Source organism: Haemaphysalis longicornis, unplaced genomic scaffold (assembly GCF_048455015.1).
Source record: "Haemaphysalis longicornis isolate Haplotype H1 unplaced genomic scaffold, Haemaphysalis longicornis Haplotype H1 scaffold_7, whole genome shotgun sequence".
NCBI classification, from domain to species: Eukaryota; Metazoa; Arthropoda; class Arachnida; order Ixodida; family Ixodidae; genus Haemaphysalis; species Haemaphysalis longicornis.
In genome coordinates this window covers 106,653,674-106,724,644 of record NW_027526422.1, presented here as the reverse complement: position 1 = coordinate 106,724,644, position 70,971 = coordinate 106,653,674, and the positions used below count along the sequence as shown (strand labels likewise).

Sequence of the window (70,971 nt, the reverse complement as noted above, 5' to 3'; positions counted from 1 at the left end):
GTTGAAGAAGAGGATCAATCAAGTTGTCCATCTCAGTGCGCACGACGCCGGCATCCGGTCTGACACCCTCTAGGGCCACCTGGAGAAAGGGCCGAAGCACCGAGTCGGCATCGCTGAGCTGGTGGTGCGGTACAAGCGGCTCCTGGCTTTGCAGCAGGCCGTCCATTTTGTACCATAATGCGGCCACGTCCTCGGCTAGCGGGCGAAGCCACGTCCAATTCTGGCGCATTGTCAGCATGGCGGTGAGAACGTCGTCAGCGCTCACCGAGCCGTTCCGGTAGCTGTGAGACAGCCGTAACGTGTTGTCAGCCCGTACGTTCACTTCGACAAGAGGTGCGAGCTCCATGAGGCGTTGTAACTTGCCCGCGGCCACCCACACGTCTGGGAGAGCATCGTCCATTCTGTAAGGCCAACCACCTAATCCGGTCAAGTTAAGGAGATCTTGTAACGGAACATTGCCGAGCCTCTTGAGATTGGCCAGATCGACGCAGTCCTGCCAGAGCCGTGCAGAAGCCCTCACGACATGCGCTTCCCTGCCAGCCTTGCCGATGCCTTGAAGGAAAGACATCATACGTTCCTCCGTCGGCTGCGTCAGTAGCTTGGCCGCTTTGCTGTTTCTTACACGATGCTGTGGGCACACGTGGCCGTAGAAGTCTTGGCACGGTCGCACGCTAGCATCGAGAGAGCGAATGAGTGCTACCATCTGCTCGCTGCACCAGGGGTTCCTGCATTCCTTTCTCGGGGATACCGAGGTGCCTTTCTTGAACGTTGGGCTCAACACCCGTGGCCCCGAGTGGCTGCCGACGATATCACCCCCGCTGTCCGTGATGTCGTACAAAAGAGAAGACGCAACGTAACGACCTAAGTAACTGGTGATACCCGCCGCGATTGCGACAAACGCTACCACCCCGAGGACTGCGTAGAGGATAATGCTGGCGGGCTGGTGAAACTTGTGCCCAAATTCTTCGTGTAAGCGCTGCTCTCCCGTCGAAATGATCGAGTTTGTCGATCTAGACGCCCTTAGATTTGCACTATTCCTCTCACTCGTAAGTTCAATCTGTAGCCCTGAACTTGCACTCCCCTTGGAGCTAATGGTGCGCCTTTGTTCGGAGTAGCTCACAGGATAAAAAACGTCAGCGCTGGGCGACCTACAATGCTCCTTGCTCTGAATTGACCTAGCCGGCCGTGCTTGATTGTCAGCCGATTGTCCTGTGGCGTGTGGTTTTGTCGGCTCGGAAGCAGCTCCTTGGGTGGACACAGCTTCCAGTGGTGGCAGGTTGATTCTTAGGTTCAACTCGGCCGCTGTGGTCGCACTATTAAGGGGTCCAGAAGGGAATTCAAGAGAGTTGCCCCGAAACACGACTGGTCCATTTGGGAATAAGGCATTGGTACTGGCTGTGTTCGGAATGAAAGCACCCCGAAACATTTCGGGAGGCTTAGTTGCCGGCCCTGGTGAAGACAACGGCATTGCTGTATGCGACCCGCCGTTTAGAGAGGCGACAAAGTCCGTCCTTTCAGGCGTGCAAAAACGTTTTTTGTAAAAGCACGGCTGTTGGTAAAACACCCAAAGTGGTTGCATCCGGCGCGAGACGTAGAAGCTCTCCGTTTGATCAAAGCCTGCGGTAGGCACGTGGCGCGGCATCACCGATGGCGCCGGGAACCTTGACATGGGCAATTGCTTTTGTCTGAACAGTGGCAGTGCCCTGGCAGGTGGCCCTTGTAGCATGGTCCTACCCATCCTGTAGCGGGTTTGCGCGTTCAACGGGGGCCCCGTGTTCCTGGAAATCCACTGGATAGACTCCGATCTCGGCGCTCTCTTAGGTCCGAGGAAGGGTGGAGGGCCGAGTTGCACGACTCTCTTACTAGGCACCTGTCGCCTCTCTGGAACATGATGCTCGAAGGACCAGTTCTGCGGAACGTGGAATTCGACGGAGACTGAAGTGCTCTGCCGGTTTTTCCCGTAATTAAATGAAGGTGAGGCGAAAACTACGCTGTCCCGGAAGCCTTGCATTGGTGGGTCACTCCCATCCTGTTCCACGTGCAGGGCCGACCGATGCGGGCTGTTCGGGCGTGAAATGAGAGCTCCCGCGACATACTGGCCGTCAACTTCGCAGTCCGGTTGGTCATACATCCCTGTCCACCGTCTCCTTTTGGTCCGCTTGATAGCATTGCGGTCGTTGATTGGGAACGATGATTTTCGATATGCCATCCCTTCATAGACCGGGCCCTGCTCAACCAGGAGCATCTTCCTTTCTGGAGTGATACTACTTAGCATCCCGCCTTGGTCGTGTTCAAATCTTTCGTTTTCATGAAGCTTCGGTGGTCTCATAAGAAATTCGTTATCTTCGGACATAGATGATTCAGTGGAGAAATTTTGGTAGTTAGTTATTTCCGAAGGAGCTTTCAGGTGGGCTACGGCGTCCATCTGGGCCCGAATTGGCTGGGGCTTGAGGTTCCGCGGCTCTCTTCCCAGCTCTCTCTGCACAGAATAACCAAGGTTTTCTTCGCCTCTCTCTGCAGCTTGTAGTTTGAGGTTTTCACCTTCGGGTTTCTCTTCATACGCTGTCCTGTCCCTCCATTTCGGTCTTTCCATTTCTTTATCGACAACCCTTCCGGTGGCCTCGGCATCTGAAGCCTTTGTCCTGCCAGACGCTTTCCCGGGGAACACCGCTTTTCTTCCTCTGTACGTTCCTCCACGTGGCTCTTGTTCAGCAATTTTCTTCTGCTTTTCAGTTGCTTCGGGAGGTAACTGCTTTTTAATTTGAATCACTTCTTTCCGGCTGGAGCGCGCGTCACTTTTTAGGGAAGTCGGTCGTTTGCTGACTCTATCGGTCGTGTTGACTCTGTCGGTCGTTTGATCCTCTGACTCTACCGAAGCTTCATCGCTGAATTGCGCATCGTCTGCTTTGGCTTCATCTACATTTAAGTAAGTGGTATCCTCTTCCTTTGCCCTTTCGCGGCCCCAAAAAGGCACTGTCCCCGATTTTTTTTTACCCGTACTTTTCTCTGGCATTGTCGGGGTCAGTTCTGCCTTTTCTTTTTTGTTTTTACGGGCAGTTGACATTTTCGGCGGTGCAGCGTCATCACTATCAATAGAATCCGTGGAGCTGGGCTCACGGGGAAAAGGTTTTGCTGAATTTACACGCCGATTTCTGTCTTCTCCTGAAGCTTTCAGCTTCCCAGAAGTGGCTTTCACCTGTTCTTTGGCGGACGCAGGCCTGCCCGGGGACAGTGGTGACTCATCTACTAGGTCATTTAGGGTTGCGGCCTTGTTGCTCTCAACGGAGACTTCGTAATCCGTTTCCGGATGCAGTACTGTTACGGGCTCCAACCCCCGACCACTCCCTTTTGTGGCCTCTTTCCGCGGGCTGCGAAGTGCTTTCTTAGCTTCTTTACCCACGGGAGCTTTTGTCTGTGACTGTAGTGGCTCATAAACAACTTCCTTAACATTGTTACGTTCAGTGGCCTGTTTACCTGGATGATGTTTATTTCCTTTAATTGGTACGACATCGTCGTCGCCCAGCGGAGATTTTGAGCTAATATTTCCGAAGGGCCCTCTTTTCGCGTCTGCTTGTTGAGCATCGCCATGGTCTGTTGCCGCTTTGCTTTCCCAGGCACGCCCTTTCTTGGATCCTTTAGCCGCTAAGGTTTCCCTAATGGGATCGGCTGCCTTGAGGGATGGCCAGATTGTGCTGCGAGTGACCGCTTTTACAGGAGAGAGACGTCTGCCGGTAGGCGGCACCCAGACGTCGTTATTATCCCGTGCAGGTGTAGTCCGCTCATCCAAAAGTATGTTTACGGACCTGTCTTCGCTTTCGTTGTGCGAGACCACCGTTACGCTCACCGTCTTGTTTTTACAATTTGATGCCGGTAGCTGTGATAGCGATCGGTGCAGGCGACGTGCCTCCGTCTTCACTTCTTCCGTGACCGACTCAAGTTTGGAGCATGTGGTCCATACACGGTCTATAACGTTACTCGTGTCGGCAGCATCATCAGGTGAGGAAGTCACGCGTCGCGCGCACCGAGCAGTGCTTGGAGAAATAGTAGTGGCCCGGAAAGACGATGACAGCTGGGCGCCTCTTCGGCGACCAAGCAGCGGAGTAGACAAAGCAATTCCCAGAGGCCGTCTGCGCCGCGACGGGAATGTTGAACGCGGTGGACTCGGACTTGACGCTTGTCGGGACGGTCTAGGAAGGAGGGGGCGTGATTCGAATTCCTCGATTAAGTTATCGACGACGCCATGAACCAAACACATGTTGGGGGGTCTTGTTTTTTTCTTGTCCGTATCGGCGCCTCTTCGCCGACCAATCAGCGGACTAGACAAAGCCATTCCCAGAGGCCGTCTGCGCCGCGAGCGGACGGATGGTCGCGGTGGGTGCGGGCTTGACGCTTGTCGAGAGGGCCCAGGGACAAGGGGGCGTGGGTCAAATTCCTCGATCAAGTTATCGACCACGCCATGAACCAGACGCACGTTGGGTGGTCCGGTTTGTTCTTTTTCTCTTTTCGCTGCTTTAGATAGGTGTCTTTGAAATCTAGGACGCCCAGCATTGTCGCCCCTGCGGCTCGAGCGCTTAGTGTCATACCTGTCAAAGTTGATAACTTGACACTTGGTGAATGAAACTTGGCGTACCGGGAAGGCCGTTGTGGCGCCAAGTTTCAACACCTCGCCCTGCCCTACCAAGTGGCCGCCAACACCGCCTTTGAAGACTTCATTTCGGTGGGCTTGTGCGGCCATCTTTTCTCGGTCCCCTCGTTCATTTGACAATAGTCCTTTCGGCGACAGACAGGTGTTTTCGACGGAACGCGTAGAATAGCTGTTTACGATGATCCCCTCCGAATCGTGGAAAACTTTCGATCCAGACCTTGTGTCCTTTTCCGCAACACGGAAAGAAGCTCTCATTCTGTGTCCTGAACTGCCAGAGTAAATGCCTGGCTCTTGGCGAGTGACTATACTTGGACGAGGGAAGATAACCGATAGGTTACCTTGGTTTGGTGACCGCCGTGTACAAGAACTAGGGGACTCGCTGATTAGTGCGCTGGGAACGTCGGCCGAACCATCGTCGCTCCGTGGTCGTCGGCTAGAAAGCGTTGAACGGCCGAGGGCACGGTTGCAGTCATCGCTGAAGTCGCCATTGGATTCCCAAGAAAGGAGCGCGGCGTCAAGCGGGCTCGGCGCCTCTTCCATGACCGCCTCTGGAGAAGGTGGCTGGGAAGCAGCTGCGAAGCCGTCCATAGCAGAGTGGTTCAAAGGCAGCAGGCGAAAGGGACGTGCGATCCGAACCAAATGAAGCCAGTGCAACGCCTGAGTCGAATGATAGGAATGGTGCTCGCGGAGCGTGCGTGGTGGTGGTGGTGGTGGCCCGAAAAATATCGCATACCCACTTAGGGGGATTGGCCAAGAAGAGTTATGTTTTCATTACAATCAATCATGCAAGGAAAAATAATGGATCAGAAGAAAGAATTTGGCCAAGGTTAATGAGAGAGAGAGAAAACACAAAAAAACAACAGAGAGAAGAGTAGGAAAACTATAGTAAAAGTCAGCCTAATCGGAATGTTTTTAACACTGCAGACGAGCTGTCTCCGAAATGAAGGAGTGTGTGGCGTTGCACACGTCCCTATGGAATCGGCCCAGCCCAGTCCCCCCAAACGACAAAAGCACCGGTACCGTCAAAGGCAGTCCAAGACGTAGCAGGGGAATCTCCAGCTGCCTTCTCCGATGGTTAGAAAATCGGCGGCAAAAAAGAAAGAAGTGCTCTTCGGATTCAATTTCTTTGCAAAAGTGGCACAAAGGGGAGGTTATCAAATTTTCCCTGTATAAATACCTATTAAGTGGCGGCACACCACAACGACAAGAAGTTAGCAATACTTCGCACAATCGAGTTTGGCATAAATTTCTCTCCCAACGGTACCTGAGGTGTTCAAGTTCAGGAGAAGCGTTCAGAACATCATCGGAGGCATCTTGATGGAACAGGTATTGGCGATAACGTGCCAACAACACGCAAGAGAACGGGGGAAGAACCTCGACGATCGGTAAAGCCAAAGCTGTTTTAGCTAATATGTCAGCGGTTTCATTGAGGGTTAACCCAAAGTGACCGGGCAGCCAAACGAGCCGCATCTCCCGCACGTGAGTGGGGACGCAGGAATAAAAAATTTTGAGAATAGTATGCAAAGTTTCTGAGGAGAGAGCCATGAATACGGACAAGAAGTCGGTGAGTAACATCACGGAAGAATTCGCCGGATCACGTTTCAGGATTGCAAGGAGTAGAGCAAGAAATTCTGCATAAAAAATGGGGATAAAAACTTGTAATCGCCATGAAAAAGACCAGTTCAATGTCGGAGAGAAAATGCCCCACCAAACCTTTTCGTCTTTTTTTTTAAGCGTCAGTTGCAATGACCACGTGGGATGGGTATTCGTACTGGTGAGCCAGGAGAATGTTATTGAGTATGTTAGGCGGGAGAAGCTTAGCGTTTTGGGGAAAAATGTTATCAAACGAAAGCCTTACTACTGCGGATGGTAACTGCAAGGCGGGAACTGAAAGGAGGGTGGTGTTTAATGGAGTAAGCAACGAATTGGCAAAAACGACCTGTGGCGGCCGGAGATGAGACCAATATGTACCGAAAAAGGACATTGCATGCTGGAGGAAAACAGCCTGTGGTCTGGCCAGCGGGGACTCAAAGAACTTTGCGAATGCATTAACTGTTAGGTATTTGAACCTGGAGTTCAGGGTTAGGACTCCACTTCTAAGTACAACACCCTAATCGGGACGTAAGCGGGCAGGCCTAAGCAGCAGCGCAATGCTTGACGTTCAAGCATCACCAAAGGCAAGAGCTTATAGGTCGCACAGCCAGAGAACAAAACGCACCCAAATTCTAAAACTGGGCGAACATACATGCGGTAAATCATCAAGAGTGTATCTGCTCTCAGACCTGATCGCTTGTGGCTAAGACCCCTCAAAAGAGCGACAGCGCGGGAGCCTTTCACTGCAATGTGCTCAATGTGTGGACGCCAATTCAACTTACTGTCATATATAACTCCAAGGTATTTTAGTGAATCAACCTGCCGAATGGATTGTTGACGATAGGATAACGAAATTGATATTGGGTCTGTAAGGGGGAACACGAGAATGGCACACTTATTAATATTTAACGAAGAGCATTCAGGTACGACTGAAGAGAATGAAACAGAGAATGAATATCCTGCGAAGAAGAGAAAAAGGCAATGTCATCTGCATAAACGTAGGTTTGTACATCAGGCTGACTAGGTATGGAGCTCAAGAACACATTAAATAGCACTGGGGAGAAGACAGACCCCTGGGGGACTCCACGCGTCTACTTTAAACGAGCGTCTTCGCGTGCCAGTATGATGTTGATGATGATGATAAGCGATCGAGACATATCAAAACAGATTATCGCCCATCCGTTTTACTGTTTTTAGAGCGAAGCGGTTTAGCGCTAGGTTTTACCCAAAATCGCATACGTCTGTCAAGTCGCGTCGAAAAAGAATAGCACTCTCGCTGCATAGCTAGTTTAGAAAGTTATAGCTTATACATCTAATGTATGTATCTTATAAGACATCACTTTGAAATTTGCCGCTGAGACTAATCTATCCTTGGCCAATTTTTATTCACTTGCGGTAATAGTAAACAGTAAAATCGTAAACGCCACAGAATTCCCGTCTTTTGTCATTCGATGGCTGTCTACGGAGGGCGTTAGTTACAGAAAACGGCTGTAAAATTTGTTTTATCGAAACTATTCCGAAGTAAATTATACGAGAATAAGGGATAATTTAACGCAAAATGCGTGCATGTGTCTTTACTGGATGACTATCCCAAGTCACCATATATAACTCAATATATTTATTCACCAACACAGCTTCGCTGGTATTCTATCTTCGCAGTAGTGGAAGGGCTCTAATATGTCTTTGTTCGAACATATTACCTTATTTACCAATTAAATGCAGAGCATTTCAGTAACTCACGATGTCACCCGCGTTGACGTCCGTAGTCCGCACCGCACCCCTCCCTACTATATATAAAAAACAATACTATCCGGCACCCGGTTTCGATCCCTCGACCCTGCGGGCGGAACGCAATGTACATGGTGCTCTACCCACTGCGCCACAAAGCCGACACAGAATGGGACGCTACGAACGCGCCTTATATCGTTGACTCATTCAAATTACTGCTGACGAGCGCTCTCTCGTCAGCAGTTGCCACAAGTGCAACAACATTAACGTAACGCAAACTACTTAACGTCGTGCGCTCCCGGAAATGCTCTGCATTTGATCGTGCCCCTCGCGAGGGGGATGTTTCACTGCGTCTTCTCTCGGTCGCGGGACCCGTGGCGCCATCTGGCGGAGGCGCGGCACAACTCGTAGCACTTTCAAAAAGCGCCTCGAAAGCGCGGCAAATATGAAATAGGGATGACGCGCTTTCGAGGCAATCCGCCGACGCGGCTGCTTTGTGTACAGACTTGGCGGCGAGCGTCCCGGGATTCTGGGGCCGACCAAACCCCATTTTACTTTTTCGACAGTCTGACTCAGGTGACGGCCGGCCGACCTTTGTTGCGATACGGAGGTATATTGGGCTTCAGTTTCAGGGATGCGCGTCGAACCTGCGGGGTCGCCTTCCACGGCGGTTCCTCGGTGCTTAGCTCCCCGGTGCCGTGGTCGCTCACCTCTGCTCGGGGTCGCTTGCCTACTGGGTGGACTGGCTGCGTCCTCCCCGAGTTCCATGCAGTCACTCTTGTCTCCCTCGAGGTTGACCGCTTCTTCTTCGCCTGCGGACTAAACCTCGGGTGCATCTTCCGGCTCTTTAGGTAAATCGTCGATAGCCCCGGGATCCTTGGATGCCAGCTCCGGTGGCGTGTCTGCCGAGACCTTCTCGGTGGGCGTGGCCCCCCTCGGTGGTAGGGAGCCTACATGCCGCCGTCGACGACGAGGTGACGAACCACCGAGTAGGGAGCCTACATGCCGCCGTAGGGAGCCTACAGACGGCGGCATGTAGGCTCCCTACTCGGTGGTTCGTCACCTCCTCCTTTTTGTTCTGTTGTTTTTATTCATAAAGGTATTCGTACATCTAAAAGGTGTTTTCCTTTCAACTGCGATCATGACTCCGTCGCAGAATGCTCTACTGATTTTCTGATCAATGCCTCACAATAGTTGTCTTCGGCTATTTTACAGGTTACTGTGAAAGGGACACTGAAGTGATTTGTGAGCATTCCGCGTGTCTGCTTTGTACCAACGTTTCAGAGATGACCCAGGCGTATGTTGAGGCCGCTGAGTACCACCCTAAGCGCGCCATGGCCATCGCGGCAATAGCTGCTAAAGGCAACTCTCTGGCATCCGCCCTTATTTACACTAATCACGCCGAGGAAGAAGAAGAGGCCGCTATAGGGACCGGTCACTGCTCAGAGGGCGCGACGATTAAGTACACCCAGCGCCGCCCCGCGGACACTTCAGCAAACTTTGGGTAGGTGAGAGCCAGACGGCCGCCGCGCATTCATATGTTCGAAACCTCTTGGTTATTGGTTTTTGCGATCCTGCAATTGTTTTTGGACGATGTCTCGTGCTCGAAAACTGTTCCGGTGAATAGTTTCCCTCGGTCTCAAGTGCTTCTGTGGGGTTTCTGGACAATTACGGCGCGGGACTTCTAGTTTCGGCCTCGCGTGGGCGAGAAAAGTGACAGAAATTGTACGTTGGCGGGCACGCGTACGCCGCGAAAAAAATTGACGGGACAGACATCGTTGCGAAGTGCCATTCGCAGCAAGGGAAGCGTACCTACAGCGCTTCTTTCCAGGTCAGTACCAATTTTTTCGTGTATCACGGCCTAATAAAGTGACTCCAGCGTATACAATGGCGCTCCACGACAGGGGCGTTTGTGTTGTTGTTTTTTCTGTTCGCGTAAACACACTACAGTTACTTTTTCTGTGGCCCTATTTCAGCTCGGTGGGTGTCGTCCCTGATTAACAACGCATAAACGTTATTAGCTGCTGACAAAGTAACCAAAACCCATTTCCACCCAGAGTGAAATCTGATGATACAGCGGAACAAGCTGCGGGTTCGTTACGAAGATGACGTTTAGTTTCGGCTTCTTTCTTGTGAGTAATGTTAGAGTCGTCTCAGCGGCTAACTGTGATACAATTTGTTCAGGCCGTTCAGAATTCTCCATAAAAATATTTCCTCCTCCTCCCCCTCCTCTGGTTAAAAAATAAAAACCTCAACTTTCAGAGTACGCAAAACGCATTAAAGGAGTCAAATAACGCGTTTGAATGCCACCTTGCTTTTGATATCTTGCCACGCTCTCGCTTGGGATGCGTGGCCGAACTCTGTACACTTCAGGGAACAAAGTAGGGCAGTAAGCGGGATGACATTGCTTTTGGCACCACCCGCAAAGTCCTGTGAGCATATTTTTGACCCGCCTATTGGCTTCCATTCGGTGCTGAAAGAAAAAAAGGTTACTGCGGATAAAACAATAGACAAAACAAATAAACACAATACCTTGTGTTATGTAAACACTGCGCCATGCGATTCACAAATATTTGTGAATCGCATGGCGCAGTTTTTGCATAACACAAGGTATTAAGGTTTCCGCCACTATTGTTTTATCAGCAGTAACATTTTTTGTCTGCGCAGTGTATGAAACACTGAAAGCAAACGTTGTAGTTTTGCGGCTCTTCCCGTCTGCGCTGCACAAAGGGTAATCGCACTCACAATTCTACTCATTCCACTGACAAAAAATGTCATGGCTTTCTTACTTATTTGACTATTTTACTGCAGAAATTCGTTTTTTTGCGACGCTCCTTCTCCCACGGTAAACCTGTACAAAACGATGCCAGGCTGCCCTTCGCGATCGCGCAGCAGTAGCGGCACTGCCACAAATTCTTTCTTGCAGCATTTGATCCTTTCGGACCCTGCAACTTGCCATTATAACTGTTTCTGAAAAAACTTACGCCACACAGCGTCGAACCACGTGTTTTGGCGTGCGCTGAACGGCCGGTCGCGACATCCACCGACCCAAAGTTGGTAAGCGGCGGCGAGAGACGGCGCTGTAGCCGCGGGAAAACTTCAGTGCCCACCACTGGAGAGGCCGGCGCAGCGATCGTTTTGACGTCACTTGTAGGATAGTCTTTGTAGACATTTGTAGACAAAGACTTTGTAGACAAAGACGATAGTCTTTGTAGACATTTGCCAAGGAAATGCCCCCCCCCCCCCCCTTTGCTTTCCCGCTCACCTTTCATGCTGTTTCTGTGCCGTCGCGCTCATCCGAAGGTAACCACACCAAAGGTTTGCGGAAGACGATTTGAATTTACCGCGTTCCACTGCTACAGGCCGGGTTCGATGCCAGCGCTGCAGTACGGCGGAGACGCGCGTGAATGGAGGCGGCCGACTACAAGGTTTATAGAACCGCGTGGCCGTGCTCCACGTGCGTTCCAAGCAGAACGTGGAACCTAGCTAGTAGAACCTTTCGTTGCTGTTGCCGCGTGATTTTTCATATGCCGCCAGGAGGCGACGGTTTTCTTCAGTAGATGTAGAACATCATTTTTTATCGAAAAACCAAGCATCCATGAATTTTTTAATAAAGGAACACTGTAAATATCCCTTGTGTACTGATTTCCTGTCTTATATTTGCGTAATGTCTTGTTCTTGTTCAACAAAGTTGACAAGTATGAACATATAAATCAGGCTTAGACGTTTACATTTCGCTGCGAGTATATAAGACTATTGCGCAATATCAATTTTACTTTGGCCGGGTGGCTGAATCGAGTTACAGACAGACGGACAGACAGACAGACAGACATACAGACAGACCAAAATTTCTGGGTTTAAGTAGCCCAAGAAAGTCTATCGTCTTTAAAAACGTTAATGAACACAGTTTATTGCCGAAACAAAAGAAAAAAGAACGCGGGATGCAGCACTGCGCGATAATCGCTCATGCGACCTTGAACCACTGAGCAAGTACGACGAAGGACGCTAGAATAACATAAAGCCGCCTTTGCGCTTAGCGTTCCTCACCCCCTCAGTCCCCACACCGTTGCGGTCGACCCTGCGTCACCTGACGGCCTCCAACGGAGCCCTGCCTCAGATATCGTAGGTGATTAAGTGAACGAGGAAGGAGTCGTTCACAAGGTATCCCTTCCTCGGGTCTTCAAGGTCTTCGAGGGGCATCATGGCCGTGAATCCGATGCCCTTGTTGGGGCCGTTCCTGGGCCTCTGGAAACAGTGCTCTTGTTTGCGACCGAGCTCATCGGGCACGACCTCCGCCGCCCAGTGATGCTGGTTGCTCTTCTGGTCGACGACGACGAACGTGCTGCGTTTGCTGTACGGCCACTGCAGCGTCCGGTCGTAGGGGCCCTTGGTGATGTGCATGTAGACGCTGAGGCTCACCTGGCCCTTGCTATTCTTCTCGGCTAGATGAGCGCTGAGGTACATCTTGTAGCCGTGGGTGCCCACGTAGAAGTTGTCGCTGTAGAACGGCTTGGCCTTGCCGCTGATCATCTGGTCCTTGAACTTGGAGAAGTTATTCACCTGCCAGGCGAACTTGCTCGAATGGGACCGCTCCTTGCTGATGTCGCTTTCGCACGTGAGGTAGTTGTGTATCTTGTCGACCTTCATCATTATGCGCTTGTTGACCGCTGCAATCTCCTCCCGCATCTTCTTCAGCTCGCTCTTGACGGTGTCCTGGATCGCGCTCACCGCGTTTCGTATGTCTTCGAGGTCGGCAAAGTGGTCCTTGATCGCCTTGATCTCGCGGCACACGTCCTCGATCTTCCTCAAGAGCTCGCTGATACTGCGGCCCTCGGCCCCCGGGGACTGGGAGGTGGGGGTTCCCGCCAAGGCCGCACCGTTGGGGGCTCCTGCTACGGCGGGGCCGTCTCCAGCTTCGGGGACTGCAAAGGAGGTACTCGGCTCGTGTTTCGGCGGCGGCTGGCGATTCTGTCGCGGGATGGGTCGGCCCGACATTGCTGCGTTCGTCACTACGTTGCGGTGGGGAGCTTGTTCTTCGAAGAGGCCACGGTCCACTCTGCGCGTGCCACGTCTCGCTACTCGTGGTGCACCACAAGTGGTCGGAATCGGAACTACTTGCTTGCGAAAATCCCCAGCCGATATTGGTCGGGAGAACGGCAGTGGTTGCTATTGCTGCTGCAAGTTCTTGAGCCAAACGAAATGCAGTAAGTCGAAAGTAACGGTCAGGGCATTTAAGGCATAAAAAAATGGACACAAGTCGGCCTGCCGTTAGCTGGGTGCATTAACATCTAACTTACTCATGACGCATATGAGAAGGAGGAGGAGGACGACGGCGACAACGATGACGACGATGATGATAATGACGTCCTCGCTGTGCCTGGCGCATATCCACAAGAGGTTATTTACTAGGGCTAAAACGTCGATCGTGCTCCGTTTATGTTCCCGAAGAAAAATAGCAGCATGAAATGAAAATGCACTGTGATGGAAATCAGGATTCCCGGAATTATGGACAAATTAACCATTCTAGCCACCTTTCGCAGAAAGCACCTGGTTTCGATCCCTGGCCGCGGCGGCCGCTTTGCTGATTGAGGCGAAAAGCAAGAACGTCTGTGTGTTCGAGATTTTGCCGCACGTAAAGATTCCCTGGTTATCAAAATTGATCCAGAGCCCTTCACTACGGCGCGCTCATCATCTGTGCAGCGTCGGGGCGTTAAGCCTCATAATCAATCAATCACCTTTCACAAGTGGATGAGCTTGTATAACATTACACGTACCGCGTCGGGTTTGTGGCTAAGGCTTTGTGCAGCTGATCACGAAGGTGCAAGTTAAATTCCGGACGCGGCGGCCGCTTTCAGATAGAGTTAACAAGCGAAGGTTTCGGCGCGCGTTTAGACATACCCCGGTTGTCACAATAATCCGTAGCCAAGGTGCAGCATCTCCGCATTAAACCCCGTAATTGTTTTAATGAAATCACAAATGTTCATTTCTACGCAACCCAGGTTTATCGTCCCTATATACAAAACAAGTGACCTCGCATTGCTTGAATTCCTTGTAGTATAAAAAAGGATAACTGCCATGGTGAGTTAAATCAGTGCCGTAGTGTTACGGCTGAGAGCTCTGCGAGTGTCACTGGGATGAAATTTTCGAGCCGGTGATGAAGAAGACAAATGTCGTTTCACCACTAACTCCGGCTTTAAATTTCCGCCTTTGTTCTTTTGTTTATCTTTTCTATTTCTGGCAGTAGCAAGCATTCGCGAAAGACCGATCCCTGAATACGAATCTGTATACAGTGGTCCCAATATTCCGGGTGGCTGGAATCAGAGTGTCCGTGTGGCGCCCAACCGTTAGGGAGGCTGACCTCTTCAGCTTTCATTAAAGATATTCTCTCTCTCTCTCTCTACGTCTATCTCCGTGTGGCTGTGTGAGAGAGTGGAATTGGCGGGGGGGGGGGGGGGGCTATATTTTTGGAAGTAGCGCAAGCCTATTACAAGCCTTATGAACACACAATGTCTGCGTGAAATCTAGCTAGATCTCCGTTACGCCTCATTACGATGTTCAGTTGACACTCTACAGGAATGCTAAACGTCACCGCCATTTTGATCGTTATAAGTTCACCACAACCCAGCCTCGTCCACACACAATCCCAATAGCCGAGGCATGCGGCGTTTGCCAGCTCCGTCACAAAGATACAGCGCGCCGTCGTTGTATCTCTGTGCAGGCTCGCGGAATCCCGGACCTGGGAGGCTGACCACACGGTAAACGTTTAAAACGTAACTACAACTACTACTACGAAGTACCATTACTACTAAAGTTCACTTTACATGTCGTTTTTACGAACACCCATAGCTAACGCGTCCTAATTTATGTCCACTATGTAGGCATCTGGGTAAAAGCATCTGTGTTGTTTCACGGTGAGTGCTGTGTATCCACGGGGCCGTTACGAGAACTCGGAGCGGTGTTTGTGCACGTCCGTACCCCGCACAATAAAAGTGGAGCGCGCAATTGGACTTATCTAAACAAAAGGGCAAGCCATGGCTACAGTGATTAATGTGATACAGACAATTCATTTCTGCGCTACTGGCCAGCGTGTTTGAACTACACCACCTAAATGGCATTCACAAATGTTGTGCGAAAATTTCAGGCACGTGCATTGATTTGACATTTCCGGTGTAAACGGTGACAAATACCTCCAAGTCGCTCATAACGTTACTAATGTATTAGCCAACGATCTATAAGCATGCATATATGCTGCTTACGCACTATATTCCGTAATTTTTAGGATTTGAAGAGAGGACCTTTTCGTACTAATGTTAGTGTGCCAGCTTGGACCATTCCACAACGATGCTAACATGCGCCATTAATCCTGGATCTATTTGTTTAAGCTTGGAGGCTTAAACGGACCCTTCAACACCTCCTATAAGCGCCTTAAGTCTTTCCATCGCTTCTGGAAGCACTGCGAAAGTTATAGTTGTCGCCAGCATGGAGTGGCACTGCGTGGTTGGCTCGTCGCAACAGATTTGCCTTAACTGATTTCTTTGCTTTTGTGGTTTTGTGCAGTGGTTTTGTGGCTTTCATTCTAAGTGGCTATCGATATCAAATGCGTTTATCAGTGCTGCTAAGAAAAGAGCCGACCAATAGCCGCTACATCGCTGTAATAACGTAATTCCAGCCGTCGAAGAACGCCAAGACTCGGGAATATAAGAGACAAAATCTGTTGAGCAAGTTCAACGTTGTCTTCTGGGCATATATAAACAGTAATTTTTGGATAAGGTACCTTACGACCCCCTACTCTAATTGCTAAATGTGTTTGTTGAGTAGGTTCCGAAAGCATTTAGGATTCAGAAAAATGTTGGAAAAGGTGTTGCGTGGTTCCTTTAAGAAACGAATGGTCTTGCTTTACTTGAGCTAAGCAACCATACCAGCGTAGAGTAGTTTTTACGTTATGAACACTAAGTCGGAGTGGACTCGACCGTCGAACTTTGTTTGACGCCTTGGTTAGTTGATAAGGTATACAACCTTATGTAGCGCAACTTTTTATAAAACATTAATGCATTCACGCCGAAAGACATTGCTTGCGTTAATTCCCGCCAAGAAAGGTAACATTTCTACTTAAGCAAGCGCTTGTGTTGCGGCCCCCGCCCGTTCAGGGGGCTCCTTGTCTAGGCATGTCTAAGTTCCCCTCACCGTCCTGGCCCTCACCACCAGCCGGCCAGCGAAAATTTTCTGTTCACAAAGTATCGTTATTCCTTTGAAGAAAAAGCTTCACATTGGGAATCGGCGAACTTTTGTCCGTTCCCTACCAATGCCCAAGGCATGTAGTGCTTCGTAATAGAGGAACTTACAGCCAGGTGTCTATATTAAACCCCGGATTTTTTTTTCTTTGGTGTCCTTCCTTCTTTTTTCGCGCTTGCGCAAGTCGCTGATGCTACGCCTACAGTTGCACTGATAACAAGGTGTTGTTCTTGTCTCCCTACCCAGCCTTTCCTCTCTTAAGCCTGGACTTGAGCACTTAGTCTGATTCATTGTGTCGTATAAACGACCCCATGAGTTACGCCCATAACTGTTTTACCCGCCGATAAATGGATTGTACACGAAAACTGCGGGCGTACTGGGTGACAAATGTCCCGACACCTCTCTCCAGCTGTCTCGAAAGGGGCACTTCTTTTATCTCAGGCTACGAACACGGTCGACATGCACGGCGTATTTCGTCGAGGCAAGCGTGGAAACACTAAATTACACCGATTTCTACAAGGTTGCCGTGTTTTTATAGACGTCTTATTACGTGTAGGGCCACCAACTGGGCGCTTCCCTGGTTATCCTCCTTACTGGCCTTTCTGCTATACGCCATGTTGGTCTGTACCCCCGGTTCACCCAGTATGTATGAGAGGCTTTGAACGAGCCCAACATCACTCCTCCATTCTGTTTGGAAGAATATCCAATGTGCTGCGAGGTGCAAGTAGTCTAAATTCTGAGCGGCGCCTATTCTCCGCCTTAAAATCTTTCCTGGAGCTTCCTAGCCCCGACAACATTCCGTGACCCTCACCGTTCTGCTATCTTTTGCTTCTTCTTTCTCCATTACATCCGACACCAAAATATGCCAACGTAGTTATCACATAGTGTCGAATCGCTTAAATAATACCCTTCACCACCACCACCCCCGCGGGAGTCCCGCCAAGCTTCTTCTCTCTGTAGTTTAATATGTTGTTTGAGAGAAGCCAAGGCAGTCTGGCCAAGGCGGGGCTTCTATCTGCCGTATTGTTACAGAAGCTTGCCTCCCCCCCCCCCCCGCCCGTCCATTTTTTAGACGTGGTGAGAATAAATCAGGGTGAGCTCGCAGAATATGCTCTGGGCCTGACCAAGCCCCATAGACGATAACAATGCGTTAAATGAAATAACACGACAATCTGATACCGTACATGGGGGACGAGGGACGGGAATGGAACCGTGGAACAATATAAAGAGCGACCAAGGGTCCTCTCATCGCTAGAAATTACGCAACCGATGATTTGGGGGACCACGCTACTTAGTACAGATGCGCAACTCCAGGAGAAAGTGATCCGATTGGCCGGGGGGGGGGGGGGGGGGTGCCGCTGTCTCCCACGGGCTCCTGGCCGCCACCTGAGGAGGAGGACGAGTTACACCCTCCCTTCGAAGTGGTTAGAAAATAGACTTATTCTCTCTCTCTCTCTCTCTCTCTCTCTCTCTCTCTCATGAAAAAGGAAACTGGTGGTCTAATCGACAGAACTACACCGGTTTCGAGAAGCTTTCGGTGAAGTGACTTAGTATGCTCGACGAGATGTGCTGGCGCCGTTGAGCCGCGCGAATACATTGACAAGACTTGGCGTGCTCTAAAAACACCGGCTGATAGGTGGTTTCTTTCACGACTCGCCCACTTCCGCGTGCTCAATGTAGGCGTCGTCGTGCCCTCGAGGCCGCTACTTATCAGGTGTGCCGCGAAATATATTTCTACCCAGAAATTGTTCTGTTTAAATGATTTAAGAAACTCTTACGTACCGAGTCTTGACTATCCGGCAAGGTAATGCACAAAGCTTTGCGAGTAAGGACGTAAATATAGCGACATGATCCACACTACGATGCTTTAACTCTAACCCTGCGCTCTGCTTATGTGGCCCCGGTTATTTCCGCCTTCTGATGCCGCAGACATCGCAATATAAGCTCCGGCACAGTGTTGAAGCTTGAAGCAAAGACCATTTATTGCTGCAGCCTGCTAGAAACGTTACACGAGGGCGACACAGAGGGCGACGCACGGTATCTCAACTGAAGACGCAACAATAAAAAGAAGACAAAAGACCAATCATCAGGTGGGCAGCGTTCTACTACAAGTCGAAAAAGAAGGGTGGCATTGGCCCCCGTCGTTTTTTACAAGCGTTCGCGATAACTGCAAAAACCAAGCACTGCGCTAGCGTTGGAATCACCTCAAGATGCCAAAGCTGCGTCCTTTGCCTAGAGCTAACAGTTAGTGCGTCCGTTTGTAAACAAGGCGGGGGTCAGCGAGCCACAGTCCAGGCAGCAGCAACGGCAGGTCAGCTCCCTTCGTCACGCTGCGTCGTGACGCAAGGAGACAAGTGTCCCATGAAGCCTCACACCTCGCAAGTGATGAAGTGGATCACGAAGGCGTCGTTCACCACGTATCCCTTGTCTGGGTCCTCGATGTCCTCCAGGGTCATGATGGCCGTGTAGCCAATGCCCTCGTTCTCGCCATCCTTGGGTCTTTGGAAGCAGTGCTCCAGGTCAGGGCCCAACTCTTCGGGAACGATCTCAGCCATCTTATGGTACGAGTTGCTTTTCTGGTCCACGATGATGAAGGTACTGCGCCTCTTGTAGGGCCACTCGAGAGTCGGATCATAGGGGCCCTTTGTTATGTAGACGTACACGCTGAGGCAGGTGCGGCCCTTGTCGTCTTTCTCGGAGAAGTGCCCACCGAGGTACATCTTGTAACCCTGGATACCCACGTAGAAGTCGTCGCTGAAGAACGACTTGGTCTTTCCCTCTAGCACCTGCTCCTTGAGCTTGGCGAAGTTGGTGACGTGCCAGATAAACTTGCTCGAGCGGAATCGGTCCTCAATGCTGTCGATGCGACCCTTGAGGTAGGTCTGGATCTTCTCGATTTTGGTCACGATGCGCTTGTTTGCCACGGCCGAGTCCTCGCGCATCTTCTTCATCTCGTTCTTCACGGTCTCCTGGACAGCGTTCACCGTGCTCCGGATGGACTCGAACTCAGCGAAGTTCTCCTTCAGTGACTTGACTTCGCGGCAGACGTCGTCCAGCTTCTCGCGTACCTCGGTGATCTGGTAGCCCTCGGCCCCGGCGTACAGGAGGCTGCCGTCATCAGCGCGGGCGAAGGCAGCCACGGCCGACCCCTCACCGGCCTCCTGCTTGGCCACTGGCCCCGTTGGCGGCTGCGGCTTCTGCGGCTGCTGCAGATGGCGCTGGCACTCGTTCTTCACGTGAGCCGCCACGTCCTGGCGCTTGATCTCCTTCATGCACATGCCGCACTGGACGCTCTGGTGTCCGCACGCGCTCGCGTGCTCCTTGAGGCCACTCAGGAGACCCACGTGGTCGCAGCCGTTGGCCTTGTTGGGGCATGCGACGCGGAAGCTCTGCAGAATGTCAGCCGACGTGGTGTCGTGATATATTTGGTCCGGGAGGCTCCGCTGGTTGTCCATAGGGCACATGAAGACGTCGTCGTCGCGCAGCTTGCTGAAGCACTTGGGGCAGAAGAAGTGCGAGCATTTCGTGAGGTAGAGCTCCGAAGGAACTGCGCCGCAAAGCGAGCAGATACGGTAGATGGGCACCTCTTGCTGGAACTCGATGTTCGTGTAGTCCCCCACGAAAGAAAAACCCGTCAGGTAGCGCTGGCAGGTGGCCATCGCTGTCTGCAGGCTCCGCGGACGCGCGTCTGTTGCCCTTTCTTTGTTCCTTTCTCGTCAGGGCCGACGCGCCGGCACGCCGAGGGAACCGTCAGGCTGCTGGCTCGTTCGGCGGGCTCGAACGCTGTCGCGAGCGGCGCACGCTCTCGCGGTCCCGATCCCTGGGGAGGAGGAATGATGATGACATGGTATCGCCGGAGTCGGTGCAGCAGAAAGATTGGCCCGGCGTCTGCGCTTCGCATTTCTCATCGTCATCGAAAGGTAGCGCATTACTGCTTCGAAAGGCGCGGCACGGTCCAGGAATGGAATGTGCTAGAATGGAGGGGGAGGACGATGGGGTGAAAAGTGTCGATCACCTCAGCACTCCTGTGATGTAGCGAACGTTAAACCATTAGTGCTAGCTTGTCGAACGAGTACTGTAGATTGGTTGTACGCCGCGTCACGGTGCTCTCCCTGCTACTCGGTGTTGAACTGCAGAAAGCGACCACGTTGCACTGGGGCTGTTGACGTAGATTCCATCGCCGTAGACGCCACACCGCTGGACTTCGAACAAGGGTCGCGTAGATGGTAGGGCGCTCAGTGATGACGTGGGGCCTACGGTTGCGCCCCCTTTTCCCTATACTGTGGAACGGCGCGTTCTCAAAGGTGCGACTATCTTTGTGAGGATCGAACGAGACATACAAGCCGAACCCCTATGGGGTTGACCAGTCACCACGTACTAAAAGAGGAGGAGGAATAAGTGATGCTCGTTGAGCGGGGCGGATCATGGAACGGGCGGCCGCTCTTCTTCGCTGTTCGAAAAAGAGCGCGGTTAGAGAATACCTCAAGAAGCATCATCATCACAATCATCACAACGTCTAGGGGATCCGGGTCAACAGATTCTGGACGGGGACTGCCACTAGGGCGTGGATCTGCAGTGGTTTCCTGCCCACTGCGGAGTTGCCGGCAACGACGCAGCTGACTTCATCCACCCACAGTCTCTGAACACAAGCTCTGCCGATCCCACTCACGAGAAAGGATGCGGCAATAGTTGCCTCATCAACCACATGGAAAGCGCAGATGTCTATCTGGACTGACGCAAGGCAGTAATACCCACCTCTTCACGTGACTGATCCCAAGTGCACCTTCAGAATGCCACCTGGGCTCAGCAAGCGCGAGGAAGTCATCCTGCATAGACTGCGCTTGAATTTGGCCTACACAGGACATTACCTGTAGAAAATCCAGCAGGCATCTTCACCTTATTGTTCCTCATGAGACCCACGAGAAGACATTCATCGTGTTATATGCGTGTGTCCAAAGTAAATCGTGCGCAGGGGGAAGCTCATATTACCTTTGTGCAGGCAGCTTGGGCCGGAGCTTGAGCTGAGGGCTGTTTTGAGTCCTTGGCCGTGTCCCAGTCTCGCTACGCGTGCAATAAAAGCTCTCCTGAACCTCCTCAATAACAACAAAAAAAATTCAAGACGAAGCTAACTTTTTAATGGCGTCAGGCGAGGCCCTTCTAACCGCTGTAAGGCCGTACAAGGCCACTTCAAGTTACTACAAGGTGAAGCACTAACATTATTTGTAAAATGGGAGGGCGCGAGCCCTATCTTGGGAAGAGAGAGAGAGAGAGAGAGAGAGAGAGAGAGAGAGAGAGAGAGAGAGAGAGAGAGAGAGATCCGCGACCTCTTGGCCCCTGGAGGCAAAGGTGGTCCCGGTCTCCACAAGTCGAGCCCTGCAGGGCCAGCTCCCAGTGGGTGAGTGTGGGGAATAGAGTGAAAGGGGAGTGCGGGCACTCGCAGACGGTGTGAAGCTGCAAGCACAGCGCTAGTCCTGTCACAACCAGGAACCTACTCAACTTCCTGGTTGTGACTTGACTAGCGCTGCGTTTGTAGCCGCCGAGGCTCTGGACGAGACAAACGCGATATAGACTGTCCCCCACTCTCCTACCCCTCTCTCCCCACTCTCTCTCTTCCTATCCTTTGAAACCCCACTCCCCTTGCCTGGGCTAGGGTTGCATGAGGGTGAACTCCCCGTTGAGTTCAACAATATCCCCAGTTTTTTTTTTTTGGTTAATTCCCTCCTTTCTTAATAAAATACCCCGCCACCACCAAGTTAGGTGTCACGGAAGCTGCTAGTGAGTATAGTGGAAAGGGGAAGCGGGAGGGTTGTGCGTTGTTCGTAATGTAAACCGCGCATACACGAAACCAGTTTGCTCGTTTAAATTACCCGTGTACACGAGCTCGTCCATTACGCCACGGGGCAAACTTTAGAATTCAAACAACGGCGATGATTTTTGGGGGAAGGAGATGATGTTGAGTCGTACCGTGGCGCGGCCCATCTTGGGCCACAGGGCGTCGAATCTCGGGAGCTCGCCCTCGTTTGAGCCGGGGTGTGACCACGAGTGGGAGCATGGCTCGCCGTTTGCGCAGAAGCAAATACATCGACCATTTCGACGGCTACCGTTAGCAAATACGCAAATTTAGGATTCGACGCCGCATACTGCAGCGGAGGTAATATGAGTGAAAAAAAAGTTTCCGTCAATCTTCCGAAATCACTTCATATTGTTTAAATGAATTCAAGTATTGTTGGTATTTTAATTACTCTTTCGTCGCCACTGCTCATACATTACATAACCCTTTTAGAATGTTAATTGTTGGACAGCCTTCGCAATAAGGTTCAGCTACGAGTCCGTGCTAAAAGTTCGTCCCTCAAATTTTCGCTCCTCCTGCTACCAAAAAGTTCGCGTCAAGATTGCCGTACGTTAGTCAGCTCGGTTTCAGTATAGCGAGGATATAGCCTAAAAATCGAGTGCCAAGAACTGTTTGGTGTGGCCTTCCGTTATTGACGAAATTGGTCACTCTCATTGGGAAAAAATTGTGCATGAGTACATCAAGAGAATACTTATTTAAATCAACAAGATCTTAATCAGAAATGGCTGTATCCCAGATACTAATAGTGAATCCTGTGCACATCTTTCCTCACATACGACACGCCAGCGCATTATATTACCGTGCACCTTTTTCCTTTCGGAATTATACAATCATGTCTTCATTCTTGGACGGGTCATTGAAATATTTCGTGGTACCTATGTCTGCGGTATGTCTTTTATATGGCACGTAGTGGTAGTAACGCCCGGGATATAAATTGAACTGAGGGCTCCAGGTTGCGTGCGGCAATGCTCGAGTTCACAGACTTGATTTTAGTCCACGCAGGTTTTATTTTGGGGGAGGAGAAATTTCTGAACACCTATTCTTCCAATATCTTGCCGCACATTAATGATGCCTAAGTGGCCTACATCATATTCGTTCAGTGGTACGCATTTTAGCTCTTCAGCGCAATTCATGGAGCAAGTAAGAGAAAATAAAACGAAAAGGAGAAAATGACTTTATTATCGGTCAGTCTAAGACCTAAGAAAGCTTTCCTTTGCTACATGGCGCAGTACAACACCAATAACTAGAGTGAACTAGAAGTATTCTAGTTCACTCTACCAATAACAAACGCTCCACCTGGAAACCGAAAGCGAAACTCACGGCTCCTTTGTCCAAACTAATAGCTTAAAAGCAATTTTAACTAGTTTAAAGGATACTGAATAAATAATCAATACAAACTGTTTAACTCTTGCCGGTGCTATAGTTTTCTTCTAAAAAAGCATAACAAGAACTATATTATCTGTATGTAACAAGAAGAAGGACTGCTAAAAGACAAGCAGCCATTGCAATCCAATCCACACCGAGGAGCTTCCTGGGCCCGTCTGCCGTCTGCACGCAATGGCTGGACTAGGATTGCCAAAGTTCACCAGAAACGCGAATACCGTTCCTAGCCCCGGTGAATTAAGTGACGTCGAGCGTCTCGAGGACTTACCAGAAGCTGATTTCCGAGGCATGACTCTTTCGCTGAGCCAGGAAACGACCGAGGCCACCTCTCCTAACCCAACGTCGGAGCAGCGCGGTGTCGATGTTCCGTGCTTGGTTTCAAATCGCTGCCTCGCACGTAAGCAATTTCTACGTTATTTCACACGCCCGGGACCTCATGCCGCACTGTGGTGCAGTACCAGCCGTTATCGCTGCTTCGGAGCTCAGTCTGCGTTGAAGTTTTCGCGAGTCATTCGAGCGAGTCAAACGAGCCTAGTGCGCTTAGCAAACTCTTGCATTTTATTATTGTTTGCATATATAAAATCCATCTGCAACAAGCGATCCGTGCCTGCATGAAATGTGGAAACTGTGCTTTGATAGGTCGCGCACTTGAGCGGCATGTGTCGAGAGGTTTACCGATTGTTTCGACACGTAACACGCAACGTTCGACGTTCTTGTCTCTATTCGCTTTTTTCCCACCTTCCGTTACGCTTTGTAACGTTTTGTGATCTCCCCAGGACACTTTTTACTTTGACGTACGTACGTGCCGAGTAGGAAACTCCCACTTGTAATTTTCCGTCATCGCTGATGGCATCATAAATGGAGGTTTTACTCTTTCTGTTCGTGCGCGCAGACGACAACGCCTACCGTTCGTAGAAGCTTTTATTTCTCTTTTGCACCTGTCTTTTTCCTTACTTTATGTTTCCGGCACGGTTTCGAGGCGCCCCTCGGCTACTCGTGTTACACGCGGTTTAACTTTGCACCCCGCCGCTATTCATACAGGTGGTTTTACTGCGCCGCCGATTTAGCGCATTTCCCCTGCGCCGTCGGGAAGAGAGCTCTCAGTGTAGAGCTCCGCGTCAGCGCATTGCGCCCTATTTTTAAATGCGAATGCATTTATTAGTCGGGGGTTGTCTTGCGTCCATCGAGCGGCGTGCGCCTGCATTCCTCCAGCGCGAGCGCACGTGAGCGCGCGCCTCGTAGTTCTGCCTTCGTCGTCGTCGTCGTCGTAAATGCGAATGCATTTCTTAGTCGGGGGTTGTCGTGCTCCGTCGGCGTGCGCCCACAGGTGTTATCTCTCCGCGCTCAATGCCGAACGCATGCGCTTGAAGCGAGCTGTACTAGTTTGCTCGAAGCGGCAAGGACGGCGAGTACTGCGGTGTTAGTCTCGTGTCTAACGTGTATGGGAACTTGATATCGCACGCCGTTGCCACGTCTCCCGTTCGAGACACGTCTCCGTACAAGGACTTGTACACCCTTGCCTACACCGGAGACGGAGTCTTTGTGGTGACCGTGTACCTCGCGCCCAACCTCGCTCGAGGCGCCGTTGCCGCGCAGCTGGACGCGGCTATTCGCCCCGAGCGCGAACACAGTCGGCCCCTGGCGGCGGCGGGACGAACCGCTCCTAGTGTGGATGGCGCTCTCGCGTCGTCTGCTTTTTCCCATTGCGTGCGGCGCAAGACGCGTGCTGCACACGACAAAACAGCCAATATGTGTGCTCGTTTGGCAGTAAGCAATGTCTTAGTTACCTCTGCTTGCGCATTTCCTCTAGAAACGCAATAATCAGCGGCCGTTGCGGGTTAATGCGCTGGTTTAATTCCACGTAACATCTTCGCCCTGGTCACAGCTTGAGTGTGAAACTTGTTATACACATTGCTTCCACACATTGCACTTTACTGATTGTTGAGTGCAGTCGTCTGCCGTTTCGGGAACGTCTAAGGGTGCTTTTTGAAGGTGGCGTGGTGATTATTTAAAGGATAAAAGTTTAGTACGCGAAACGGGTAAGCAGCGACAAGACCTGTGCACACGCGTGCAAATTCCACACCCTTGTAAAATTGCGCTGTGTCCTTACAGAAAGAAGAAACAAAGAAAAACATTTACGCTGCACACGACCCGTGCGCTATCGCCCATGTGTGATCGTGTCCTTCCCGTACCTTTCCTAAAATAAATACCATTTTTGGACAGTCGTTGTTTATACTGAAGAGGAGGAATAAACATTTATTCAAATGTATCGAGTTGCTAATTTTACGTATTATTTAAAATACGTTTCTATGGATGCGCAAGAGTATTTAGGGGAGATTTCTCGGCAAAATTAAGCAGTTGTGAGTTTGCGAGTGTCATGTGACATTTCGTGTGTCATTTTCATATAGATCATTTTCAAATCCGACATGAATCACCTTGTCCAGAAATGTCTCACTCAGTATAACCAAATGCCTAATATGGTCACGTCTTAACCTCTTATGGTGGACGTAAGTTTAAAGAAAGAAGAGAAAACGCGTAATATAATGCGCGTTGTTGCCCACATGTGTGAGGGGTGTGCGCCATGACTCGCTGTTTTTTTTTTTTTCCCCACAATGCTTGCTTTCAATACAATTTTGAAAGGCGAGCCACAATTCCTGGACAATCCCGGACCAAAGGGGAGTTAATCAGTTTTGAAAATACGTACTGCTTTTTCACCGCTACAGAACACGACGCCTATGTGTAGTTTCGATTGTAAGTAATACTGATAACTATAGTTTGGCTTTTCGCGTTACATGCGTTCTCTTCTCGCTGCTCTTGCAACGTTGGCAGGAGCCCCCCCCCCCCCCCTTACCTTTCGCGAAAAAAAAAACTAAATGCACAGAATTTCATTTTTTAACCAATCCTCAAGAATTAAATGCCATGACAAAAGCGATATTCAGTTTACAAAACAAAGTAGTTACCGGGAACCCGTTGCGCTGATTCGCAACGAGAAATAAAAAAGGAAATGTTTTACTACATCTGCAACAGCGCAACTTCATTTATTGCCATCTTTAGGGTTCGTAAGCAACCTTATACGCAAGAATGCAAACACATCTCGCTGTTGCAGGCACCTGTTAGATTTTAAAAGGAACGCAAATTGTCAACATAGCAGCCGTAACAGAAAATTTGTGCTCACTGTGAGGTCCCAGAAGCTTGGTTTGCACACTGTAAACAGCTGCTTGTCACTTTGCGAAAACCTAGCTAAACATGAGATGTTGATTGTACTGCGTGCGTTGACAATTCAATTCGCGAGTTCACTTGCGACGAAAGCCGTAAATAATTGATCCGAAACCGTTGTTCATCAAACCTTCCTTCAGAGTCGTTAAAATTTCATTTAAAAGACCCGTTAGAGCGGTTACATTTATATCTTTGCGCTGATCAAAATTCAGTAATTTTATGTTGCCTTTTGAAACACAAAAAATATCGTCAGCTCTTAGAAAGAATTTCGGGGCAGTTAAGTATAGTGTTACCATTTCAGGGCATCCCACAAATGCAAGAATGCGTCATGCTACCAGTGAAAGCGATTGAGATTGCCGTTGTAAACTGAATTTCAGAGATCGCGGCTTCCTGATTTGTTTCTATTTATGCTTTTATTGAAGGCTCAAATCCATAGTCTGGAAAGATCGAGCTTGCTACGAGCCACAGCGTACAAGTTCATTGTCACAATTACGGCCATTCTGAGATTCCCGATGAGTCGTCGCTTTTTTTGGCGTAGTAATGAAAACTGACTGCCGCTTCCATGCTATACATTGAACGTTGAGGAACCGAACTACATTATACCACTCTTGTTTGCACATTTCGTGCGCACAATCGGGGGAAAAAAGGCACGAAGCGCGCCCACAGTGTGCATTCTTACGGGCCGCTCAGCGGAGCATCCACACTAGCAGCGCGACGCTGTCGCCACCTACATGTCGAGCTCGCGGCGAATAGGGACCGGGCAGCTGGACGGGTGGCGCCACCACTCGGCGCTCCCTTCGTCAGTGGAATGAGCCGGTGCATTGGACTACACAGCCTCCCGTCGTTTTTGGCGTGTTTGCTTCGGTGCTTTCTATGTTTTGGTGGCGTTGTGAGCAGACATGTGAGATGAAACGATGTCTAAACAGATGTGCTGGGTTCTTAGATGCTGTAATGACTACGTAAACTTGTCGGACGCGTCTAAAGTTGGATATCGGCTGCAATGGCACGAGCGCTTTTTGCTGCGATCTGCGCTTGGCTCCACCCGTTCTGATTACGAATAAAACTACTATTATTAGTATTATTTTCTTCTTAAATGCACTCACGGCTACGGAAACTTATTGGATGCTTGTAAGGTTGGGAAAGGGCTACATTGACACAAGCGCTTTTCGCAGCGTTCTGCGCCTGGCTCCGCGCGATCTGAGTAGGAATAAAACTATTAGCAATATTACAATTCATTTCTACCACTTTAAATTATCTTCACTGGTTTCAATGACCACGGTTTCCACGCCAGCCTTAGCTCTGGGATACCTCGATACGTGTGCTTTAAATAGAAATGCACCTGCATACGAGATGGATTACCGTGTAGCCGTAGAAATGTTGCGGTAGTTTACTTTCTGTAACCGTGAGCTTTGTACCTTCGGTTTTTGTGAGCGACACTGTGACAGCATGGGAGCCTGAAAGCCGAAGTGGAAATCCCACGTTTGTGGTGGTCATTTTATCAAGAGTCAAAGTTATTCACCAACTCAACAGCCCAAGCTACAAACCATCCCTCCTCCCCTTCCCGTTTTACCACCTGCGTAGAATAAAGGCTGGCACCGATAGTTAAAAAATGTGGCAGTGTTAACGTCAGCCAATGTTTTTTAATGCTTAAGCATTCTTTACAGAGTATCTAAAAAATCGTGTAATGCCTGGTGAAGACACCAAAAACGCGCGATTAGTTGCCTCAAATATGGGTGCATGAGCCCGAGTCCCCCACCACAGACACATTTCCGACACGCTGGAAAAAGTTTAGATCTGGAGAGGGGGCATGGAAGTTCAACATTAAACAGCAAAATCATCTAGCCCTCCGTCTAATGATTATGACGGTTGAACACAAAGCTTTCTTCGTGCGAAATCGAATGGGAAATGGTCAAAGTCAAAGACGCTGCGATCTAAAGACCAAACTGCGTGCTGGTCAAATTCGACGCTGAACTAGTCAAGGTTTAAATCCAGAAGGCAACCAAGGAAACCCATACGATAGAGCTTTGCGATAAACTATCATCGTCGTTAGACGGAGGTGTGCATGATTTTTCAAGCGTAGGTGGCAGCTTGTAAACCGACCGCAGCATTCAGGTGTGAAGCTGAGTACGGGTTTCGGGCACCCTCCTGTCTTGCGTCCTTCAGCCACGCAGGAATTGGTTTTTGAAAAACCATTTACCAACTAGCCAGCAACCATTGCAATTCTTGTAAAGCAATGCTTCCCCACGACAAGCAATAACATTCTGCTATCATGCGGTATTTATTCTATCAACGAATCCCGATGACTGCATAAGAGCATTTCTGTGTAATTAAACACGTTTCAGCCGTAGGTAATGAAGATACGGAAGCGTCGTCGGTCACAATTTCTGTTTTGAGGTAAATCTTCGAAGACACCCTCCAACTTTGTCTTTCGCTTGTGCACGACGTCGGCGCCGTTTCGTCATCAACTGCCAAAGGCCAGCGCCGCAGCATTCCTAGATCGGTTGCACACACCGGCTTTGTGGGAGCATTTAGCGGCAATATACTCCTCGATTCACAAAACTGCATGCAGGCATGAAAAAATTGCATGAAGCAACGAACTTTCACTTCCAGCTTGACTTCCAGCTTGGCGTATTGAGCGTCGTCTGCTATTTGTACATACTGAGTATGGGCGTAAATAACACACATGACATGCCTCGTAAACGTCACATCCACACTCAAGATATACCGATCTGAAAAATGAACGTGGGGATACGGTCGCTTTGAAAGCCGCACCGCAGAAAAACGACAGAAAGCCATGCACAACTATGCTGCGCTGACCGCCACCGGCATTCCACTGACGAGCGGTTCGCCACGGGCGGCGCTGTTCGCTGAAACGACGGTGGTGCCATACAACGGCCGCCCGGTCCCTATGGAAAGTGTGTGCGTGCGCTCCAAACCCTCTGACCCCATAGTCTTGGTTGGCGACTTCAACGTTGACGTGCGCAAGAAGAGTGGCGAGTGGCTGGTCGAGTACATGCAGACTAGGCACTCTATGCATTGTCTCTCTGCCGGCTTCGACACGTGCCCCACTACCATTCACGGGAGTTGCATTGATCTGGTCTTTACGCGAAACTGTGATGCGCGTATGCTTCTCAAAGACCCTTTGACCGTGCACTTTAGCAATTACAAGGCAGTGATTGTGGCCGTCAGGTACAACGATAATACAAACAGGTGCTAATGAATAAATGATTACGTTCACACTCTCGTCATTAATTACGCCATTACTCGCAACACACTCATCGGTGCACCCAATGCGTTCGCATTTCTGCACGATTCCCTTCGGGGAGGTGCGGGGGAATTTTTTTCTTTCGCGGTAGTTGTTAGTGCGTCCATGCATCTCTTGATTGATTGATTGATTGATTGTGGGGTTTAACGCGCCGACGCTACCCAGGCGATGAGGCGCGCCGTAGTGGAGGGCTCCGGATTAATTTCGACCACCTGGGGATTATTATCGTGCGCTGAAATCTCGAACACACGAGCGTTTTTGCTTGTCGCCTCCATCAGAAAAGCGGCCGCCGCGGCCGGGAATCGAACCCGCGTCCTCGTGCTCAGCAGCGCAACGCCTAGCCACTGAGCCACCGCGGCGGGTGTCAATACATCCAGCTGTATGCACCCTTGCGCAGCAGCGATAAAGAACGGCCAGGCGGAACAAGCTAGCACCTGGGCTGTTGCAAAACAGTTCATTTTAGGACTGCATCGAACATTACGTGGGATGCAGAGTAGTATGTGGACGGCATCGTTTGCATGGAAACAGAGCTCAGGTATAAGCACATGTAGAAGTATAGTGATAGCAATCATCCAAGGGTGGTATTGGTGGTGGAAATTTTTTTGAAGGGTTCGCGAAAGGCAGGGTTAGTCTTCATTCACACAACCGTCACCTTCTTCGTCACGGCACCGTCACGTCAAGAAACCGCGACGGAGACGTAAACGGAGTAGCGTTCGTACTGGAGCTCCCCGTCAGAGTACAGGGTCGTCTGCCTAGTGATCTGTTTAGCCTAGAATTGAGCGTCCTTAATCTGAGAAGTAATGAAAATGCTTATATTTTTACGTGTGCTCTTTTCGCTAAATTAAGCCGTAAAAATTTGTTTTCTGATTGGCTGGTTTACCATGGGGCGTGGTCCTGTCGTGTTGACGGAATGGAAATGTAGTGCTCGGCCTCCCGTCACCATCGCACCGTTTTCGGCCAGAAATCGTCTGAGAAACCGTCGCCCATGACGGAAGACGGTGACGTGACGAGGTGAAAAACAGCTGTGTGAATGACGGCTTAGAGGTTCACGTGGTCGAATTTAACTAAATCCAGGTCATTCACCACGTCAATGATATCGACGCTTTGTGGTCGCTGCCGTGAGAAATAGAGTGAAAGGACATTATATTTGAGGATTTGATGAAATACAGTCAAACCTCGGTACAACGAACACCACATTAACGAACTTTTCAGATTAACGAGCGTTTAAGAAGTCCCACGCCGACTGCTTATAGTTTTAATGTAAAATTATTTCACTACAACGTACTTCAGAATAGCGAACGTTTCAAAATAACGATCGTTTTATTTAGTTTCGTGCCATGTTAACAACACCTCAGTACTACGAACTCATATTTTCAAGGCCGGAGACTCTTAGAAGTCCGTTAAACAATCGCGGCAACCGGGGCAGCGTGCTAGTAGACGACACGGCAAAGCGCAGCGAAGAAGAGGACGTCTTGCAACTTGCTCCGCGGAATGCGGCAGCCGATGCAAGAGGGAGAAAAAAGGTGAGGAGAAGAGAGAAAATGAAGCATGGGTAGCCTTCTCCGTCCCGAAAGCCGCGGCCGCGCTATTCGCGCTCACCCCAACTTTTTCTACGTTCCGCCGCTGCTCACGTGGCTTGCTGGATCTTCACGGACATCAGCGGAGCTGACAACAGAGGACATTCATTGCCCAGCGTCCAGGATGAAGAAGTGAAGATGGCAGCGAGGATGGCATGAACAACGATGCCTCTGAGGGTACCGCAACAGCACTCGAAGACTACGACGAGCACGCGACGACTGCGGATGTGGTGGACAGCATACAAAAACTCCGCACATGTCCGGGGAAAAACCGCACGGCCACTGATTCACTCCCCAGGAATGTGTAAGAGTTTGAGTCCTTCGTGCTAGGAAGCTTGTGCTACTCGTGCTAGATGAAAATCGCCAACCACTTTAAATAAACGTGCATTGTTTCATGATCACTAGTGCATTTTTTTTTTTGTGAAAAATGACTCCAAGGATGCACTGCTGTACACGTAGGTCGTTTTAGGCATTGAAATACTATTCGTTTTCTTAAATTTTGCGATTTTCACTATAACGACCTTTCAGAATAACGAGCAATTTTCCACGGTCCCCTGAAGTTTGTTATATCGAGATATCACTGTACACTTTTTTCAGTCGAGTCTAGCAGGCTTTGCAATGTTGGGAGCTCATGAAGATTGCTTTACTCTGCCAATGTGTTGCAAGCAGGCAAATGCAGCTAGTGTTAACATTTGAAAAATTGAAGGGGCGTGCAGGCTTGTGTGTTGAAGGAAGTCCAGGTCACTTTACGCAGTTGATGTTCTGTGCTCGTATCCAAAAAGTGAACGTCGACGACTTCAGCGTTTGACTTTTCCCTGAGCGGTTTAGCTGGGAAAACACCATACGAACCTTCACGTGTCGTGACAATGTAGCCTCTGGGAAATTTGATGCTACCCATTCATTAGTGCACCGACTGTTCCATGGATCAAACCGAATTACGGAAAGGTCTGTGTGGTACATGAAGCATCTCGTGCCTCTGCAAAAAAAAAAACAAAATAACAAAAGAGGTAGTTGCGTTGAAAGAGCAAAACCCGTTTACTGTGCTTCGAATTCCCTGATGTTGCTTCGGGGTAAAAACCTTACTTTGGAGTTCGAGCACCGTATTTTCTTGTGTCTTCTATAGCTTGTACGATGTCATGTATGCATTTAAGAGAAAGCAAATGGTCCTGGCAGCAGCAGAAGGATAAGAAAGAAAGAAAAGTTGGATAGAAAAGCTGCTTAGAAGGCAAAGTGTCTGGCATAATATTAGTGCCAAAAACACTGTGTTATTGGTTTTTATAAAGGCTATAAAGAGGAAATACAAGCTTGGTTCATTAGGAATAATGCTTTGTCCTAGTAACAGTAATACCAGTCTTATGGCAAGCCTAAAAAAATCTAGGCATTCAGGAAAATAGATTAAGCAGTGGCCACTTTTTTTACGGTGTCTTTAGGACATCAAATCGATTGCGATTGGGCGACTGCCAGCCAAAGCCACTGCCTCGAAACGCAACTGTGCGATTATACTGATGCGTCTAGTTCTGTTCAATTGCATTACTTGAATGCTATGAACGCAGTTATAACTGTGTTTCTAAACCATTTACCATTCTGAAACATTGCTGGCATTCTGCAGCACAAAATTTGAGAGTTTTTCAATATTTATTGTATTCCTTTGGTTAAAAGACGTCTTTCAGGGCTGGAGTGAGGCTGAGTGAGTTACCGAAAGTGAATTTTTTTTCCAATTGGACCAACTTTAGGACCTTTATAAGAAGTGTTCTGTTGCTATGCATGTGGGGTCATGTTTGTAACCATGTTGTGAGTGACTATTTCTGATGAAACCAAAACACAAACAATGCCACGCGTAACATATTTGAGTGCACGTTAAACAACCCATTCATCGTTGACCTCCACTACAGCATACCTCGCAACCCATTTAGCTTTGGCGCATTAAATCCTGGATTGAACTTGCTAAACGTTTTGAAGCCCCCTTCATGACCTAACTTAACCGAGGACCTTTCACTCTGGCTTGGCTTACACCCAACGTTCTACTTGAGGTGCTTCTAACACCTAGTCTCAATGGTACGCTGTGGTGTTATTTATTGATAATTTTCTCGCAACAAAGGGCCATGCTCAGACATGTACCACGTTTATGGGAATAAGGGAGAAATTGCGCACTAGGGCACAATAAATCAATCCTGACTGGGTGCGTGCCTTGCTCTTTCTGTGGAACAGCTGCTGGCAGTCTGGAGAGGAATTCGGTGAGCACAGCCGAGAACGTGTCCACGGCGTCCGTTCCGAGCCTCGTGCGACAGTCCTCTCGCGAGATATCGGAGGAAGAGACCAAGGAGTACTTTTCTGTACGGGTGAGCAAGGGGGGTCCTCCTCTGGAGGTGCTTGCTTGCGTTTGCTGTGATTTCAGTGACAGTGTTCTCTCCCTCCTCTTGTTTTAGTTAAGTTCATTGTTGGGGATGTTCCTTTTTCAAGTGTCTCTTTTTTTTTATATTCTACTGCGAATGCCTAACATTGCTGCCTTTTATCCCTGTTTGCTTGGGCTCAGATTTGGGGCAGTGCCAATATAGTATTACCCTTCTCGCAGGGCTCAGGGAAAGGTGTTTGATAAACATGGGCACACTGCATTAGTTGAAGTTGGGATAAGACAGGCGGGAAGTTTTAAGTGCAGAGCACTTTAGGGGCTCGCTTTGTCATCGTAGCTCACTCGCTGGACCCAAGTAGAGCCGCACGGCGTTCCGTCATGGCAGCTATCGTCGTAGTGTAACCCAGAGGCTTCGAAAATCATGTCATTTAAATAGTCATACCCTTACCAGTACTCACCTACGGGGCAGAAACTTGGAGGCTGACTAAGAGGATTCAACTTAAATTGAGAACGACTCAGTGGGCAATGGAGCGGAAGATGATAGGTGTAACATGAAGGGACAAGAAGAGAGCGGAGTGGGTCAGGGAACAAACGTGGGTTAAGGACATAGTAGTAGAAATTAAGAAGAAGAAATGCACGTGGGCACGGCATGTAATGCGAAGGCAAGATGACCGTTGGACATTAAGGGTAACAGAGTGGATCCCTAGAGGAGGCAAGCATTGCACGGGACGGCAGAAAGTTAGGTGGGCACATGAGATCAAGAAGTGTGCGGGGATAAATTGGTCACAGTTAGCACAGGACCGGGGTAATTGGAGATTATGGGAGAGAGGCCTTTGCCCTGCAGTGGGCGTAGAAGGGCTGGTGATGATGATGATGAACCATTTGAAACTCGTGAACCGCTGGCACCTGTCCTACATCTCCCAGTTGTTTAGCGCAAAGAAAACTGTAGGTACATTTGAGGCAAAATGTACGTAATTAACCAGCAGCACCTGCATTTGTTTAGTTTGAAACGCTGGTTGGGTTGGTTTTTCTGATAGTAAGTGAAAAAAAGTGGTGGGGCAACACCAGCACGGGCGGGAGGAAAAGCAAGCACAAGACGAACACAACTCCCGCTGGCGCAGTTTCAGGCAGGGGGCGCGCGAGCACTGCGAAGAAGGCGGGAAATTTGAATGGCATTGGGTGGTACCAGTGAGCGGATAACGGCGCTACAGCCCATTATGGCGAATCACTGCTCTGCACTTCAGACAGTTTTCACACTGAGTGGAACGGCTTTTTTTTTTTTTTTATCGTACTGCGGATGCCTAACATTGCTGCCTTTTGTCCCCGCTTGCTTTAACTGGGATTTGGGGCGATGCCAACGCAATAGTACCCCTCCTTCAGGGCTGAGGGAAAGTCTTTCCTATCTGTTACACACGCACGCAGGGAGTGCAGATTTTGTAGTTCTGTATAATGTGGCTCATGCCTGCTAAGTCATTGCAGGCGAACCTTTTTGGATGCAACGACAGTATTTCTTGTGCAGAGAATAATTCTGCGATGTCTGTGCAGCATCAGCATTAGTTCACTATAAAAAGGCTATATGGTCAGAATGGATGCTAGTGCACAATGGGCCTATCGTGTCATGGTAAGCTGGGCCTTGGACAGCAAAATTATTCACCAGTAATCTTTATGCTATGGGGTGGTGTTAACCAGTAGCTAATAGCAGTAGTGTAAGGGTGAGAACAGTGGTGCTGCTGCTGCTGATTTTTTTTTGGGGGGGGGGGTGGGGTGGTTCAGAAGAGGGGAATGTTACTGACTACAAATTTTCAATGTCGCGCTTGTTGGCAAGCATAAGTGCATTGGCACCGTCAACATTTTCTGCCAGCTGCGTTGGGAATACCCTTTTAAATGGAAGCAGTTATGCTTACTTGAGAAAATAATTGATGTTGTGCTAACAAAAAATTTCTCCTAATAATTTCTGAGGAGGGAGGAGAGTATAGAAAAAAGAGGGCTATAAAACACGCAGCAAGAAAATATCCTAGGAATTATCCTCTGTAATATTATAATTTAAGCTTGCTTCGTGGACTTTGCATGTAAAAATATTTGCTGAAGGTGAACTTTAAGTTCTGTACCTTTGTTTTTAAAAAGCTTTCAAATTTTAGTTTCTGAAATGTTAAAAAGAAAGTGCGGTACTACCTACTCTCTTGTGCCTGCAAATGTTGTGGCATGAATAGGTGTTGCAAAGGCATGTTTCTAGCGCACACCTGTACTCTTCTGCCAACCTGTGTTGTAATCTTTCGTTTCCAAGTTTTTTTTCTAAGCAGCCATCGAAATGTTCTAGATCTTTCTCATTTAAAACAAAAGTTTTCAAGTAAGAATGAAAGCAGCGTATTTCTTTATTGCTCGGGACAGTCGTAACAACTGTACGACTCATTGCCAAGCGCCAGGAAAATAGTCTGTTGCGCTACTTACCACGCGTGAGCTTTTTCCATTCTATAGTGAAAACCCGGTTGTATGGTGCGGCTTCAGCCAAAAACACCCACCCCCCCCATCTGCATTTTCTCTTCTAATAACCCCACCCTTTCCCCTAGCGAGCAATGGGAGATCTTGCTGTCCAGTCCCACCTTGCAGGATCAGCTGCGGCTTGTTACCAGGGGCCACGTGGCGAAGGCAGCATATGGAATCCCGTGATGAGGGATACGCTCCCAGCCAGCGCGTTTTCCACTGACATGCTCTCAATTAAAAGTTGTTCCTCCTCCTCCCCGGGTTTCACAACAACCTGGGTTTTACGACAGACTAGTCGAGTCCCGGCGAAGTCCACCTAGAAACCACGCATTAAAAACCTTGATTATCCAATGCCATTTCATGCCTGACCTGTGCTATCCGACAATGTTAACCGTGCAGCCGACTGGTGGTCGAAATGAAAGTACCACGGGCCTTCTCAGCCTACCTTGACCCCACTCAATTGGTTCTCTCCAGCAGAGTGTTCGTCTCCATCTCATCTTTTGGTTCTCTCCCCTCCAGCAGCCGCCAGCTCCTCTGCACAAATGCTTTCCCCTCTTTCTCCTTGCTAGCGTCTCTTCTTGACTTGTTGCGCAGTGGTCGCAATGGCAGTGTGCAGGTGTTCGTTTCTCTCACTCAGCCGGGAATTGCAAACAAAGTTATTCTGACAGAATTCCACATGTGTTTGTTGTGATCGTGTGTGCCATGACCCGCACCAGCTTGCGGGAGTCGTGGCAGTGGACTGCGGTACAAGGTTTGTGCTAGTACAGGGTGACTGGCACCTGCACTGCATTATTCTTCTTGCATTTAGTGATTTGAGTTTGTGAGCCCCACAAAGCATTAGCCTGAAGCTTAAGTTTCTTGCAGATCTGTCGAGCAGATGTGCATTTATAGGCGTACTTGTTGTTCAGATTTTACGACGCCGTCATTTTGTGACGCTTTTTTATGGTCACGAGAAAGCCGTATAATCGGGGTTTCACTGTACCGTGTGCTGCTGTCTGTAAGGTACGAAAATCTGGACAGGCAGGATAAGTTAATTAAAACTGCCTCAAAGGGCATTTTGCGGTAGGTAAGCCAAACTGATTCAGAGCAGAGTTCGCAAGGACAAACTATCGAACTATTGTGTTGATGGACAGTGGCTGTCTGAAACGCCAGTGGGCTAGGAGCTACGGACCTTGCAATTAACAACTCTGACTGTTGTGCAAATTTGATCTCCAGAAAGAGTAGTTGTGCGCTTAGGGTGCTGAAGTGAGTGTTATTATGCGTAAATGAACCTTTGTAAGAAATTTTAAATTTTTAAGAATAATGAAACGTTCAAGCACATTGAAGGCTTACGTTTTTTTTTAGCTGAAAGGTAAAGGCTGTCTCATTCGTTGGTGTGACGGTCTACAATTTAGGTAACACGTTTCTTCACTGTGCTCCTCTTTTCTTCTTCCTCTCCAGGAAGGGGCCGTGGAGAAAGCCGCCGAGCAGTGCAGTCCTGTCCTCATGAGGCACCTTGACGGCGAGCTCAGGGGTGTCTGGCTGCTCACCGAGTGAGTGCTGCCTTCAGTGTCCATCTTCAGTCCACAAGTGCCTAAGCACAGGGGGGTGGATGAGCTGTTGAAATAGTTTAAAGGCGCCATGCACTCAAAACACGAATTTGTTTTCATTCGAAAGATTGCCTTGTCAGAACCATACTGACACCACGTTCAATGTAAAGTTTGCTCAAATAAGCTATATAATTAGGAAAAAAAGGGAATGGCCAGGCACCCCACTAGCTCATTTCCCGGGACCGAACCTATCATGTCGTATGTGGCAGCCCTGCGATTGGAGGAGGCCGCCAAAAGCGAATGCAAATTAGGCAATGCTTGCCCAACGAGCTATGTGCGCTTACATTTAGGGTGCATTCTTTTTATAGCAGTAAGAATGGTGGAGCAAACAGTGAAAGTCACGAAAGTACACGTAAACATAGAAGTACCGATGCGTACTGCTGTTGGTACTGTGCGCATGATGCTTCATTTAGATGCACAGCACTACGGCACTTTGGGGTTTTCTCGGACGACACTGGCCGATTGGCGTAAGCGACGGTGTCTTACGTGACCCTGTTTGTCGAGGATACCTCATGTTTCACGAACCAATTATTTTCTACCTTAATAAAAACAAGCCAGGTACAAGTACGGTTAAAAGCAAAGCAAAGGCTGAAAACAGCCCTTTGCAGTATGGTGGCGCCATCTTGGTTGACTAACGGTAAACAAGGCTCCGCGATCGGCTGCAGAGTGATTCTTGTGATGTCATTGTAGAGTTCACGAAAATAATGCACGATTTGGTGGGAGAATCAAAATTTTAACTAAAATTAATTTCTCAGTGAATAAAGCATCGTTGCTTCCGGACAAGTGGTGGGGGCCCCATAAAACACAAAATCTTTCGAATAAAACCAACTTTTATTTTGTCTGCATGGCCCCTTTAATTAAATACTTTCGTTGACACTGGCAGACCAGGTCACCCTAAAGCTCGTGAAGCGAGCGCAAAGCACGGCACCCTTGTGGGCAAGCGGTAGGGAGAGCCAGGGCCAGCAAGCGTCTTGGGGTATCCATGCGTGAAGGCGTCACACTGCGCTTGCGGACAAAAGTTGCCGCCTTGTACTTAAGTTCAAGGTGCACATACCAGTGCCCACGAAACGAGGTATTCCAGGCGTTGCGTACCGAGAGCTGCCCCTTCAGCTTACGCCAGTAGCGTGCCCCTTTTTTGGTGATGCAAAACTGGCGCAAGGCGAACATGCCTTTGGCATATTTTCCCTAACTTTTCTTTCAAATACTGTGGTGAACCTGGCACGAAGCGCCTGAACTCATTTTGAGCAAAAAGAAAATAGCACACACATGTTCACTGACAGCATGAGAAGCTGGAGAAGCCATCAAACAAATATGGCGACGCGTCCGGTTGATGGTGGTTGCAGTGGTGCCTTTGTGGTTTGGATGGGCTTGGTTGGCGGCCTGGTGGCCAGATGAAGATCAATGTTATGCCAGTGACCGCTATATAGGCCGAGGGGGGACTTTTTGGCAAATTTCTAGTAAAACTTCCGGACCATTTCTAGTAACATGAAACTTGGGGAGGGCCGAAGCATGCAGTGTATAAGTGTATTCTTGGCGCCTTGGCGTTTTTGCCACGGAGCTGAAAGTGTTGGAAGGTAGAGGTATACAGCTTTGCTGTCAAAGTATCTTGTCTTTGAAGCATGAAGCTCTCTAGCGCGAGGCGTAAATGAGTGTCCCGGTGCTTTAGTGCCGTGACTACATGAGACGACAGTTACGACAACAACATGAGATGCCGACAGCCTGAGCCCCTAAGGGGCTTCGCCCCTCAAAATCTCGACCTGTATTCTATTCTAAACGGTAGTATTGAATGCAAAACGTGCATTCCATAATTCCAATATTCTCCTTCGCAAGTATAGTATATAGAAAAAGCCCCGCTATATTTTCTTACGCAATTGCATACAACGCCCCAAACCAAAAGACTGGGTTTGACGTACACGTTTTAGTTAGCTCCAAAGCGATCCAGACGCATTGCGAACAAACACAATGTGAGAGCGTCCGCTGCCAAAGTAAGCCGGCGCAATGTTGGCAGGCGATCGGTTGCTTCCCGCTTTTCATTAAGGTAGCATTCACTTCTGGCTATATGCGGCATGAACGGGTCACATCAATCCGGCTGAAGTCGAGAAGGCTTGTAGTCGGGCACACTGTACCCTCTGAGTGCAGAGTTGAGTCATCGCTTGTGAAAACAAGTTCCGAACAGGGTAAACACACTCCAACCGCAGAAGCAGGACATCTTATTCCTCCATAAACGGAATGCATCTATGTATACAATATACACAGCTCTGACTGCCAGTCTGGTTTCAGGAGCTTTGTTTGTGTAGCCAGTGATGTCACTTCGCTTTTGCACACCGCGAGAGCAATGTGCCAACTACATGATGGGCTTGTACCTGTGCTACACAGTCATTTCAGAGGCCTTCAAAACAACTGCCTATTGAGTGCCCCATTGTGAACTTTTGTGAACATAGGGTGAACTTCTAAGTGAGCGTTTTTCGACTGTCAATCAAAAGTTGCCGTGTAACACAGGCATTCAAAAGACAGGAGCAAAAAGCTTGTTCTAAAGATGCAAATGACTAATTACTGTTCGCAGAAGAGTGTACACATTGAGCACGCTACGCTGTTTTTGTGAAGTAGTGCGCATTTGTCTCGCACATGCGGCAGTGGCCGCTTTTCAGATGGAGGCAGAAAGTGAAAATGCCCGTGTGTTGAGATTGGGGGGTTCACGTTAAAGATCCCCAGGTGGTACGAATTAATCCGAAGCCCTCCACTGCAGTCGTAGCCCAGGTGCACCTCTGGTGTATTAAACCCCCAAAATTTAAATTTTACGTTCTACTAAATGCATAACTGAGTTTCTATCTGGCGCATGTGCAATGTGAATGATGTCAAGTGATAGCGTACACTAACTGTTTGTGAAGGGTTGCATACGCTATACTAATGGCCGTATTCTCAGTCGGCCGTCCACTGTGTGTTTCCTCGACTCAGCTGAGTGGAGAATACTGGAGTAGTGCCCCTAGCGCTTGTCCGGCAGCAAACGATGCCATATTCACAGAGAAATTAATTAATTTAGGTTAAGATTTTCATTCTCCCGCCAAATCCTGTGTTTTTGTGATGTCTGTCATGAAGTCACGAGGGCAGGTATTCAAACGAGCTTCCAGTGCGTCATTACGCTCTGCAGCCTTGCTTGCCGTCAGTCCTCCCAGATGGCGCTACCATACTCATTCACGGACCGTTGTCCGCTGTTGCTTTGTTTTTGACCGTATTTGCACCTGGCTTCTTCTTGTTACGCTGTTATGCTTGACAAACAGGGTCACGTAAGACAATGTCGCTTACGCCAATCGCCAGTGTCGTGTAAGACAACTCCAAAGCGGCGGACTGCTTTGCAGCTAAAGAAAGCATGGAGCGCCCAGTACCAACAGCAGTGCGCATCGGTACTTCTATGTTTACGTGTATTTTCGTAACTTTCATTGTTTACCCGCTATTCTTAATGCTGTAAAATGAATGTGCATTACATTTAGGTGCAAATAGCTCGTTCGACAAGCTTATAAGCACTGCCTTATTTGCATTTGCTTTTGCCGGCCTCATCCAATCGCACAGCTGGGCATATGACATCATAGATTCTGTTGCGGGAAATGAGCTAGTGGGTCACATGGCCATTCCCCTTTTTCCTAATTACATAGCTTATATGAGCGAAGTGTGCGTTAAAAGTGGTGCGAGTATGATTGTAACGAGGCATTCATTAAATTGAACCAAACTTGTTTTTTGTCTGCATGGCCCCTTTAAAGGAGCTCCTCGAGTAGATGAAGTATTCTGGATATAGGGGTAAAACTCTGTACTGTAAAGCGTCTTAACTACGACGACGACGACGTCTCGCCACCCGCCCCGGGGTGCAGGATCGACCACTGGGACACGGAGAAGGAGCGCCTGGTCTTCCTCACCGACTACAGCCTGATCGTGCTCAAGTACGACTTCATCACCCTGCGGCTGCTCGAGTACCGCCGCCTGCACCTCAAGGCCTTCGACATCGTCCAAGTGGGCCTGCTCACCTACCCAAACAAGTCCTTCATGCCGTGAGTGACCCCTGACCTCTGACCCCATTCCTCTGTCTCTCGCAGCGGAGGGCCGTATGCTTTGATTACGAAAGTATTGGTGAACTCAGGAGGTTCACAATCTGGCATCCCCGGCACACGCAATGGGCAACTACTTTAAGGGTAACAAACGGGTGATGGGGTTGAAAAGGAAGTTAATTAAGTGAAGTTCGTTATGGGTGGTATTTGAACCAGGGATTTAGGAATATGAGACTGCCTTGCATGCCCAAGGCCACCAGAGCTTGGCGATTCTTGGCGATAAAGGTGGACCTAGTGAACGCATTGTGGCCTTCCACTTTAAACGTTTGTTGGAGACATATACTGAGGCCTACACGAGCAAATGGGTGCAATTTGGGGATGATACAACCACAATATAAGGGCATGCTGGTGAAGGCTGATCATTTACAAATCAAGCAAGGTTTTTATGTGTTGTGCTGCCTCATATACGCCAAGTTTTCTCCTTAGAACTGACATAAACATGCACCAAACTTCCATTTAGCTTTTTATAAGGCAATTGCGTAAATCCTAGCTTGTAAAAGTAAATGCTTATACCGTCAATTTTTTAATACTGAAACATGTGATTGGGGTCACCATGTGGGGTGGAAGGTGCCCCATATAAAGTACATTATGAGAAATAAAGCCACAACAAGCAGGATAACTTCTGTATGTTTGTTTTATCCTGTAGAGAAGTGCGCAAACCCTTTCAAACAAGCTTTCTGTTTTTCTACTGCGAACTTGTGACTGGAGCATTGCGTAGAAATTGTAAATTTCGGGTTCCTTGTGGAAATTGCAAAGTATTCACTTAAATTTAGAACTGTTCAAACAATATTAGTATTCTCTTCGAAAGAAGAATTGCTTTTAGTGCGTGCTGACACCCGGTACAGCAGTTTGGCGGTGGTGATGTCTGCATCACTGAGCTAGCGAACGAGACACCGAAGGCACAATGAAAACGGAGGAGAAGTGTCTGGCAAAAGCGTGAGGGGGAGGCAGCACGTCGTCTCACTGCCTCCCCCTCACGCTTTTGCCAGCCACTAGTCCTCCGTTCGGGGCTCATCCGAACCACATGACATTTGCGCCGGAGGTTCAAACATGGTTTGCAACGACATGCTCGGCGGCGGCGACGTGCTGCGAGATAGCGGCAGAGTAGTGCATGCCGCTGTGTGTTCGCTGATTACGCAATCACTTCCTGAGATGCAGCAGCTGTGCTCCCTGACTGAGAAGACTGCATGTCACGCTGCACACAAATTTCCTATTAGGGAGTATAGTAATCGTCAACTGCATTTTGCTTACCTCTACTGTATTAATGTAAGCCGCCAGAGAGTGTCTGCATCAGGCTACATGCTTGAAAACAAGGCTGTGAGATAGCATTTTTTGCTAGGTGTTAGAGCCATCGAAGGATGACTTACGTATCTGTTGCCTCTTCCAATTACAGTGTAGGCTGTGTATAACACATGTTGTGGGAGCCACGAAAATCCGCACTATAAGCGGCACTGCACTATAACCAAAAAGTGCATGAGTCCAATCACATTGCAACCTACCCTTCAATCATTATTTCTTTATCATGACTCAATTGAAGGCCTCTTAATTAAAGCAGAGGCATGGTCTTTTAATTCGTCTTTTTTTTTTCCACATCAGCCGCTGTTGCAAGGTCTTACAAACCGCGAGCGCGGTCGTAACTTACTTTGTGTTTGTGTTTTGAAGGACCGTGGCTGCGTTTCTTAGCATCTATGAACGGATGCCGCAGAAGAAAGGGATAAGAACGCAAGCAGGATTTTTTTTTTGTTTGTTTCACCCCACCTTGCGTTCGCTATGCCGAAGGCAGTTGCTTATCACAACAACATACAGGTAGTGGAAACGTCTGGCGTTGCGGCTTGCTTTCTCCAGATATTTGAAAAGTAAAAAGGCGGTTACTTATCGGCACAGCGTTCTAGTATAAACAAGTTACTGCGTGCGCTGGAGGGGTGGGGGGGCTCGCGATCTTTCAAGGGGCCTCAAGCCAAAGCCCCTTCATATTGCTCTCATCCGCCACCCTCAAGCAAGGGTAGTTGTGGTTGTCAGCCGTCAAAACAAACGAAACACGTGAACTAATGGGTGCATATTTTTTTTCCTTTGTGCGTCTAAGTTATTAAATGAGAACAGGAAGCGCGTTGCTTCAGATGCCCGATTCTGTTTTTTTGTCTCTTTCTCGAGACGCTAAAACGATGCCCCAGCTGCGCCGGTCAATCAGCAGGCCCGTCAAAAACCACACTATGAATGGTATTGTGCTTCGGGCAGCCGTGTATTAAGCGGTATGCTTATGCACTGAGTTCTATGGGACACAAACTGGGGGTCAGAAAGAAAAACCCACGTTATATCCGTTCCCGCTCTATCAGTGCTTACATTATAAATGGTCTACATTGTATGCTAAAGGCTTCCACTGTCTCTTAGGTTTATGTATATCTGTGTCAAAATAAACGTGTTGTTTCTTCTCTCTACCTGGGAGGACACTTGCATGCACAAAACTGCTCCCCTAGATTCTATTAAGCTTGAGTTTTTATAGATTACACATGCTCACCTAATCTGTCCTACGTAGAGCGGCCTACAGGAAGGGGGAATGCTGATTTCTTTGCATGCGACATTGTATACACCTGCCCTGGGTGAATCGGTCTATTTACTCCAAATTCAGGTTGATTTAGGACCAATAAGTTTTAATTGACTCCCAATAGGTGGCAGTCTATTTTTACTCCTGACCTAGAAAGTAGTGCTCTCGAGGTCTGCAAACCTCTGCTGACGACTGTATGTGTGTGTGTGTGTGTGTTCATGCGTAAGGCAAAGAGTCAAAAGGATGCGATGCCGACAGGTATGGACAAAGTTTACGTTTGGGCTGCAACTGGGTTGTGTCCATTTCAGAAATGGCCATTTTGTGTCGACTGTGATGTAGTTCACTTTGCAAAGTCTCTGATCACTGACACACGCAGAAACCCCACCTTTCTTGTGCTAGGTCATTTTCAGCTCGCCTGCTTTCAGCCAGTCAGAGCCCACCCAAAATGTACACTTTGAAACATATACATGAAATGGGTAAAACTCAGAGTTCCGCTCCCTGGTCCCATTTTGGTGAGAAGTTGTTCTGATCTGTTTGCCGAATTACGCAAACACAAGTTGTGTCTCACTTTCGTGTCTCATGCAAACCACCTAAGCAATCCTGTCGTCACGTGTAGGAAGCTGAGCTCCGTGATGGATACGGTGCGGGACCGGCTGGTCTCTCCGAGGCATCGGAGCCGGAACACACCTGGCGGACCGCCTGCCGGCCCTGAGGCATTGGCGGGTTGCGAGGCTGTTGAGGATAATGCTGTCACACCGCTCCTCCCTCCTCCTGTCTCTTCTCAGCGTCCTCCCAGGTCTAGCTCTCTCTTCTTCTTCTTTTCTCTTTCTTCTTCTTCTTCTTTTCTCTTTCTTCTTCTTCTCTACTGCTGTGTCTCTCTTTGCCACGCTACTCTGTGCCACCCTCACCAGTTTATGGAGAGCAAAAAAGCCGTACTGTTACGCGGTGGCAAGACAAAGCCGACAAAAACCACGGGAGATGATGATGAGGCCTTTGTTAAAGGGGGCATGCGGGCAGAACACAAGTTTGGTTCATTCGAAAGATTCCCTCATTAGAGTCGTACTGACACCGCTTTTAATGCACGCCTCGCTCAAATGAGCTATATAATTAGGAAACAAGGGAATGGCCATGCGACCCACTACAGTCGAACCCCGCTACAACGAACGCCGCTTCAACGAAATTTCCACTTCAACGAAATATTTCCAATTCCCCGTCAGCTAGCCATAGAAGTCAATGCAACAAAGTCCTCGCCACAACGAACCATTTGTCAGACTTGCTTTCGCTTCAACGAAATTTTCGATGATTTGGGCTGGGTTTGAACAATTATTTGACAATAAAATAAGCATAGCGCCAGCTATCTGTAACTTTTTATACATTCAGGACGCTTAGTTTCACCGAAAATGCGCGTTGCGACCACACCGCCACCCAAAACAAAACAAAAAATAACTCATAGGCGCACGCCATTGCTTGATGGTGATAACGATGTGGCTGGCCGTCTTTACACGAGGCGCAGGCCCACTTCGCCAAGGCGGAGCCCCAGAGCTACAGCCAATCCATATCCAGTTGAAATTGCATGAATGTGCTCTGTTGCTGGCGCGGTGCCGTCATGTATGCGTTGTGAGCAGCTGTCCTTGCCGTTTTCCTTCTACCATTCTTCATAGACAAGAGCGAAAATCATGTTTGCACGTTTGGTCTTGAAGCCTAGTCATCCTATCTTAGTCGCGAGCGCGCGGTCCTATTAAATGCAAGCGCGCGCGTCTTGCCTGCCAAGGTCAGTAGCTGCCGTGCCCTGTCAGAGGATAAGATAACGGCACTGCTCCTGCCACAAGCGAGAGGGGGGCTTCCGATGGCCGAGCAGCTATCTGCAAGTAATCAGCTCGGTGGACACGCCTTTTTGTACCGCGTTTTGTACCTCCGTAACGCGTTCTTTGGGTGGTGAAAAAACAGATAACCATTAACCATTGGTATGTTTGTTATCCGAATAAACATGAGTTATTGCGCGTCACTCCTTTTTCTAAACATTGTATTATGCTGCCAATGTTGCGGAAACGCACGGGGCTATTTTTCTGGCCTTTCCGTGGTGTGTTGGGGCAGATTTCGCCTCAACGAATTTTCGCTTCAACGAAATTTTTCGCACGTCCCGTCAATTTCGTTGTAGCGGGATTCGACTGTACCTCATTTCCCACAACGAAACCTATGATGTCATATGTGCCCCGCTGTGCAATTGGCTGAGGCTGGCAAAAACAAACGCAAATTAGGCACAGTTTTAAGCTGGCTGAACGAGCTATTGTCGATTAAATATTATGCAAATTCATTTTACAGCACTAACAATGGTGGGGTAAACAATGAAAGTTATGAAAATACACGTAGCATAGAATAACCTATGCGCACGGCTGTTGGTACCGGGCGCGCCATGCTTGTTTTAGCTGCACAGCAGTGCGCCGCTTTGGAGTTGTCTTACACAACAATGGCTGATTGGCGTAAGTGATGTTGCCTTGCCTGGTTCTTTTTGTCGAGCATACCCCATGTTTCACGAAAGGATTATTTTCTACAGTAACAAAAGCAAGCCAGGTGCAAATATGGTCAAAGACAAAGCAAAGGTGGACTACGGTCCATGGCTCAATATTGTAGCGCCATCTGGGAGGGCTGACGGCAAGCAAGGCTGCAAAGCCTAATGACGCACTGGAAGTTCGTTTGAATACCCTTCTTTGTAACTTCATTGTAGACATCACAAAAACGCGCTTTAGAATCAAAATTTTTATTTAAATTGGATAATTTATCAGTGAATACGACATCGTTTGCTCTCTGACAAGCGCTGGGGGCACTATAGAACATGAAATCTTTCGAATAAAATAGACTTGCGTTTTGTCTGCGTGTCCCCTTTAAGGGGAGGCAGCCATCTCTTCCTGGGAATGGTGGTGTGCGCCACCGATCAACTTCATCTTCTTCACACAGTAGTGCTACGTAAGGATGTCGAATTGAAATGGGTGGTTGCCACTTTGAACCAACACATTTCACTTGGGCACTTTAGATAGTAAACACAGTAAGAGCAAAAACGGGCTATATGATGCCAGAGAGATTTCCTCATTCAGTCTCTGGAACGTTGAGAATCCTAATGATAAGATTGCTTGAAATGTTGATCCCCTTTTCCAGCACCTGCTCAAAGTCATTGCCAACTTTCATCGCCTCAGAACTGTTGATCTTTGCTGAGCAATATGAAATAGAAATTCAAAGTTACATCCTGTTTCGTTACAACTGGTAGCAACACAATGTTTAGATTTAGTAAACACTCCGATATAAGGAAGTTTTAAGTAACCTTCAGAATGGGCAACTCATCAAATACCGTGTATGTTTTAATGTCGAGATAATGATGTTACTGTTCTTGCAATTTCAAAACTACGAATTTCGTGACTTCAAGAGAATTTAGCTGGGAGGTCAATTCCTCTGTGACAATGATAGCTAAGCTGAGGAAAAAGCAGTGCTGGTGCAGGTGGCATGGGCAGCTAATGCGAAATAAACATCTACCTGCTCATCCCTTTGTCTTCCAGGTAGCTGCTTGTCTATCTGGGAGATAAGCAACTCCCGTACTTCTTTTTTTTTCTCTTCACTGTCTGTCTACAGAGGAGGGCAGTGCCACATGCACTTTCTCCTCTCTGTCACCTTCTTGCCCTTTTGCTGTCTACCTCTACTGACTGTTAAATAGCTTAGCTGAGTTTCTTGATTTCGCACATGGTTTAGAGAAATGGATAGCGCTGAAAGTAGGAAGCGCTTTCTGCATGTGGAAATGGGTCGTGGGCACAGCGGCTTTGTGGTGCTTATCGCCGATTGATATAAAGTAAAACTGACTACAAATCTAAACGAATATTTTCGAGTACTGACGTCTATGCTTTGGTGTGTATGGAGCTTCGTAAACATAGCTACAAGAAATTAAAAAAAGAGGGTAGCTTAGACAGGTGGGACTTAAAACATTGGTGTGTTTGTGCAGTACGTCTTGACACGAAAATGGTGCAGAAAATTTAAAATAAACGATGAAGGCAAGATGGCAGAGCAGTGGAGGAAAAATTTGGCAAAAGGTGTCTCAAAGGAATGTGGGTTCCTGTACATGCTGTCAGTACAGGAAGTATAATACTAGGCTGTGGTCCCTGCAGTTGTTAGAGAGGCTAGGCGTGCTAGTAGCTGCTATGACCTTACTGCAAGGATTGCCAACAAGTAGCGACTCGTGCTTTCTCACTCATGCCTTATTATTGTCAGGAAAAAAACTGGCGCAGCTTGCATTATAGTGGTGCGAGGCTGGAGAAACAGCACAGCTGGTGGTTCATCTCCCTTCGTCGGAGAGCCAGTTGTTGCACCTCGCGTGGGTTTCCCAACCTGCCGCTGAAAGTTCTCCATGACTGGCAGGGCGTGATCGTTTCGTCCACAGGCTTTCACATCTTTCCCAAAGCGGAACGCATTAGTATATGTGCTACAGACACCCCCGTTAGCATGCTCACGTCCGTTTGGCAGTGCTGAGTTTCCTGGTCGTGCTCGATGGCGAAACTAAAAGCTTGATCAGCTCTGCTGTTAAAAGTTCTTTTCATCTCATACATCTTACAGCAGTGTCATTCCTCCTGAGGTGGCATGCACCGAAGTTTTGTGCAAGGCTAGCACAGGTTAGGCTTTTGTGCACAGCTTCTGTGTCGTGCAGAAAAGCCAACCAAAAGAATGTGGTTAGCTAGTTCCCATCTGAGCCAACTTTTATTGCTTTATTATTAACACATTCAGAATATTTGAAAACTGTAAGTACAGTGAACGGTACAACTGGACAATGCATTTAATAAAAAAAGAAACATCATTGATGAAGTGTTCAAATATTGCGCATCTCTTAAAAAGGAAAGGCTTTTTTACAGCAACATGTGTGACGTTTCATTAAAGTATTTCCGGTGAAAAAAACACAGGCCCATTGCTTTGACTTTCAGAAAGAAAGCTTAAAACCTAGTTTTGTATAAGAATTTTGCGAAACTTAGATTTGCTTCGCAACAGTTCACATATTTCTTTCTGCGGAGAATCCGGATATTGGACGAAAAATTTTATTGGGAATTCGTTAGGATTCTACTAGTTGCCCCAACAGTCGCGACACTCGACATTTTTGAGGTTTTATCTGTGTTTTTCACAGGTCGCGTTATGCATTCATCCTGTCGGAAAGGTGTTGTTATAGATGTTGTTATAAGTGAAGTAGTCAGCTAGTAACTGCCCAGACGTGTGACATTAAGCATTTCCGGCTGTGCCTTTGCAGCCCCCGCAATCAAGACGGCGTGCGCTGCGTATGGGACCAGGGGACCCACTTACCCCTCACCAAGGTAGGCCACTCGCTCTGTAAGCTGCACTTTCTACGTTGCTATCGCTGTAAAGACAAAGGTTGGGCTATTTATTGAATAGTGAGATGCCTGCGTGTCTCCAGTAAAACGTGTGTTTGTGTGTGTGTACGTACATATTTTATGAGTACAATATACATACCTTTGGCGGGCGGGCAGAAAAACGTCCTTTGCATGTTTGGGAGGTAAAGTGACTTCACTTTACTGCGAACTGGCGAGGCAGCTTTTGCTGAAGTAAAAAAAAAAAAGAGTGGTTCACTTGTTGCCATGGTGACAACATTGCACAGGAAAGTTGTCCCATGCAATACAGGCAACCAGCTAACATACCCACTTTGCATTGAAAGCCATCTCCCCAATTCTATTTGGTCTGCAAACTGGGCTATGTGCTCTTCACAGAGGAGCTGAAAATGATGCTTTGTGGAAAGAGAAAGGCTGGAAAAGGCACTCCAATTTCAAGGCAAGGCATTGCAGAGGCCCCGTGTTTAGGACACGAAAGGCTGCAACCCTAGCGACTTTTGATGAACGATATCCATGGAAGCCGTTTTCTTATAACAGTATTTTTTTTGCCACCTGCATCTCTTGTTCCAGTGATTTCTTCGTGTCCACTAGGCCTATTTTGATTCCATTCTTTTGTGTTGCATTCCTTGATGAACTGTTTAGGTCGGAACCCTCTTGGTTTTTCTTGTTTAATTTTTGCCGAAGTTTTTATTCAAATAGTCATTCACGGTCTTTATGCCTGTTGTACATTCGCTTAAAAATAACTGAAAACTAAAAAAAAAAATGTGTTGTAATAAAAAAATTACGCCCACCTCCCCTCGCGGGAACCCTGGTGTGATGCGACTCTGAGGGGGGTTCAAGCGCAAGCGGAGATCCGTCGACCGAAAGGCCGCCGGAGAGCGGCACACCGGTTATATGTGCAGCGCGCCCAAAGGAGAGGAGACCGCAGAGAGAGAGTACTGCACATGCGTAGCACCGCGAGCAGCGCCGCCCACCGGTGGAGTGAGAGCGCGCTGGGCCGCACACGCTCTCACCTGGGCACGCGCCGGCGCCAGTGCATCTGCCGCAGCTATGACGCAACACAATCCAACACAATCCACTTTAATCCAATCCAAATCCAAGCCAATTCAATCGAATCCAATCCAATGCCCCTCGCGAGAGAGTGCTCGCTATCGGAGAGGAGAGCGGGAGAGTGGCTGCGGACAACAACGGACACACGCGGACAACAACGGACGCACGCAGGAAAAACAGGGCCGCCGACAAGAAATGCTCTGAGCGTCGCATCTAAAAAAAATCTAACATTCACAACCTGGTTCATTCGTTTGGGAATGCAAAGCACTTCGGACAAGTTTTCTACCATGTTTTATAAGCCGCTCAAGCTCGGTACGAGGTGAACAGAAAGAAAATTTTATAAATACAAAAGTTTTCGAAGTGTTACCATGAAATCTTTATTGTGTTATCACAGAAGCATTTCCAGTTGCTGTGCCAATTTTCATCAATATCCACACAGGAATAAAAAGTTGATTTTGAAAGCCACGTCCCCCCTTGAATAACGGGAGCTTCATTGCCTTGTTGGCAATGCATTGCGATGCTGCAAGAGTGCTTTGCAACTACCTAGCTGATCCAGATGAATTTTTGTAGACATCAAGAGAGAGTCTAAATTCGCCTGCCTAATTTCAAACTACACCTAAACTTCATTTTTTAAAATAAATTTTAAGATAGCAAAATTTTATAAAGCTTGGAGGGCTGATTTTAGAATATTTAGTTTTAAAAAGCGCAGTGGCTGTGTGGAATGTGTCACATTTTGCGTACTAGAGTGTTCAAAGCAGAATGTTCTGATTTGTGGGTCATGTTTTTATTTCACCGTATTTTGTGGGCTGCGTTTTCGTTGCACCTAGGGGAATACAACAGATTGGTGTATTGTTCAAAGACTTGCGAATCCTAGGGCGTTTGCGAGCCCCCAATTTTGGAGGACTAAAATTATGTAGCCATTAAAATATAAAGGGAAGTTGAGTTAGAATGGGGCACTTAAAAAACAACCCTGCTACAATCGCCAACTTTATTGCTATTCTAAATTTTCGGTTTGCCATCTGTAAGCAAACACTTCTTCGAGCACAAAGCCATCTCGTTTTCAAATATTTATTGCTACTCAGGCTTTGACCCCGTTTAGCTTCAGCAGGAGTTTGATTTCAAAATGATGATGTTGCACAAAGGGAGCCGTGTAGTAGCAGTTTTGGTGAGTGAACGTATATTGCTCATTTTTTCATGACTGCGGAAAAATGGCCGATTTTGAGTGCTTCCAAAGTTTTTTTTTTTCTTAGGGCACTGAAGTCGACCTGAAAACGGTCCCACCCATGGCAACAATAAAGTTTAATCTGATCTCATCTTGAGCTACTGGACACATTTAGCATTGCTATGCATGAAATCGTGGTTTATAGATTTCGCTTTCAAACACATAACAGCAGTTACGAAAGGTGTAGATATTGACAGTTTATTGGTCAACGAAACAAAAAAAATGCACAAAAAGTATACACAAAACACAAATAGGCGCTTTTACTGAGCCTAAAAATTATTTTAGGAATTTCGAAGATATGCAAAAGGTTTCTACATTCCTAAGCTGTGATTCATTATATACATCAACACTGTACACAAAGTTCTGGATTTTTGCAGGCCCACCAAACACCAACTCTGGAAGCCACTCGAGAGGCAGTCGGTCTCTCTAAAATATGCATCCAAGCATGCCGGTTTGTGGTATGACACCAAATCCTTATCACTGCAGTGCTAAAAACAAGAAGAAAAAAATTTCTTGCTCTTGAGAAGCAGCGCGCGTCGCCGCACCACTAATCTGACACGATCGCTAGGCTATCTTGAAGGTGATAACGCGATACAGCACGGTGCATTTGGCAAAATATCCCTGCCGCACATTGTCCAGGCCTCAAACATGAAAGTAATACTGCAGTCGTCAAATATTAGGCGCGTTTTGTTTATAAATACAGCGTGAAGTCAAAAACGAACCTTCTCTGGCAGCACCTATCGAAATGTGAGGCTGTTCAAAGGGAGTCTTCATCAGAACTAAAATCTGAAGAATCCACATTGTTGCTGGAGTCATCATTGCTGCTGGGGGAAAAAAAAAAATCAGCAGCAGCAGTGGCCAAAGTTCTTGAAACCACTGTCCGCCTTTGCGGAGCACGCAGTGAAACAGGACGCCATTTTTGCCAAACTCGCTGCTACCTTGGGTTCAAATTTCACTCGCGACGCCGTCTACCCACGCGAAATGTAAACAAGCAGCAACGAAACTGAAAAGGGGGTTTCCAGTGAACACACCAGATGGTGTTAGTTGTCTGAATAGCGCCATTTTTAGTTTTTGCGGGAGGTTTAAAAATCATTGGTCACCGGTGAACGATGGCCTGAAGCGCAGTCACGAAAGAGTGAAGGGAGGCGAAAAATATGCATTTCCCTTGCTACAAAATTACTCAGAGGTGTAACGCATTACAGGTGACATCGCTACTTGCAATGCATTATGTAGAACTACAGCACTACGTGAGTTTATTTACACCTTTTTGTAGGTTGACGAAAAAGGAGTGAGCAGAAGGAGAACAGAATGGCACTTGGTTTGTCACTCATTCAGCTCATTCATTCAGGTTGTCACTAAGCTCACTTCTCTGTCAGCCATCTCCCCTTTCCTTCCTTGCCCGTTAAATGCTTTGTTGGTAAAATTGGCCTCTCTTCCTGGGCTAGACACCTACTTTTTACTCCTCCAATGATCTGCTTCGAAATCTGGCGGGACAACCCTAGTTACCATGCAAGCGAAGCCGTCATGCTGAGTAGCAGACCTTTCCGGTCCAGACCTTTTACTCTTGTTTGCGGCCGTTCTGGTCTGGAAAGTGGGTAAAAGGTCCGGACCGGACTCGCTGGATGAACTTTTTCCCCACTTGTGAGAAAAATGTGAGAAAAACCGTGGAATTTAACCTTGAACACCAAAGTCGGGCGTACCCTGACAGCAGACCGCTACAGCCATGTTTCCATGTACGGCCGTGTCAGGCAGGGCGCGACAACAACCGTACATGGTCCGTCGTCGGGCCGTCAACGGCCGCTTTGTCGGGCAGAGTCCCTGCCCGACAACGGACCAAAAAGGCTTAAATCTTACCGTGCCAGCTGAGAAGACTCAAGGGAGTGTTTAGAGGAAATCTGGTTGATTGACTGATTGTAGGGCTTAACGCGCCGACGCAACGCAGGTGATGAGGCGCGCCGTAGCGGAGGGCTCCACATTAATTTTGACCACCTGGGGATCTTTAACTCTTTCACGACGGCGCCATAGGCAATCGGAAGCCGGCGTCCGATGATTTTAAATCTCCCGCAAAATCTGAAACCCGCGCTCCACAGACAACTATCGGCATCTGGTGTGTTCTTTGGCAACTTCTCTTTCAATTTCGGTTTCGTTTGTTTATGTGTCTCGTGTTGTGGCGGCGTAGCAAGAGAAATTTGAACCGAAGGGGGAGGGGAGGAGGAGGAAAAATGGCGTCGGGTTCGTGCCGCGCTCCGCACAGTCGGACTGCTGTAGCAAGCACTTCGGCAGCTCCTGCTGTCGATTTTTCTGATTCCAGCAGCAGTGAGGGGTCAAGCAATGATGTGGGATCTTCAGATTTCAGTTAGGACGACGAAGCTCCGGTTCAGGTGCCTCGCACTTCAACAAGCGCTGGCAGGTAATTTCGTTGTGACTCCGCGCTGTATTTATAAACAAAACGTGCTTCGTATCTGACGACTGCGGTTTTGATTTTGTGTTTAGGGTCTCGAGAACGTACGGCCGGGATATTTTGCCGAATGCACCGCGCTGTATCGCGCTATCACCTTCAAGATAACCTGGCGCTCGTGTCAGATTAGCGCTGCAGGGTTCAGGCGCGACACTTGTCGAGCGCGCTCGATTTTTTTTTTCTGGTTTTTTACCACCGAACTGATAAGAATTTTGAGCGAGGACACAAAATAGTATACCGTAATTACCCGATTCTAATGCGCACCCGATTTTCCTGACAAAAAAACTAAAAAACTTGCACCTCCGATTGTAATGCGCGCGGAACTGTGTGAGCAAGAAAAACGAATGCGAGGGAAACGGGTGATTTATTTCCCGAAGTAACCGAAGTAATCTCACTCATCTCACTCCTCGTCGCTCTCCGCTGACCACAACATCTCGTCCTCGGTGCCGTCAAGCACGTTCGCGATGCCACACTTCTGAACTAACGTTCAACCATGGTCGATGGGATCGTGGCCCACGCCTCACACGCCCATACCGCGAGCTTCTTCAGAGGCGCACGCTTCAGCCGACCGCTCGTTTTGAACGCGTGAGAGCCGCTGCTGCCATTGCTGTAATCAAGCGCGCAAGTGGAACGAGTTGACGATTTGTGCGAACGCCGATAGAAAAGCCTAGGCGCCTATGCTTCCTGCGTCCGAAAAATCGTTGCTAAAAGCTTCGGTGCAATCTTGACATGGCGATGGCGATAGGTGGGACGAAATTTCCGCTGTTTTGGTTTCGGTTTCGTATCCGATGCATGCGATTTTTCAACCTATTTTTCCGGAAAAAAGTGCGCGTTAGAATCGGGTAAGTACGGTACTTGGATGCACGTTTTACAGAGACTCACGCACCGTTGAGTGCCCTCGCGGCGTAGCACAGCCGTCAGTTGCGCTAGGTTGACGGGCCCTCAAAAAGCCAAAACTTGGTGTACACTGTTGAGTTATATATTGAATCATAGCCAAGGAACGTAGGAACAATTTGTATATCTTAAAATACCTGAAATAATTTTTAGTCTCGGTAAAAGTGCCGATTTGTGTTTTTCGTATACTTTTCTTGGGGATTTTTTTCTGATTACTTGACGAATAAACTGTAAGTTATTGTACCTTTAACAAAACTGCTGCTTTGTGTTTGGAAGAGCAATCTATAAGCTACAATTTCATGCATAGCAAGGCTACGTGTGTCCAGTATCTCAAGAGAAAAAAAAACGTTTTGTGGAAGCACTTAAAATCGGCCGTTTTTCCGCCGTAACGAAAGAGTTAATGTGCACTGAAATTCGTACGTACGGGCTTTTTTGCTTTTCGCCTCCATCGGAAAAGCGGCCGCCGCGGCCGGGAATCGAACCCGTGACCTCATGCTCAGCAGCGTAACGCCTTAGCCACTCAGCCACCGCGGTGGGTGAAATCCGGTCCCAGGGGATGTGTTTACTGCTGCCTTAATGAAAGTAGAACACATAAGGTGGGGACTTTGCGACGATGTTGAGTTGTGTCATTGTTCAATCTACAAATGAACTAAGCTGCAGGCAGTCAATTGTTCTTGCCCAGCCTGTGGACATGCTTTCCCAGCGAAATCTGTGAAATCAGTGATAAGAAAATGGGGCACGACGAACCCTTTATAATCTGTCACCCTGCTTTCAATTGCGCAGTTCAAGGAAACTCAGTTTGATTTAAGTATGTGGGCAGATGTAAACAGAGTTTTGAAAAAAAAAAAAAATTCTAAGTTTGCAGGCTTGTTGGGCTAAATTAGTTAATTAAATTATCGAATGTGGTCACAAGTAAAAGTAAAAAAAACACTATTATGTGTTTCTATTAGAAAACAGGACAGTGAAACATAGAGTAAAGGCAGGAAAGCACCTCTTCTCGTGGGTGTCAAAAACACCCGACATCCTTTTTTTAAGTTTGCATAGCTGAAGCTTTCTAAAATTTTGGTTTATGGTGTTTTGAAAATTTGGGAGCTGAAAAAATAAGCGCTTGATTTTCAGTAAGCCAGGGTGGGAAATACTAAAGGGTGTAAGTACATGCTAACTTGAGGCAATTATTTTGACCACCCTAACCATTCTTGTTGATGAAATCTTTATGGCAGTTGAATTCGGCAACTGTGACGTTTAAAGGATGCATTTCAAGGACTTTTTGAATTGTTGGAAACAAAATTAATTTGCAGAACGGATTGAGAACATTGCAAAAAATTTTGCAGCTGTCTAATTGTACCGTATTTATTCGACTCTAGGCCGGCACCGATTCTAAGCCCACCCGCGAAAGTCCGAAGCCACGAAAAAAAAAAAGAAAACTTACCTCGAATGTAGGCCAAACAAAAAGGCGAGGTGAGTGTTCACAAAAAGAAAACACGTTTATTGAACATGAAGATGTGGTGCTCATTCTGAGTCATCATCGCTGCTAGCCTCTGAATGCCATCCTCGTTGCGGCGCATGCAGATATCCTCTCCCGTTGCGTCCTCCAACGACGGATATATTTTTCATCCACGGCGAAGTCCCGCCCGGCTTGAACGTTCGTCGACAACTCTGCGGCTTAAACAACTTTTCTTTTAAAAGCGGCACTATAATGGCACCGCTTGTTTGGTGCCATTGAACTGTCAACACCAAACGGCACACCGCACGCAGGCCACTATCCGCACAGTTCAAAATGGCAGCATCACTCCCAGCCATGGGGGAAAGAAAAGATTCTTTCCTCCATGCCCCCAGCTATGGCCCCTTAAGTGGCTACTGGCTCGTCTAGTACTTCCCTCAATTTCACTTGGAAATTGGCGTGTGTTTCCAAATCCTTGAATCCAAGCCGACCCTGGAGTTTGATATATCAGTATTTCAAAGAAACTGTTAGCTTAGATTCGAATAAATACGGTACTTTTGAAATTGGGGGGTACTATTCTGCCAAGCAGCTGTTGCTGCCTGCAGCAAAAAAAAGAATTGCACTAAGCATGCCCACACATCATAATATGATCATCTGCAGTCTGGTTCATTCAGGGCATGCATCGGTGCCCAAGGAGGTCCAGATCCCACTACACTTGTTCAACACATCTTTAATTTTTGTGTGGCTCGAGGATGCGGGTTCGATTCCCGGCCGCAGCGGCCGCTTTTCTGATGTAGGCGAAAAGCAAAAACGCCCGTGTGTACGAGATTTCGGCGCACGTTAAAGGCCCCCAGGTGGTCAAAATTAATCCGGAGCCCTCCACTACGGCGCGCCTCATCGCCTGCATCGCGTCGGCGCGTTAAACCCTACAATCAATCAGTAATTTTTGTGTGGCCCACAGTCGATTCATCTAGTTGATGCAAGCAAGGAATTTTTTTCAGTCAGATTCTCACTTAAGGGCGCACTTAGTGACCCAGTATGCTGAAAATGCAACATCCCTGGTGGGCAGGTGGCACAGAGAGTGTCTGATGGTTCAGAGAAGAAAACACGGATCAAAGAATCCTCATATTTGTTCCAAACTTCTCAGGGAAGCTCCTGCTCCTGCAAACAAAGTTACATATTTGAGTTGAAAAGGAAATTGGGTGAGTTTGGACATCAGATTTTGACGCAGGGCACTCTGTATGCCAGACAAACATGTATCCCCAACATCACTGCTCCTTGGTGACTATAGCTGTCTAAAGGTAGACCTAGTGGGTGCGTTGTGGGGTTTGACTTGGAAACACACGGTAAGGGGGCACATGGGTCTTTGATCAAAAATTTTATTTTTACGGTTATGATGATAAAAATTGGGGGACATATGTAGCTTTTCATTATAATTGTAGATATAAAATTTGTTTTTGTGTTAGATGACTATATTCAAATATATTTGGATTTTTAAATTTGATTGTTTGACAGCTTTTGCAAAAAACACCGGTCTGTGGCAGAAGTTAGGACCACTTGAGGTTTGTACTTGGAAGACAAGACCGGTTTTTCTGGTACCCACATTCCTAGCTCAAACTTCAGATGGTCGTAACTTCTGCCACGGACCTGGTGGAATGATAGCGGTAGTCTCATTGCACTCCTTGGTTTGTGCACAGTTCACTGGTACATTGTTGAGGTGCATCGCTCCATGGGCATCGGCAGGGAGGAGCACTTGCCCCCCTCCAGCCACACTTGCACTTGCTGCTTCCTCCTAGCCCTCTTCCTCAAACCCCGCCATTCAATGCCCCTGTCGAGACAAAATCCTGGCGACGCCCATGCATCACTCCATCAGTTTTTTTTTTACAAAAGCTGTCAAACAATCAAATGTAAAACTCCGAATAAATATGAATGTAGTCACTTTACACAAAAACAAATTTTGTATCTACAGTCAGAATTAAAAACTACATATGTCCCCCAATTTTCATCATCATCACAACTGTACAAATAAACTTTTTTGGCTTAAGACCAGTGGGCCCCCCTAAAGGTACGTACTGAGGCTTACATAAGTAATTTAAGCGTGCTAATGAAAGAAGCAGCAATTGGGCAAGTAGGAAAGCATGTTCCCACTGAATCTCCTCTTTCTCTAAGCACTCCAATGCTTAGTACGTTACCAAATGCTTAACTATACCTTTCTGAAAAGAAAAAGAACATCTTGGGATACAGTAGACAGTTACATGTTGTGTGTTTCCCTTTCTTTTCATCTCATTTAAGTTGTGCCAGCAGTTTTGTTCCCTTTTCTTCTGTGCCATACTCCAAGTAGAGGTGTCCGTCGTATGCGTACGCAGGAGTGGAACCCCTGGTGCCGCGAGATCCCCTGGGTGACGTTCACGTCGCACCACCTCCACACCACCGCAGTGGGCAGTGCGCACCACGACGTGGGTCTCTTCTCACGCGCCTTGGTTGAAGCGGTCACGCAACTGGACTTGTCGCTGGCGCCGCCGCCTTCGCTCATGCGCTGTGCCCCGTGCCGCGTACTGTACGAGCCGGTGATCGTGTGCAGCTACCTGGGTGTGGCGGCCGCTTTCCACAACACCACCCAGCTGGGCTTCTTCAAGGCACGTGGCAAGGTCAGCTTCTGAGCATCGTCTGCGCATGCGCAGGAGGAGCCGGCGGTGAGCAGATGGCGAGCAGAGGGAATTGCGGCAGATGTAATGTTGTTGTTTAGATGGAACTTCAGCAGATGTCATGTTCTTCAGGTGGAACTGCAAGAGCTGTGATTTCTTCTTCAAGGGGAATTGCAGTAGATGTCATGTAGTTCTTCAGCTGGAATTGCAGCGGCTGTCATGGTCTTCTTCAGCTTGAATTGCTGCAGATGTCATGTTCTTCGGATAGAGTCGCGGCAGCTGTCGTATTCTTCTTCAGCTGGAAATGGAGCTGCGGTCACGCTCTTTTGATGGAATTGTAACAGCTCTTCTGTTCTTCAGATGTAATCACACCAGCTGTCATGTCCTTATGATTGCAGCAGACGTGATGTTATGCTTCAGATAGCATTGCAGTAATTGTCATCTTTTTATAATGAAATTTCGACAGCTGTAATGTTCTTCAGGCGCAACTGCAACGACCGGACGGTTCTTCTCAGACAGAATTGCCGCAGTTGTGATGTTCGTTAGTTGAAATTTCAGCAGCTGTCATGCTGTTGAAATGAAGTCGCAGCAGCTGTCGTGTTCTTCAGATGAAATTGCAACAGCTTTTGCCGAGGTCAGCTTTTGAGCACTGACCGTGCATTCCCAGCGGCGTGCAGACAACGAGCAAATAAAGCTGTTACTGAGGTTGAAGCATAGAGGAAATGAATCAGATAGGGCCAGTGTCAAACAGACGACAGAAGCACAAAACTATGTGAGCAGAATCACGGCAAAGCTGATGAGACTGTGCCTGGCCCCTTTCTGTGCTAAATACTGATCGAACCAATGTTCTGTGATATATATGGAGCTGCAAAAGTACCTACTCATAGGGCCCATTTATCGAAAAACAACTCCGGACTTGACCCCTGGGTTTGGAAATTATTGATTTGCCTGCCATCTATCGGCATGAACTTGAACTAACTAATGAGGTGCCGTAATAACTAACATTTTACTGAATAAATTAATACTTTTAAAGAACGGCCTTGCATGCAGGTGTTGCACTCCAAAGCAAAGTTTCCCAACTGTCGTGCATTGAAGGACTCTGGGCCAAACTACTTGTGCAGAACAGCCTGCTTTCAACTATCATCTAGTCTATGAAAAAGACGGCAGGTGGCAGGCAGATGCAGGCAGCTTGAAGCTCAGCCAATTCCAGGCACTGAGGAGTCGATGAACAGCAGACTGAGTGTCTCGCATGGCATTCCGATCTCTCATATCGTTGATTGTGAATTTTGCTTGCCTCTATCGGCTGGGCAGGCAACCAAGATAGCACCGCACACCCTTCAATGCATTCGAAGGAGGGTGAACTTCGTGTGTTGTGTGAGCGAAAATTGAGGTGTGACGGCAAAGTTTGCGTGTCCATCTGCGTCACTTTGCAACAGAGCGAGCGGCTGAAAGCGCAGAACGATAGAGTGGAGAAAGCTGCCTCCAAGAGTGGATAGACTGGTGTTTGCAATGCTGGCGCTGTTGCCCGAGCGATGACGAGTCGGAGCGCGGCTCGCCAGCTGCCTCTGCCTCAATGGGCCCCTCCTGTAACAATGCATGATAAATGTGTGAGAAACGGTGCATTGCAGACTTCCGAAGCCAAAGCAAGGCTTTCGCATTGGGCTGAGACTCAAATTCGTGGGGGAAAGGGATGAGATGATCACGCATTCCTGAAGATCTGCCAGTAGATCTTCAATTGATTTTGTTTTCTGGATAGCTTCTCAGTATCGTCCCCTCGGTGAGATGCACATACCAGGGTTGTGAACGCAAGTGCAGCGCGATTCCCCGTTGTTGGATGTTGGTCGACTGTTTAACTTATGTCGGCCCTACATGCTGTTGCTCTTGTTCAGTTGTCGGCTTCTTGGCCCTAATGCGGGCCGTGCCTTCTGCAGTGTGCATTTCTAGTTGTGGTTTCTGCCGCTGTCACGGTGGAGCACAGTTGTGTCTTTCTGCATTTGAAATGTGTGTGGCTGAGCACTCGCATAGAAGCAATTGTTAAAGACTTGCTCAGTGTTGAAGCGAGCTTCTGACATTGATTCTAGCTAGTCGATGGCATACGAGATCGACTGTGATGAATTCTGCTGGCCACTGTTTTTATGTAGAGTACAGCCAACTAAGTTTAAGAAGGCATAAGCAATAGCACTGGCAGGTTGGGGTCGTACGTTTCTTGCGTACGTGGAAGAGATTTGTTTTCTCAAATTATAGGCAAGGTGGTTGGTTTGGAGTGATCAAGATAAGTGAATGAAAGTGTATGGCCCAGAGCCTAGGTTGCTGTAACTTGTAGCCAGCGCTGCGAAACAACACAATGGTCGTCTTGATAGTCTAAGTCAGCGTGCTTTTAGTTCGAGGCAGTCAGTTGATGACAAGTCAGTGTAGTCAAATTACCGTAGCTGCTTAGTAATCTCTTGTGCCCTCCTCGCAATAATTCCTGTTGTAATATTGATTCCAAAATCATGCTCAAACCTCTAAGCTTGTAGCAGCTCACATTGCAGGCGCTTTTATCTTCCCTGCTTTTCCCTTAAGCATGTAAATAACTTTCCATGTGCATTGACTGTCGTATGTATTTCACCGGTAGCTAACAGTGTGAGAGCGTGTTTTTTGCCTTTTGCTTTGAATGTGACATATCTGCTGATGAATCTCCAGTGGCTGCCGTGTTGATGGAGCGAGCTCTGCTACCTCCGAAACTGCCCGTACCATTGTCATTTGTATCATATTCTTGGTGGTTCTGCATTGGTGGTACGGGCAGTGGCATTTGATTGCATGCTCTCAATTTCTATGCAGGGTTTTCTCAAAGCTTCAATTGTTTTATGGTATTGTCCCGAATGGGTTTTGAAGTCACCTTGTGCAGCGATTATGCTCATATTTTTGAAGCATGACAATGACCCGCGAGCGTTTTTTCTGTGCTTCAAACGTTATTTGCGGGGATCACTGATCCGAGAAAGCAACGGGTGGCGGCATCCGTTTCTGTGCCTCCGTGATTCTAGATTATCCTCACTTGTATTTTCACTCATTTGGAAGGTCCAGGTCTGCTTTTTTAGTCTTGGGTGTTTCGTATCGTGCAGTATTACGTGTAGCTGAAGTTTAGCCTAAGACGTCTCCTTTCTTAGCAATCTGATTTTTACAAGTTCGTGGTGCCTGTGACGACTGCTATGTCAACCAGAGAAAGCTTGCTTGTCGTGGTTTTTACCAATGTCTGTCGTAATGTGCTGCTTGCTTAGTGTGCGTAAATTGTCCCTTATTTCCACTCACAATGATATGGATCACCCTTCAAGTACGATAACGTTGTGGCTGTTTGATGCAACTTTGCCAACTATCCGTGTTTACAATGAGCAAATTTGTGACTGTACTTAACCTTTATTTTGCCCCTATAATAGTTGGAGAATTTAGTAGTATGTTATTGCGACATAATTTTGCATCTGCAACGCCAACGCATGTGCAAATGCACCTCTGTAGAGGATTGGTATTGCCTAATGGCTGTCACATTGAGCTGCATGGTATAACAGGGCTCATATTAGTCCCTTTTTTGACAGAGATGGCAGTGACGCTTGTTAGATTTACCGTGTGGTGACCTTCATCTGCCCTTGGGTCATTCCCCTGTAAAGCATGCTTTAGATTTATTTACTGAACAGTTTAACAAAAAATTACACCCGAGAAAAAGCAGCCAGCGTCCATATGAGCATCACCCAGTTCTAGTCACGTGATTATATTACCTGGTCATTTTCACTGCTGGAGATCTTAAAGTTAGTACTAAGTTGAGTAGCTTCGAAGCTAGTAGTACCACTTCAGTCCTTTTCCATGACCGCGATGAATGAAAGTCTGCTTGGACCCAGTGGCCAAAGCACGGGTTTTAGTTTGGCCAATCCTAGCATTGCAGTTTGCGAAATATTGACATTTGGCTCTCTATGTGGAAAAAAGCGTGAGAAAATAAGGCATGAGTTACAAAGGCAGAGGACAAGAAAAACCGTGGACATGGTTTTAAAATTGGGGGTGGGGGCAGATTTTTCAGTCAAGCATCCCAAATTCTGTTAAATTGTGATTATAAAATAGTAGGGATGGGCGAATATTCGGTATTGTCGAATATTCGATCGAATAGCTCTCTATTCGTTATTCGCTTCGATCCGAATGCAGGTATTCGATATTTTCGAACTATTCGATGCTCCCGAATAGGCAGCTAAAAGCCAAGCTTTTCGGTCAAGCTTTCCGAGAGTTACCGCCCCCAGGCTTGGCTCAAGACCCACCGACGCGGACATTTCTATTATCAGTGCCGGCACTGCCGAGTTGCTGCCTTGCCTAGAGGTTCGACGAAGCTCTCGGCCGCCAGCACACTTAAGTTAAAAAAATAAAGGCGGCACTGATACGACACCGCTCCGAACATAGCGGCACCAAGCCAGCAGACTTGTACAGGCCGCCATTTTGAATAGGCATGCCGCCATTTTGAATAGGCTCGCACAGTGCGGCAGTACGCCGCACTAAGCGAGCCTATTCAAAATGGCGGCCAGCCACTTGCGCTTTGCTTGGCTACGGCCGAGGATACTAGTGGCTACAATACTTCTTTTTTTAGCGGAGCTTCTAGGCGGCGCTTAACTCTGCGAGTTTCTAGGCGGCGCTTAAACTTGTGAATAGCCGGCGGAAACTGCTGCACCTAGAGCATGTGGCGCAACAGGCATTTCTTCATGAAAACTTGTGAATACAGCAAAGGAAAGCTGTGTGTAAGATTTTGCAATAAATGTTCAACTGGTAATAGTTTTACACAATGCTGTGCCTACGTGAGTTCTAATTATTAGAAAAAAATGTGTACATTAGTCAGGTCACAAGTTGCTCATTTGTCTTTGTGATTTGCAATGTGTACTATTCGAACTATTCGATTCGAAATTATTCGACCAAATCACTATTCGCTTCGAATTCGCTTCGAACCTCAAAATCTATATTCGCCCATCCCTATAAAATAGGTGTTGTAGCTGGCAGGTAAACTTTACCATGACGAAACAAACAAAATGTCTGTGCATTGCCCTTTGCTATAGCAACCAGTTTGCTGGTATCCGTTCTCAGCTGTCTGGTCTTGTGGTCTCGTGCTTTTCGTTATACAGCGACACCCTAACAACCTGCCCACTCGTTCTTTCTGTGACCTTTGGTTTGCGTAAACCTGGCAAAGTAATCTCTGTCTACACATGTAGGAAAGAATCTTATATGATCAGTTGGAAAAAGTAACTTGTGATGAGTAGGCATTTTTGGCGTGCTAGCATTCAGCAGTGAGCATTCATTTCTTGCACAGTTTTTACGGTGCATATATGTACTCTCATTGAGTGGTCTGGATCACAGGGGCACGCATTTAAAGACAAGAATCCTCATACTCAGACATGCACTGTTATTACATCTACTGCTGTTTAAATGTAAGTGTATGAGAGAAAAGGTTGTTGACTTTCATATTTTTAAAATTTTCATCAGACATCATTTGTTTGTATTTTTGTTTACCACATACTCCACCACATTGGGGTGGAAGCTAAGGCGTTCTGATATTGTGAAGGAGGTTATTGTTTTGCGAGCAACTCTAGTGCTCACATTTTTTATTTGATGGCAGAATGCAAAAGCGTCCCTCCATATGACGTTTGGCAGTAAGGAGGACTCAAAGCAGCCTTCCGATATAGTGCGCGTCATTGTCACAAGGGTTCTGATCTAATCATGTGAATTTTTGTTACCTTACCACCTTTTTGTGGACATGCCAGTTTAGCATTTATTTGGCTTTCCACTGCCAATGAAAAGATACACGTATGGTGTTGGTTTTTGTTGAGGAATGATTAGCATCTGTCAGCATTGCTTAATGTTTTTTTGCTTAATGTTAACTTTTGGCACCTGGCGTATATATATTTTTTAAATTTACGTCATAAAAGCAGTAATTCTGCCATGATGCAGATTTCATATCAACAAGATTCCTCAGTGCATGTCTGGCATGAAACTTGTGTTCCAAACAATGTTGGGTTGCAACAGATACAATCTGAATGCTGTTCATATCTGTGCATAAGATTCACATGGCCAGTATCTGCATGTAACGTTAACAGGGAGTTTCACATGAATATGTTTAAAAAAATTTTATTTTGAGCAAGTTCTCACTATAAAACCCATACGCATAACCTAGAAGAACCAGAAATATGTTTTGTTTCACAAAAGTTTTATTATGAAGACACGGTCTGCATAGGAGTCCTGTTAAAAAAAAATCTACCTGTATCAATATTTTTAGTTTTGTTGAAGCTGCTGTTCTGGTTTAGTGCAATTTTACAGGGTTGTTTATGGGTGTTGTTTTATTTCTATATGTTAGGAGGTGTATTATGGTAGGCAAACCAAGAATTCTGACCATATTTATATCATTGGTTACTCTAGGCCGTGACACCACAGTTTTTGTTAGTGAGCTTTTGCTCCCTTCCTCCCTCCGATTCATACATCTGTAAGCATCGTGGAAACCATATATCGTTTGTTCTTTTCCTAACGTTCCTGTGATTGTTGTGCCAGGTTTTATGGTACGAAAGAAAGATAGTATTAGCCACGAAAAAAACAAAATTGATTAAACTTGCAAGTGCAGCGTTATGATAAACTGACATACATTACAACTTGGATATGTTTTATCTGGTCTATCGCCCTTTTAAGAAATTTCATCATGTAAGTTTATCATAAAAGAAAAGGCCATCAATTAAGTTGTTTTACACACACATTCAGCTGGCAATAGTGTAAGGTCAAATGATTGTTATTAGTTTGTGTTGTGCCACGCAGTCGCAAAAGTTTCTTCGTGGTCAAAGCACTATTTCACAGCTGTTTAATTCAACTGTCGGTTTGTCCTAGCTGGTACTATTTTGTAGTCTGAAGGAAAAAAAAAAAGCTTGCATGGTCTTGAGGGATTACAATCGTTCATCCATAAGACACCAGCTTTAGGTATGGGTGGTGTAGACATCGAAGTTTAACTCTGTTGTGAAATTGAGGAACACAGCCCCTCCATTCGTGTAGTAGCTCTTCCCCCCCTCCCCCCCCCCCCCTTGAAAAAAAACTGTTACTGTATGGCATGTAGTAGCGTCTACGCCATTTTCTGCTGCCTATTTTAATGCATTAAGGCGCTTTGGCTTATCTGTCTCACTTGACTTTGTTGATAAAGTGCCCTTCAGTAATAGGACTCAGTTCATAAATTGTACGTGTGGTTCGAAAGCTGTTGTGGTATTATATTGCAGCACAACCAAAGCTTAATACCAATGACACAGCTAACTGCTGAGCGCAAGCTTCAGACCAAAGATACTCTTTTTGGGCAGTTACTTGTATTTATAAATACTACCAACTTTTGCCTCTTCTTATATGTATGCACAAATTTTCCTGCGATTCAAACTTCTCAAATAATAACCTGCAGTTTCCCAGGAACTTGAAGTGACACAAAGCTGGTATATATTTATGCTTCGTGCATGCTGATCTGAGTGACCTCAATGAGGAAGGGGAGGTCACCGCTTGAATTTCCAGGTTTTTGCATCATTGCTTGTACATATCAATTGCATTGCATTGTGTGCTAGCTCTAGTGATGCGTAAAAATGTCATTTGAGGCTCACTTTTGGTTCGCAAACTCGATCTCTGTTTACATGTGTTGTATAAAATGCGGTAACGTGTACCATTATGAATGTGTATTTGAAAATTACATTCTAGTCCTTGTGTTGGTGTGTGTCAGAGCTTCTATAGTCAGTGTGAATCATTACTCCAAGTGATGACAGACAACATGATGACTCGTGTACGAATGATGAGTGGGAAGTGATCAATGTGCTAATAAATTTTAGGGAAGTGCGGTTGTATGGGCCGCAGAACTGTACTGTGGTCTGGGACACTGCTCTTAAAACAACTTCCTTTAATTTTGAAGTGAACTCTGTAAAACTTGTCAGTCTTGCCCCCCCCCCCCCCCCCTTGCTGCTTTATTTCAAACGTGCCATTATTTTTTGAGCCAATGAATTAGTTCCCAATGTAATTAGAGGTAATTAGCTATTTCTGGAGGAACAATAGACAAAACAGTGTTAGTTGTAAAACTGTAATCTTTATGTTTTCCAATAATATGAACCCTGGTGAATGCAGTAAGAGAATTGGTTTTTTGATGCACTGCTTGGAGCTAATTTTACACCTCAATAAATTTCAGTAGCACCAGTGGCAGGGAACCATTTCGAATGGCCGATTCAAACACCCAAGTTTAATGAGCTGTAAAATTAGTTCCAACTGGTGCATCAAAAAACTGATTCTCTATTGCATTCACCAGGGTTCATAGTATGTAAAACATAAAGATTACAGTTTTATGGCTAACACTGTTTGTCTATTGTTCCTCCAGAAATGGCCAATTTTCTCTAATTATCTTGGGTACTAATTGACTGACTCAAAAAATAATGGCATACTATTTTAAATAATAGGGGGGAAGCAGCAAGACTGTCAAGTTTCACAGAGTTCACTTCAAAACTAAACCAAGTTGTTTTTAAGAGCAGTGTCCCCCCTTAAATGGGATACAGATTTTTCTTTGGGGGTACGCGGCAAGTTCTGTGTTCATTAGAGTGCGGCCAACACATCTGGAGGACAAGGGCTGCTATATGTGTGCCTGTATCAGGATTTCTGTAGTCAGTTCCTTCCTTGGTTTGGTGTGACGCATTGCTTGCTGTCCTTTCGTCATCCAGGACAAGAAGAGAGAGCAGTGTTTGGTGTACCGTGGTTATGTGGTTCCTCTTTTTACTTTTGGTATTTTCAGTTCAGCATGCACTCCTAAGTACACCCTTTGTCAAAATTTTGTGGGCCAATCCTGAGCCTTCTTGACCACAACGAATTCAAAGAATCAGCTTTATATTTAAATGTGACAAAAATATTTTAACGCAGTAAGAAAGAAAGGTGTTTTCTCTACCTTTCCTGCATAGAAAGTTTCAGCCTTGCTCGGGACATAAGCTTGTACATTGAATTTTTTGAAGCCTGCGCGTTTCCGGCTTGGCCCACAAAATTTTGACAAAGACTGTACATCAGCCTCGCTAAAGGGGCCATAAAGATAAAATACAATTTTCTTCGTTTGAAAGAACTGGACTACGGAAGCAACTAAGCTCCATTACAGCCACAAAAGACTTTTATTTTTACTGTAAAAATGTGAGAAATATCGAAAAACTTCCAAATTTTACACTACAGTGGCATATTATTGGCCAGGATTAAAAAAATTTTCAACAATGTGTTAAGTGCGGGCTACCATTCAAATGATACAATCAAACGCAACTGGACGCCCCACTACAATCTACTATAGTCATGTTTCTTGGTGGTTGTTTACGTCAGCATCCATCAATCGCAAAACAACCCAGGTGAAAGCAGTATTTTTTCTAGCTGCATTATTGAACCATAAATTTCTTATAGCTAGACATAGGCAGAATTTCTAGCTAGAAATTCAATTTACAGGTCATTTCTAGCTGGATTGAGATTTTATTCCTACTGGCAGCTATGTATATGCTTCCAGCTAGCATTTGTCAGTCCAGCTGGAAGGAAAAAAAACCTGCAAGCTGGAAATAGTCGTCCCTAGCTAGACTAAGCGTTTTTCTAGTTAGAAGCTGTCAATTCCAGCTGGAATCTATAAATCTAGTCACAAATTAAGGTGGAAATTATGATTTCTTGCTAGCAGTGCTCTTTCCATTTTCACGGGGAAGATTCTTGGACATCATAAAGATACCGCCGAAAATTGACTGTGGAGCTGCCACGATTTCGTACGTTTTCTTTAACATATCTCAATTATTTGTTTGAAGTTTGCAATAAAATCGGTATCATTGTGATCGGGACAAATCGGTCTTTTCAACGAACCAAACTGGTACTATTTTGTCATTATGGCCCCTTTAAGATTGTGTCGTTTGCTGCCCTCTCTGTATGCATCTTTGGCAGCTGTGGCCCCTTGCACTTGATGACAGGTTGTTGAGTGTGCATTAATTAGATCACGTTATCCTGTTAAAAATGTCTGGCACGCATTGTCGTGGTTGTTTCGTTTGCGTGTGTGAGAACACGGCTGCCTTAAACTCGGTGCACCCAGGGGAAAACAAAATGTGGATAGCCTTTACTTCCCAGTGCCTGCATGTGCGCGTTCCCACCGACTCTTCCTGCTTGTCAAGGAAATGACCTGAGGTGGTGGTGGTGTTATGCGGGTTGAGAATCCTCGTGTTCCTCATTGATGTATCCTTGATGTTCTTTTTTTCTGTTATGAGAAATAAACACTTATTTTGACCAGACTGTACGCTATTCTTTACTGGGCGTTTGTATACTGGTGTTGGGGGAGGAGGGCAGGACTCGGAAACTTGGCATACTAGGATCAAAAGTAAGAGCCAGTGCACTTTTATGCTGATAGAAACTTTTATGCTGATTATTAATTAATTGTAGGGTTTAACATGCCGACGCAATGCAGGCGATGAGGCGTGCCGTAGTGGAGGGCTCCAGATTAATTTTGACCACCTGGGGATCTTTTACATGCGCCGATATCTCGTACACACGGGTGTTTTTGCTTTTCGCCTCCATCAGAAAAGCGGCCACCGCAGCCGGGAATCAAACTCGTGGCCTTATGCTGAATCGAATATCGAATGTAAATTTCTTTTTACAGGCTTCGATTTTTCATAGGTAGGGGTGTGCGAATGCTGAATAGTGACTTTTGAATCGAATATCGAATCGAATTTGGAAAAAAAGCCGAATGTCGAATTGAATATCAAATACAAATTGCTTTTTACAGGCCTCGATTTTTTATAGGTTTTCGTACAAACGCAGGAGCTACTTTGAATGTTTGAGAGACATGACGTTTTTTTTTTTTTCAACCCGGAAAACACTCTTGTCAACTCTCATCGTCGGTACTCCAGGAATCTGGAGTGCGCACGATACGCATTTGAAAAAAAAAAAAAAAAAGAGACTTGCACTAGACTTGCTGTACTGCAATCATAGGCAACGACTATACAGCGCCTCGTAAGTCAGAAGCGAGCACTTTGCAGGCATGAACATTATGACACGAAAACATGGCACAACCACAATCATGGACCATGATGAGGCACTTCTTCGGAAGCGCGGTGGCACCATGAAATGTAAATAATTCATAGTGGAAGGAAAGCTCGCACTGCAGTCAGCGTGGACAAGCCTGCGCTATCCACTGTGGTCTAAAAAACAAACACAGTTACCATACTCCAACTGCATTAAAAATAGTCAGAACCGCTTTTTATTTTAAATTAACTGAATGGCTGCCAAATGGCAGCGGTCTTTACCCGAAGCTGCCCTAACAGTAAACATCCGGTCGCAGAATTCAAAATGGCAGCT

The 70,971-nt window shown here is 47.3% G+C and overlaps 3 protein-coding genes across 5 annotated transcripts; 1 reads left to right on the top strand and 2 right to left on the bottom strand.

Annotated features, from left to right (window-relative positions):
• Window positions 1-11,873: 11,873 nt before the first annotated feature.
• Window positions 11,874-13,051, bottom strand: LOC144144776 (TNF receptor-associated factor 1-like). The gene has a single exon (XM_077676287.1). The coding sequence runs from the start codon at window positions 12,959-12,961 to the stop codon at window positions 12,080-12,082; it is 882 nt and encodes a 293-aa protein (XP_077532413.1). The 5' UTR covers window positions 12,962-13,051; the 3' UTR covers window positions 11,874-12,079.
• Window positions 13,052-18,167: 5,116 nt separating this feature from the next.
• On the bottom strand, window positions 18,168-20,394 carry LOC144144775 (TNF receptor-associated factor 5-like). Its single transcript, XM_077676286.1, has one exon. The coding sequence runs from the start codon at window positions 19,855-19,857 to the stop codon at window positions 18,568-18,570; it is 1,290 nt and encodes a 429-aa protein (XP_077532412.1). The 5' UTR covers window positions 19,858-20,394; the 3' UTR covers window positions 18,168-18,567.
• A 3,157-nt stretch (window positions 20,395-23,551) lies between these two features.
• Window positions 23,552-67,578, top strand: LOC144146784 (tumor protein p63-regulated gene 1-like protein). Of its 3 annotated transcripts, none has more exons than XM_077678714.1 (7): window positions 23,552-23,829; window positions 33,699-33,823; window positions 37,762-37,853; window positions 41,774-41,950; window positions 45,166-45,345; window positions 49,822-49,885; window positions 59,350-67,578. In XM_077678714.1, exons 1-7 carry the CDS (start codon window positions 23,607-23,609, stop codon window positions 59,641-59,643), a joined length of 1,155 nt encoding a protein of 384 aa, XP_077534840.1. In that variant the 5' UTR covers window positions 23,552-23,606; the 3' UTR covers window positions 59,644-67,578. The 3 variants fall into 3 exon arrangements, with proteins under 3 accessions (XP_077534840.1, XP_077534839.1, XP_077534842.1); XM_077678713.1 differs by having other exon boundaries at window positions 33,699-33,829; XM_077678716.1 differs by lacking the exon at window positions 45,166-45,345 and having other exon boundaries at window positions 23,554-23,829; window positions 33,699-33,829.
• The last annotated feature ends 3,393 nt before the right edge of the window (window positions 67,579-70,971 follow it).

What these genes read in the sequence shown, in the direction of transcription:
- LOC144144776 (XM_077676287.1), bottom strand. Translation starts at nt 12,961, where the DNA reads ATGTCGGGCCGACCCATCCCGCGACAGAATCGCCAGCCGCCGCCGAAA.
- LOC144144775 (XM_077676286.1), bottom strand. Translation starts at nt 19,857, where the DNA reads ATGGCCACCTGCCAGCGCTACCTGACGGGTTTTTCTTTCGTGGGGGAC.
- LOC144146784 (XM_077678713.1), top strand. Translation starts at nt 23,607, where the DNA reads ATGGCTGGACTAGGATTGCCAAAGTTCACCAGAAACGCGAATACCGTT. An exon ending in CCAAACAAGTCCTTCATGCC is followed by an intron (nt 41,951 to 45,165) that starts GTGAGTGACCCC and finishes CGTCACGTGTAG; the next exon opens with GAAGCTGAGCTCCGTGATGG. An exon ending in TCTTCTCAGCGTCCTCCCAG is followed by an intron (nt 45,346 to 49,821) that starts GTCTAGCTCTCT and finishes GTGCCTTTGCAG; the next exon opens with CCCCCGCAATCAAGACGGCG.